Here is a 72089-nt window from a genome sequence, read left to right as displayed (position 1 = left end):
AAATTAATTAAACACAATTGCTACAAATAAATACAATTAAATAAACTATCTAAAGTACAAAAAATAAAAAAGAACTAAGTTACAGAAAATAAAAAAATATTTACAAACATAAGAAAAATATTACAACAATTTTAAACTAATTACACCTACTCTAAGCCCCCTAATAAAATAACAAAGACCCCCAAAATAAAAAATTCCCTACCCTATTCTAAATTTAAAAAGTTACAAGCTCTTTTACCTTACCAGCCCTGAACAGGGCCCTTTGCGGGGCATGCCCCAAGAAGTTCAGCTCTTTTGCCTGTAAAAGAAAACATACAATACCCCCCCCCCAACATTACAACCCACCACCCACATACCCCTAATCTAACCCAAACCCCCCTTAAATAAACCTAACACTAAGCCCCTGATGATCTTCCTACCTTGTCTTCACCATGCCAGGTTCACCGATCCGTCCTGGCTCCAAGATCTTCATCCAACCCAAGCGGGGGTTGGCGATCCATAATCCGGTGCTCCAAAGTCTTCCTCCTATCCGGCAAGAAGAGGACATCCGGACCGGCAAACATCTTCTCCAAGCGGCATCTTCTATGTTCTTCCATCCGATGACGACCGGCTCCATCTTGAAGACCTCCAGCGCGGATCCATCCTCTTCTTCCGACGACTAGACGACGAATGACGGTTCCTTTAAGGGACGTCATCCAATTGGCTGTTCCGATCAGCCAATACAATGCGAGCTCAATCTGATTGGCTGATTGGATCAGCCAATCGGATTGAACTTGATTCTGATTGGCTGATTCCATCAGCCAATCAGAAAATTCCTACCTTAATTCCGATTGGCTGATAGAATCCTATCAGCCAATCGGAATTCGAGGGACGCCATCTTGGATGACGTCCCTTAAAGGAACCGTCATTCGTCGTCTAGTCGTCGGAAGAAGAGGATGGATCCGCGCTGGAGGTCTTCAAGATGGAGCCGGTCGTCATCGGATGGAAGAACATAGAAGATGCCGCTTGGAGAAGATGTTTGCCGGTCCGGATGTCCTCTTCTTGCCGGATAGGAGGAAGACTTTGGAGCACCGGATTATGGATCGCCAACCCCCGCTTGGGTTGGATGAAGATCTTGGAGCCAGGACGGATCGGTGAACCTGGCATGGTGAAGACAAGGTAGGAAGATCATCAGGGGCTTAGTGTTAGGTTTATTTAAGGGGGGTTTGGGTTAGATTAGGGGTATGTGGGTGGTGGGTTGTAATGTTGGGGGGGGGGTATTGTATGTTTTTTTTTACAGGCAAAAGAGCTGAAATTCTTGGGGCATGCCCCGCAAAGGGCCCTGTTCAGGGCTGGTAAGGTAAAAGAGCTTGTAATTTTTGTATTTTAGAATAGGGTAGGGAATTTTTTATTTTGGGGGTCTTTGTTATTTTATTAGGGGGCTTAGAGTAGGTGTAATTAGTTTAAAATTGTTGTAATATTTTTCTTATGTTTGTAAATATTTTTTTATTTTCTGTAACTTAGTTCTTTTTTATTTTTTGTACTTTAGATAGTTTATTTAATTGTATTTATTTGTAGCAATTGTGTTTAATTAATTTATTGATAGTGTAGTGTTAGGTTAATTGTAGGTAATTGTAGGTAGTTTATTTAATTATTTTATTGATAGGGTAGTGTTAGGTTTAATTATAACTTAGGTTAGGATTTATTTTACAGGTAAATTTGTAATTATTTTAACTAGGTAACTATTAAATAGTTCTTAACTATTTAATAGCTATTGTACCTGGTTAAAATAAATACAAAGTTACCTGTAAAATAAATATTAATCCTAAAATAGCTATAATATAAATGTAATTTATATTGTAGCTATATTAGGATTTATTTTACAGGTAAGTATTTAGCTTTAAATAGGAATCATTTATTTAATAAGAGTTAATTTATTTCAATAGATAAATATTATATTTAACTTAGGGGGGTGTTAGTGTTAGGGTTAGACTTAGCTTTAGGGGTTAATACATTTATTAGAATAGCGGTGAGCTCCGGTCGGCAGATTAGGGGTTAATAATTGAAGGTAGGTGTCGGCGATGTTAGGGAGGGCAGATTAGGGGTTAATACTATTTATGATAGGGTTAGTGAGGCGGATTAGGGGTTAATAACTTTATTATAGTAGCGCTCAGGTCCGGTCGGCAGATTAGGGGTTAATAAGTGTAGGTAGGTGTCGGCGACGTTGTGGGGGGCAGATTAGGGGTTAATAAATATAACATAGGGGTCGGCGATGTTAGGGCAGCAGATTAGGGGTACATAGGGATAACGTAGGTGGCGGCGGTTTACGGAGCGGCAGATTAGGGGTTAAAAGTGTAATGCAGGGGTCAGCGATAGCGGGGGCGGCAGATTAGGGGTTAATAAGTGTAAGGCTAGGGGTGTTTAGACTCGGGGTACATGTTAGGGTGTTAGGTGCAGACGTAGGAAGTGTTTTCCCATAGGAAACAATGGGGCTGCGTTAGGAGCTGAACGCTGCTTTTTTGCAGGTGTTAGGTTTTTTTTCAGCTCAAACAGCCCCATTGTTTCCTATGGGAGAATCGTGCACGAGCACGTTTTTGAGGCCGGCCGCGTCCGTAAGCAACTCTGGTATCGAGAGTTGTATTTGTGGTAAAAATGCTCTACGCTCCTTTTTTGGAGCCTAACGCAGCATTTGTTTGAACTCTCGATACCAGAGTTAAATTTATGGTGCGGCCAGAAAAAAACCCGCGGAGCGTTAACAGCCCTTTTACCGCCAAACTCCAAATCTAGCCGTAATATAGTAAAAAAGAAAATTCAGCTAACAAGAGAATCTGTCTTTTTTTGAGATCCCATGTCTCCTGGGACAGAGATGTTAATTTTATATTAGTAGCAATAATAATTATTAGAACACTTTTTTTAAAAATATTGGATTTCCTGTAAGACACCTCCTATTTCAGAGGTGAAGAAAGTATTACTAGATGCATCAATTAAAGCTGCTTACGAATTAAAACTAGGGGGGTCTTCAAGAGAAATATTTTGTAGAAAATGGAAGGCCTTTGTGTGTTTCCAGGGAAATGATTTTGTACTTTACATAGAACAAATTATCAATATTAAGCTAAATTAGAGAGGGGACTGGGGCGGGGGAGAGGGGAGGGAGAGAGATATAATTTTTCCTTTTCTTTTTTTTTTTTTTTTTTTTTATGATTCGGGGCTGTCCGGGAAATGCAATTATACTTGAGATAAGAAGAACTTTCTTCTGATTTGTTTGTATGTCTTGAATTTTTTGTTTATATTTCTCTTGTATTTTCTTTTCTCCACTGTACGGAGAAATGTTTATTATTTCTGTTTTTGGTATGTAATAATTAAAAAAAAAAAAAAGAATGATACACAATCTCTTCTCTACTCACTACTGTATTGTAAAAATAGAAATAATTTACCATACAAGTTTTACACAAAGGACAAGTTATCAATACTGCCAACACAGCAGCTGCAATATGGTGTTCAAGAAATGCATGTGCACATCCCACTGATTGATCTGTGAATTACAAGTTAACAGCAGTCTTTAAATAAATGGAGACAAAGAGAAAAATAAAAATAGATACTGCATCCTCTGACTGAACAGACATAACATATATGGAGTTTGTACCTAATTAAATAAAATAACCATGAAAAAGGGAGGCTTAGCAATATTCAATGTCAAAAACTTTAATTTAAATAATGTGGACACTGCACACTTAACTTCAAACTCTGGGTTTTAAATTATGGATTTAAATTTAAATTGACCCTTTGACTTCCTGTCAGTATTGGGTTATGCTCACTTACTGTCCCCCCTGTTAATGAGCTGAATCTGAACACAATTTGTGAATCACAAGAGATGTAGAATACTACTTTACTCTTCTGCTTGGTGTCATCTGTTCTTAGGTTACCTCAGCTTCCAGTTGTGTCACATGACCCTGCTCACTGCATCCTCATTCTGATTAATCTATCTTCACTTGCTAGGAGGCATCAAGAAGGGTGCCTCCTACTTGTCCCAATTTTTGCTGCTAATATATGGACAGAACACAGGTGGCGCTGCAGCACAGCTTTTCCTTTGACTCATGTACTGCAATGGAGAGAAGCATTCCTGTACCTGCCTCTCCATAGCATTACATGGGGGGAAAATTATCTTTTTTTGGACTTTTTTTGTTTTAATTAAAATGTAATTAAGCTTTGCCCACATATGGCAGGGCAGGCACTGCCTCCCCTGCCTCCTATGAGTGCACGTCCCTGGTCTGTACACAATACACTGAGTAAAGATTGACTCACTGACAAGGGAATGCCAACAACCGAGAAATTGAGGTGACCAAAGCAGAATCAGACTTGATGACCATATTACACCCAGCCCAGATGAGGTTAAATTGAGATGACTCCAAAACCTGACTCATCTATTGGACTGTGTGTGTGTGTGTGTATTTTCCCCCTCTCAATGTGTAATGGTGTAGCATTTAAATTAATGTACATATAATTATGCAAATAATATAGACTGTAAATATGTACACTGTATTGATTATGCATTTAAGATTTCAGAGTGCTGATTGGAGTTTTGTTTGAACCAATAGGACTACAATTAATAGTTTTTAACCCCTGAAGCCAGATGGTGGATCACAGCTTTGACTACGGCAAAAGCCGAAACGCATCAACTGATCTCATATGGCTCCAGATCAGCACCACTATAGTGCTCCTGTTCTTTGATTTTTGTTTTTTTCTGTATTTTGAATAAAAGCAAAGTTTTATTTCTACCTGTCCGGTGCTCCCCATAACTGATTTACAAGAAATAGGAAGACAGAGAAAGAGTAGGGTTGTACATTTAATTCAGGCCAAACCCAAACACTCTTGCTCCGTGCACAGCACATGATTTTTACACACTACATTTAATAGCAAATAAACACAAATTCTCACATAAATATTCACACTCTCACACACTCTCTATCTCACACACACTCACGCTCACACACTAACACACACATTCTCTCTCGCAAACACACAAAGACACTCACACTCACACAAATATACACTCTCACATTCTCTCTCAAATACTCTCTCACACACACAAAGACACTGATTCTTACACACACACAAAGACACACTCTCACACAAACATACACTCTCACATTCTCTCTCATACACACAAAGACACTCACGCTCTCACAGACACATACACTCACATTCTCTCTCAAATACTCTCTCTCACACACACACACAAAGACACTCACTCTCACACACAAACACAAAGACACACACTCTCACACACACATATACTCTCACATTCTCTCTCAAACACTCTCTCTCTCTCTCTCTCACACACACAGCCACTCACTTTTTTTTTTTAATATCATTTTTATTAAGAAGGAAAAAGCACACAAATACATCGGTGTACAGGAATACATAAATACATATTACATACTTTGATAGCCATTGTATCACCTGCTTTGCTACTTAAGGATAGTGAAACATAGAACACCTTCAATCCAGGCAGCTGGAAGTCAGGCTTCTCTAGTTCGTGCAAGTACATGAGTAAGTAATAAAAGGAATACTTCTACGAGTGCAATTCCCTCCTAAACATTTTCTTAACCTTTTTTCTGAAAATTCCCTACACTCTAATGATTTTAACTAACTAACTCTAACTAACTGAACATAACTGAAATTAACCACTACTAATGAGAGATCGTGCCTGCGATCGTATCATTGATGGTCGTGGGGCCCGGCCAAGGAGGAAAAAAAAGGGTGGGTGGGAGGGGGTAGAGTGGGGTCAGGTTGAAAGAGGGAGGTATATCATCTAGAGGCAAGGAGGGGGTTGTGGGGTATTGTGCTGATTATCTAATATCTCCTCCATGAAACAGGTGTTCCCAATCACCCCTCAGGGAGTCTTCCATGAAAATCACAGAATCCCTAAATGGCATTAAAATCAACCTCTGTATCTCTAGTTCAAAGGTTAGAATAAGCCTGCGCCACTTGCGCAAAAATGAGCCTAGTCTAACATCCATTTGTTCTATGAATAGTTGGGTTTGTAACAGGTTTTTAAAACCCCTGAAGGAAGGGCCCACTTTCGTTATCCATTGTTTTAATATGTGTTTTCTAGCCACCAAGATAATTAAACTCAGCAGTGAGTCAGGTTGTCTATATCTGTTGTCCCAATTCAGAAATATGACAGTTTCAGGTTGCAAGTTAAGCTGTATCTGCAATTTTTGCTTCATCCAAAACTGTATTTTACCACAATACTGCCTAACCGGTGGGCACTCCCATATATAATGTAAAAGGTTCGGATTGGCCATTGCACACTTGACACATCTATTCGGGCAGTTGGGCACCCATTTTGCCATCACCCTCGGTGTGAAATATGCTTTATGTAAGAAGCGTACCTGGGACTCCCTATACATTGCTGACAATGTCGCTCTCTTTGTTTTTTCCATACTGTTTCTTATCTCTACCCAAGTGACCTCCTCTAGTCCCTCTCTGGCCCAGCCCGTTAATATGGACGGCTGAAGGCCAATGAGGCGATGTTGCAGAAGTGTTTGGTATATTTCCGAGAGTGAGAACCTGCCCATTGCAAATAATGACTGAGTGAGACGAAAGGGCGAACCCTCCCAAAAATCTGTGTTATTTCTAATCAGCTCTCCGACATAATGACGTACCTGGAGAAAGGCGTAAAAGTGAGTTCTGGGCAAGTCATACTCCCTCTGCAAAGTTCCGAATGTCTTGATCGCTTTGGTAAGGGGGTCTATCAGGTGTTTAAGTGACCTCAGCTTCTTTTTCTCCCAGACTCTAAAAGGCAGGGTCTTAGATCCAGCCGGAAAGTCTGATTTTTTTCCAATAGGTAGGTAGTATGAGGCACGACAAGCCTTACCCAGATACCTATGTGCCAGTTGCCAGGCTTTCAATAGATCCGTGAACATTACATTGAGACCCAAGGCCTTCAGGGACTTCAGGTCTGCGACGTGCGGAAGATAAGCTAGAGACACATCCCCCAGTACCGATTGCTCCAAGTTCGGTCGGCAGAAGTGATGTGTGCCAACCTGCCAGTCCACCACCAAACGGACCAGTGCGGCCCAGTTATAAAGTCTAAAGTCTGGGAGGGCTAAACCTCCATTAAGAAGATTCATGCTTAGCTTATCTCTTGAAATCCGTGGTTTCTTCCCTTGCCAAACAAAACCCTTTGCCGCGGTGTTTAGGAGTTTAATATCCGATTTGCTCAGAAGTAGGGGAAGCATTAGTAGCGGGTACAGTAACCACCATTTTGATTAGGCCGATTCTCCCTGATAAAGAAAGCTGTAAAGCCTTCCAACCATTCATCTGAGCTTGTAATTTAGCACATATAGGGGTTAAGTTATTAGCATATAGCTTGTTGGGATTAGCTGAGATTTTAATGCCTAGGTATGTAATATCATGTCTGGCTACCGTATAGGGGTACTTAACGTCAGGGCCTGCTACCTTGTTAAGCCAAAGAATTTCCGACTTTTGTACATTTATTTTGTAGCCCGAAAAAAGTCCGAAGTCGGTAAGGTCTTTCACAATATTATGCAAATGTGTCCGAGGATCTTGCACAAAGAGGAGCATATCATCTGCATAAAGCGCCAGATGCTGTGGGGCTCCTGCTATGTCAATGCGGGGGAAGTCCTGCCGTAATTTGATAGCCAGGGGTTCCAGCGCTATATTAAAAAGCAGGGGCGATAATGGACACCCCTGCCTAGTACCTCTGTGTAGCTGAAAACTGGATGACAGCACATTATTCACCAGCACATTTGCAAGAGGGGAGTGATAGAGATTTTGAATGAGGGTGAGGAAGGGGCCAAAGAAGTTGGCCCTGGTCAAGGTATTAAGTAGATGACTCCACTCCACGCGGTCGAAGGCCTTCTCCGCATTAAGTGACAGCAAGAAGGCTTCCGGTCTGTCTGCCACTCTGGAATCGCGAGATCCAACCCAAAAGTGCTGGATTACCTGTAGAACTCTACGCATGTTGACCACCGACGTTCGCGCATGCATGAAGCCCGTCTGGTCCTCATGTATGATGCTAGGTAGGATAAATTTCAGCCTCTCTGCAAACAGTTTGGTGAGGATCTTGTAGTCCGAGTTTAGTAAGGAGATCGGCCTATAAGACTCGGGCAGCAGGCCATCTTTTCCTGCCTTCGGAATCAACGTGATAGAGGCTGCTAAGAATTCAGGGGCAGGTATCTTGTCCTCCCTAGAATAGCCAGTGAACAGTTCTACAAGAGTCGGGGCTACCTGCGATTTAAGCAAGCGATAGAATTCAATCGGCAGCCCATCGGGCCCGGCGCCTTGCCCAGTGACATGTTCATGATGGTTCTCTCAATTTCCTCCCTCTCTATGGGAGCATTTAATTTGTCCAATTGCTCCTCAGAAATCCTAGGGAAGGAAATAGTCTCCCAGAATCTATCCCTCGTCTCCGTCCCAGAGGGGAGCTCACTTGAGTATAAGGAGGAGTAGTACGAGGCGAAGGCTTCCGCTATTGAAGCAGAATCCCGAAGAACCCTGCCCCCCACCTTCACCTCAGCAATGCGTCTGGAGGAGGTGGGCAGCTTTACCAACGTTGCTAAAAGTTTCCCCGATTTATCTCTATAGCGATATTTGCCTCGAGTACGTAGGAGTGTCTGGGAGGCCTGGTGCGCAAGGAGCGCATCATACTCTTCCTTAGCACTAACATATTTGCAATATTTCTGAGTGGAGGGGGCGGTGCAGTAGTCACGATAAGCATCCGCTAAGTCGGCTCGCAGCCGCTCAACCCTCTCCACGCATTGCTTTTTCCTACGTGCCAGGTAAGCAATGATGTTACCTGCGAGGACAACTTTGGCCGTCGACCAGAATAATTCCGGTGTGTTTAAATGTTGGATGTTATTAATTCTGTAGTCATCCCAACAGTGCACTAAGTAGTGTTGGAATTCTTGGGAGGTCACTAAGTATTTCGGGAACCTTAAAGTACGCCTGTTACACATTCTGGGAATTGTGTCCAGAAAAAGAGCTATGGGAGCATGATCCGAGACAACAACTTCTCAGATTTTTGTATCAATCACTTGGGTGACTAGTGTGTTTGAGATCAGAAAGAGATCAATACGCGACATGGAAGGAGTCGCCCGTGATACACAGGTGTAAAATATTCCATCAGGATTGTGTTGTCGCCAGATGTCTAAGACATCAAGAGAGCTTCCCAGTCTTGCAAAAACATACTTCTCGAATTTATCCAACACCTTGGGTAGTTTCCCATCCGTACATCTAGTGGGGTCTCTCAGCCTATCACCGTGAGGGTTTGGGGCCAGATTGAAATCCCCGCCTATTATGATGTGTGTGCCTAGATAAGGTGTGAGTGTGGTCACTATGGTGTCCCAAAACTTCCTGTCTTTCTGGTTCGGGGCATAGAGGTTACACAACGTATAAATTTTTCCTAAAACGCGAATCTGTACAACTATATATCTGCCTTCTGTGTCTTTAAGCACATCTAAAATTTCATATTCCAACTGCTTACCAAAAAGTATGGCCACCCCCCTACTTGCTGATTTGTATGAGACATATTCCACCCTCCCCACCCAATCAGTCCGCAACTTGTCATGCTCCGCGTCTGAGAGATGCGTCTCTTGTAGAAACGCAATCTCTGCGCGCTTTTTCCTAAGGTGGGTTAAAATTGACTTCCTCTTAACAGGAGAATGTATTCCCCCTATATTCCAGGAGTATAGATTAAATCTTGGCTTTTAGGCTAGAACCTATGTGCGTATACATGACTCGGGGTGGAGAGATTTGCATAGCATATGGCACGGGGCAGAGAGGGGGACAAGTATTGCAGAGAAAAAGGGGGTGGGAAGAGCCTGTGTCTGGTAGGAAAGGGGGGGGGGAGGGGAGAGAAAAAAAAAACACACCTCCTTGACATACCTCCGTGGCATGTGTACAGGCTCCCGGTTCAGCCCTTTGGCACGCCACCTCCTCGCCAGGCCCCACCTGCCAGATAAGTTTGACTGCTGTGCTAAAGAGAAACACAAATTTGTCATCAGAATCCATTTTAAGACATAGTTTGCAACATAACCGATAGAGATCAACATGTTATGACAGATACATTTTCTTTCATTTTTGCAGTTACATATTAGTAGTTTCCAGAATGCCAACCAAACCATGAACTTTAAACAACTTATGTAAAACTTTATATCTGCCTTCGAGAAGGAACCTGCATCGCATTTCATTCTTAGCAGAGGGTTATGAACAGGTCTATGACCCTCTGTTGCCAAGCTTGTAGAATTCAACCATCACACTTCTTTTTGCATATTATAGGTGGGGGATTCAGCATAGTATCCTGCCAAGGCATTTTTATTATTAAACACACGATGCCCTAACTCAACAAGAACTTTTAACCAAAATAATAAACCTATGCTCAGAGCATAGGCGTAGGGAGTATCGCTGCTGGAGCAAGACACTTTCTCCATTCTGGCTATAAAAGCCATCAATAAAGTTAAGTATTAAGACCTACATTTGTTCCTAGAGTGACGCAGTTACCTAACCCTCTCCCCCTCTAGCTCCTCTGGGGCTCCTAGCACCAAGCTCCGCATCTAGAAAATCCTGTGCTGTTTGTGGTGAATCAAAAAATTTAGGGCCTCTGGGGGTGGCCAATTTGAGTTTAGCTGGGTAAAGCAGAAAAGCTTGCCTACCCTCCCTGTGTAATCTAGAGCAGATTGTGGAGAATTCACTGCGCTTTTTCATCAGTTCCACAGAGTAGTCATGGAACAAGAGAATCCTAGAGTTTTCAAAAGATACTTCGCCCATTTTTCTGTACGCCCTAAGCACCGCCATTTTGGTCTGAAAATGTAGGAATTTAATCATTACCGGCTGTGCCTGTGCATTGTGGTCCATGGCTGGTCTTTCTGGGCCTACTCTGTGTGCTCTCTCTACACTGTTTGCAAGATCGTCAGCGGGAATATTGATCAAGGAGGGAAGGGTCCTCTCAACAAATCCCAAAATCTCTGCTGGTCTCACCGACTCAGGTAGCCTGAGTAGACGGACATTATTCCGCCTCGACCTGTTCTCTAAATCATCTAATTTTTATTGTAATATTATGGACTGCTTTTCCAAAGCCTCAATTTTACCAGAATGTGTGTGTTGTGTATCCTCAAGATCAGAGACTCTAGTCTCTACCTCAGACACACGTGTTGAGAATTGTTTCACTTCCTCAGCTAATGTGTCTACCCCTTTTTGGAGATTTTCAATTTTAGGCAAGAACAAGGTGGAGATTTGTTTGACTATGGGGTGCGGGTCGAGTGAATGCCCCTCCTGTAAGGGATCGAAGGCGGAAGCCTGAGTACCCATGTCTGATCCTGCTTTGGCCCTGCGATCAGCATTTTTGTTACGGCTTGCCATTATGGGTGGCACAAGGAATTTCTCCATGCACCTCCGAAAGTACCCCCTGCAAAATTAAGCATCAAGTGTACATGAGATGTGCTTGACCACTCAGCTCTGACCGTTGTTACCGCCCCCTTAGGCCAGAGCAGAAACAGAAACAAAGAAATATACAAACACCACCTCCCACAATTGAGCAATAAGGTACAATATACACCTGACACAAGTTTCACAGAAGACACAATTATATGCAGTTACAAATACACAAGGCCTAAAGCCCTACAATTCTTCTCTGTGAGTATATTGTTTATCCTGTGAAGAGAGATGTTAGTTTAGGTCTGCATTTCACACACTTCAACAAAGAGAGTATATTGCAAATATTTAACTGCATTTGTTCCTGTTATACACCTATAGGAACCAATATCTGAACTGGGTATAGACAGGCAATAAACCCACACAGTCCCAAAGTGAGTCTTATGACTTTGTTTGTGGAAAGGAAAGTTCTTTTCTAGGGGTATGTTGTTGACCCTGTGAAAGGAAGTGTTAGACTTAGGCCAGCATTTCATACAGATATCTAATGAGAGGGTATTGTAGATATTGGATTGCCTGTGCTTCTGTTATCCACCCAGAAAAGCAGTGCCTTAGCTGAGTACAGACAAGCAGTGGACTCACAAAGTCCCCAAATAGGTCCAGTAATGTTGCTTGTGGGGAGACAAAGCCAAGATCCAGAGAGCCTGTACCGACTTGGGCCAGCAATAAAGCTATATATGTTAAACCTGCACAACAGTTAGTACTGGCTGTCTTATCCCTTTTAATAGGTGTCTCCTTGCCTTATTCTTTTCTTCCCAGGCTCACTTTTAACATAACATTCTATGAGGGCTGCTTACTGCACGCTTGTGAGTCTCAATGGCCTTGAACAATAAAGTGCCCATTTGTCCTGAAACTGCAATATGTCCGTGCACAATAAGTAACTCTCAATGTCACAATAGGGCTTTTAAACTTAAAAGGCTCTCCGCTCCAGCTATGCCTCCAAGCAGCCGAAACTACTGCGTGCTACGCTGCAAGAGTACCTGTAAAGCTGCTACAAGATCCTGGGTTGCCGCCAGTAGCTGGTCACAACAGACTCCCCTCCGGGAGCAGCACCCGCCTCAAGGTCCGTCAGCCCAGTCGGGCCCTCCGCTATGCAATCAGCAGATCTCAGCTGCTGGGATGCCGCCTGTTGCAAGGATCCGTTTAGTCCGATGCCTCTCTGGTCGCCGTTGCCTGCTTGTCTCCCTGCCTCCTCAGCTCTTTTCTGTCCAGCCGCGCGGTTATTGCGCCACGTGGCTTCACTCGCCCGGCGTTCCAGTCCTTACCGGGGCTGCGGGTCCAGGGAACTTGATGCTGGCAGGGATGTGTGCGGTCTGGTTCAGACCCGGTCAGAGCCAATATCCACCAGGTAATTAAAACAGCCGATCACTGCCTTTCCACTCTATTCCTCTGCTTTTTTTTGCGCCAAGATGGCCACTACAGATTCTGTGTAGTTTTGCTTCCACAGTTAGGTAATGGAATCTGGTACCTCGGTGGGGGAAGATGATGGTACCCTCCAACCTCTCTAGTTCCCAGACACGATATCCATCAAGGGCAAACAGATTCGGGCTTCAGTAGATGCAAAAAATAGCTTGTACAGCAGATAACCATTACGGAGCTCCACTCCAGAGCTGTTGCTTGTAAGCCCGCTCACCGGAAGTCCTCCCAGACACTAACTTTTACACACACACAAAGACACACACTCTCACATACACATACACTCTCACATTCTCAAACACTCTCTCTCACACACACACACAAAGACACTCACTCTTACACACACACAAAGACACACACTCTCACACACACATACACTCTCACATTCTCTCTCAAACTTTCTCACACACACACACACACACACACAAAGACACTGACTCTTACACACACACAGACACTCACGCTCTCACACACATAAACTCTTACATTCTCTCTCAAACACCCTTACACACACACAAAGCCACTGACAACAAAAAGACACACACACACTCTCGGTCCACAGCTAAGCATCATGTAGGATCCATCAATAAAAACAGTACTAGTACAGTACTACTAGGCAGTGTATATTTGCACCACATTTCCCGCCAAACCCAGACATTTGCATGTCCGGGTCTTCAAACCCGGACACACAAATGGAATCCTGGACTGACAAAGAAACACAGAGAGATATACAAAAAAGCAGTGAATTTAATTTAAAGGGACATTGTAGTACCACAACTTACATGCTCTAATTTGTTGTGTGTAGCACTAGCAATCATGCAAGCCTATGTGTTTAACTTCCACAAAGCGGTTAAACACCTAGTTAAAGTACTGCTTGGGAGCCATAGCAAACTAAGCCAATTAGCTTAGTTGCACAGCTGGGTCGCACATGTCATTTTGCATGACAATGTACCCTTAAAAATAGAATGTTTTAACAACATAAAGCAATTCATTTTTTTACACTAGTATATCCAATTAACCACTTACATACCCTCAGGAGCACCTTTGCATGGGTTAAACAAAGTTTGCAACTAGCATCTGTTTAATAATAAAAGGCTCTTATGAATTAGCTTTAACTTCAAAATGAACATCTTGGAAAATCTCCTGGTGCTTATAGACTGTAAGCTCCTCAGTCCAGAGTCTTCCTTCTCCTGTACCAATTTGTTTGGTTTAGTCTGTTATGTATCTGTATCATTCCACAAGTCTGCCGATTTATACCCCTTCTTTTGTACCCAGCACTACAGAATCTGGTGGTGCTATACAAATAATGATAATATATGATATAATGATAATAACAATAATCCTTATCAAGCATGTACAGAGTGTACACCATTTAGCAGCTATAGTGTAAGAAGATCCCTTAAAGGGGCATTAAACCCCCAAAATGTATTTCATGATTCTGGTAGAGAATACAATTTTAACCCCTTGAGTGCTAACGATGACTCTGAGCCGTCGCAGAGTTTCCCACTCTGGTGCTAATGACGACTTAGAGCCGTCGCTAGCACTCTCCCACCTTGAGGGAGATCTGGGGACTCCCACCCGCTCCTACCCAGGCGATTGGACCTGCATAGTAACAGGCATCGCCGGGGCTTCACATTTTGCGCAGTGACGTCACGCGCAATGACGTGATGACGTCACTGCGCAATTTTATTAAAAATTGACAATACAAAGCATTAGGGAAAGGGGGCATGCTGCTTAGAAGCCTTTGTCTCAAGCATCTAAGCAGCTACAGACCCCCAATACCCACCGTTAAAAAGGTGATTACCTAACCTTTCCAACGGTGTAAGTCTTGGGGATCTGATAAAAAAAATACAAAAGTTAAAAAAAAAAAAGTTAAAAACTTAAAGGACCAATCAACACAGTAGATTTGCATAAGCAACAAATGCAAGATAACAAGACAATGCAATAGCACTTAGTCTGAACTTCAAATGAGTAGTAGATTTTTTTTCTGACAATTTTAAAAGTTATGTCTTTTTCCACTCCCCCTGTACATAGTTGCCAACATTTGAAAAACAATTCCAGGGACACTTTGCAGCAGAGCAAGTAATAATAATATTCCATTAGGAATGAATTATATTTAAATAATACACTATATCTATTTATCATCTATCTATCTGTATATATGAGTGTGGTATATTGGTATATGTATATATATATATATATATATATATATATATATATATATATATATATATATATATATATATGCAAACAACAAATGTTGTGCAAAAGAGATTTTCAGGGACATTTCCAGGGACAAAAAAAATCCAGGGACATACAACAAAATCCAGGGACTGTCCCTGGAAATCAGGGACTGTTGGCATGCCTGTACCATGTGACAGCCATCAGCCAATCACAAATGCATACACGTACCATGTGACAGCCATCAGCCATTCACAAATGCATACACACTTATTCTTGCACATGCTCAGTAGGAACTGGTGACTCAAAAAGTTTAAATATAAAAAGACTGTGCACATTTTATTAATGGAAGTAAATTGGAAAGTTGTTTAAAATGGCATGCTCTATCTGAATAATAAAAGTTTAATTTTGATTGAGTGTCCCTTTAAATTAACTTAGCACCCAGGTGGGAAAGTGCTTAGCACTCAAAGGGTTAAACAACATTTCAATTTACTTCTATGATCTAAATTGCTTCATTCTTTAGATATCCTTTGTTGAAGAAATAGCAATGCACATGGGTGAGTCAATCACACAAGGCATCTCTGTGCAGCCACCAATCAGCAGCTACTGAGCTTTTCTAGATATGCTTTTCAGCAAAGTCTTTGATTCCCCTTGGTATGAATAAAGAAATAGACTGGAATGTCACTCTGTGAACTTTATTAAAGATTGTTGAATAGACATGTTACATTTTACATTTGGAATTTTTATCTGGGGTAGACGTTAATATAAATTGTTATCTTGAAATATATCATCATGTTGTGATATTTGTATATTTTATATATATTGTATAAATGAATTTGTGTTGTTTTCTAGGTTCACATGTATATAGATGGATGTCCCTTCTACCACTAGATGGAGTTGTGAGACCTTCAATTATTATTTGGCAATGTTAAGAATGTGGAACATCTGTATAGGTACCTGACTCCACCCACATTGGGTTCATAAAGAGGGTGTTAGGGCATTATTGTATACTACATGATTAAGGTCAGATAGACCGAAACATTGTGCTTTTTGTCTTTATGATGTCCAAATAAGTAAGTATTAAATAAGCTTTACCTGTGGTGCTGCTACCTTTTTGGACATTTACTTTTGATTTGAGGGGTTTTGGCAGGACCCCTGGAGCGTGCACCTATTTGCAGACAGTGCTGGACTGTTCTGTACTTCTCTTTTCAGCAAAGTATCTCAAGAGAATCAAGTAAATTAGATAATAGAAGTAAATTAGAAAGTTGTTTAATATTGAATGCTCTTTCTAAATTGTGAAAGAAAGAAATTGGGTTTCATATCCCTTTAACTTTAAAATAAACTGAAATGGTGTGTTACAATGATATGCTGTGTTGCATACAGGTAATTTTTGTGTCCTTTTAACCATTCCATATTAAACATACAACGATTAAATACTATCAGGTCAAACTCATACCTAAAGAATATTACTAATACAAGCTATGTATTTATTATATGATCCCCCCCCTTGATTTCCTTCCCACATTCAAGTGTTAGGTAAAACCAGAGCACTAATGGTGCTCCTACTATCTCCCATTTTTGTGCATGATTTTACATAAGCAGTGAGAGCTCAGCAAGGGAAATATGACACAATCTCTGTTGGTTTGAACCTGCTGCTATGTATTGTAATACCATGTGACTAGTCATGTGACTTTAATAACATCACATGTCTAGAGTAGAAAGCCTGTTGCAGCCTAGGATAGAAGGGTCCAGCTGCAGACTGGAGCTCCACTCTAGACAGGAAACATGTGACCTCCACTCAAAGCTTTTTTTTTTTAAATCAACTTTAATGTAACAAACAACCTATAGACAATCATTCTGAAAACGAAACATTTTGCAGCTTTCTTGTTCTTAATGTGCACTCACAGTGGTTACCTTATAAATGACAATCAGCATAAACCATTGTGAGTGCACATCAAAAAGAACAAGAAAGCTGCAAAATGTTTCTTTTTTCAGAATTATTGTCTATAGATTGTTACATTAAAGTTGATTAAAAAAAAAAAAGCTTTGAGTTTAGGTCACATGTTTCCTGTCTAGAGTCAGTGGAGCTCCAATCTGCAGCTAGACTACTTTGGCCTAGGAGGGCACCTTGGTTTCATTACTGCTCAAACATGAAGAGTACAGTGAAGAATAATAATATATGTATGTAGGTGGCTTGTTTGTGTTTAAATGCAAATTATAAAGAAGTTGTTGTGAAGCAGTAAAACAATTCTGGAAAGACCTAAATAGAATGAATATGCTGTAAGACTGTAACTAAGGTATGTGCTTAACTGCCTATTAACTCATTGTTTACCAGAGCAGGCTGTAACAGGTGTAGCAGTCCTCTTCTGCACATGTAGGGGTTGCAGGAAATAATATGTAGGTTTCTGAAAGAATAAGCATTTCATACAAGTAAAGAAATTATTTGAAGGGATTTATTCTCCACCTAAGTAGAGTATATTAATGGAACTTATATTAATGCACTGTAGTGGATTTTATGTATGACTATAAACATATTTGTGTTTGTAGAATTGCTTTTGTTAAACGTTATCATTATTAGAGTGTTACTTTTTTTCAATTAGGTGCTGTCTACTACCAACACATTCATAAGTTATATGCACTTGTATTTGTCTCCCATACATGTTGTTGACACCATCACCAGTGACACTTTGCAGATATAAGTCCCTTGGACCCTTTAATTATAAGTTCTCATGCTCCAAGCTTATTTTACATGAATGTTTAATTAGTGTTCTTTCAGGTTTTTTTAATTTAATGTAATTTAAGTCTTGTTAAAGGGACATGAAACCCAAAATGTGTCTTTCATGAATTATATGCAATTTTAAACAACATTCCAATTTACTTCTATTATTTATTTTGCTTCTTTCTTCAGATATCTTTTGTTGAAGAAATAGCAATGCACATGGGTGATTCACATGAAGCATCTATGTGCAGCCACCAATCAGCAGCTACTGGGCCTATTTAGATATGTTTTTAAACAAAGGATATCAACAGAATTAAGCAAAACTAGATAATAGAAGTAAATTGGAAAGTTGTTTAAAATTGCATGCTCTTTCTAAATCATGAAAGGAAAAATTTGGGTTTCATGCCCCTTAAAGGACAATTCTAATGCACTTGACAGATGTTTTTCCAGAACTTCGGAATTAGGTCAGAATTTGGAAGCAAGGTTTTTTTTTGTTCAGCCATATGATTTGATAAATAAAATGATGTACAGAACAGTGACCAACAACACTATCTTAAAGTGATGGTTTTCACCTTTCTATAAACAATATTCTATATATATTTTAGATGGAGTTTAATTCATTCATTTTAATGAACATACACTTTAGCTTACTTTTTGATTTAGCACTGAAATAAAAATAAAAAACGCGCTCTTTGGCCAGCCACCCTCTTCAAAAGTAATTATTTTTTTTGTGAGCTAACGGTTTGAACTGTTCTCCAATCGGTGCTCAAACTACAAAAAAATTGTGTGAGTGCCGTATGGTTGGAGAGCCGATTGGAGAACAGTTCAAACTGTCAGCTCACAAACAAAACAAAACAATACTTTTGAAGTGGGTGGCCGGAGTATTTGAATTTCAGTGCTATATTAAAAAGTAAGTTAAAGACATAGGAAAGTCAAAATTAAACTTGTATGATTCAGATAGAGCATTACAATTTATCACACTTTTAAATTCACTTATATTTTCAAATGTGCTTTGTTCTCTTGGTATCTATTGTTCAAAAAGAATATGCACATATCCTACACTAGTGTGAGCTAGCTGCTGATTGGTGTCTGCACACATTTGACTCTTGTGATTGGCTAGCTATATGCGTTGAGCTAGCTGCCAGTAGTGCAATGCTGTTCCTTGAGCAAAGGATAACAAGAGAATCAAGCAAATCTAAACTATAATCGCGTTTGTAACGCGTCCGTTGGCAGTTGCACATGCATCCTCAAAGGAATGTTGGATGCGCGCGCAGCCACCTCAGCATGAGACAGCTTCAGGAGCTCCCATTCTCAGCTGTAAGATAACAGCTGAGAGCTGGAGCTCCTGAAGCTTTAGGCATCTGCCGCATATGGAGCCGGAGCGCGATCGGTGCTCCGCCTCAATATGAGGCCAGACGCCTGATCGTTACAGACGGTGACACTGTGTGTGTCATAGTCTGTAACGATCTTTTGCTGGTGCTGGAGGTAGGTGGTGACGGGTGGGCGGCTCAGCAGGGGAGGGAGTGAGAGTGCCCTAATAAAAAATAAAAAGGACAGGGGGAGGGAGAGAGCAAAAGAGAGGGGGCAGGGAGAGAGCAAAAGAGAGGGGGCAGGGAGAGAGCAAAAGAGAGGGGGCAGGGAGAGAGCAAAAGAGAGGGGGCAGGGAGAGAGCAAAAGAGAGGGGGCAGGGAGAGAGCAAAAGAGAGGGGGCAGGGAGAGAGCAAAAGAGAGGGGGCAGGGAGAGAGCAAAAGAGAGGGGGCAGGGAGAGAGCAAAAGAGAGGGGGCAGGGAGAGAGCAAAAGAGAGGGGGGAGGGAGAGAGCAAAAGAGAGGGGGGAGGGAGAGAGCAAAGGAGAAGGGGGAGGGAGAGAGCAAAGGAGAAGGGGGAGGGAGAGAGCAAAGGAGAAGGGGGAGGGAGAGAGCAAAGGAGAAGGGGGAGGGAGAGAGCAAAGGAGAAGGGGGAGGGAGAGAGCAAAGGAGAAGGGGGAGGGAGAGAGCAAAGGAGAAGGGGGAGGGAGAGAGCAAAGGAGAAGGGGGAGGGAGAGAGCAAAGGAGAAGGGGGAGGGAGAGAGCAAAGGAGAAGGGGGAGGGAGAGAGCAAAGGAGAAGGGGGAGGGAGAGAGCAAAGGAGAAGGGGGAGGGAGAGAGCAAAGGAGAAGGGGGAGGGAGAGAGCAAAGGAGAAGGGGGAGGGAGAGAGCAAAGGAGAAGGGGGAGGGAGAGAGCAAAGGAGAAGGGGGAGGGAGAGAGCAAAGGAGAAGGGGGAGGGAGAGAGCAAAGGAGAAGGGGGAGGGAGAGAGCAAAGGAGAAGGGGGAGGGAGAGAGCAAAGGAGAAGGGGGAGGGAGAGAGCAAAGGAGAAGGGGGAGGGAGAGAGCAAAGGAGAAGGGGGAGGGAGAGAGCAAAGGAGAAGGGGGAGGGAGAGAGCAAAGGAGAAGGGGGAGGGAGAGAGCAAAGGAGAAGGGGGAGGGAGAGAGCAAAGGAGAAGGGGGAGGGAGAGAGCAAAGGAGAAGGGGGAGGGAGAGAGCAAAGGAGAAGGGGGAGGGAGAGAGCAAAGGAGAAGGGGGAGGGAGAGAGCAAAGGAGAAGGGGGAGGGAGAGAGCAAAGGAGAAGGGGGAGGGAGAGAGCAAAGGAGAAGGGGGAGGGAGAGAGCAAAGGAGAAGGGGGAGGGAGAGAGCAAAGGAGAAGGGGGAGGGAGAGAGCAAAGGAGAAGGGGGAGGGAGAGAGCAAAGGAGAAGGGGGAGGGAGAGAGCAAAGGAGAAGGGGGAGGGAGAGAGCAAAGGAGAAGGGGGAGGGAGAGAGCAAAGGAGAAGGGGGAGGGAGAGAGCAAAGGAGAAGGGGGAGGGAGAGAGCAAAAGAGAAGGGGGAGGGAGAGAGCAAAGGAGAAGGGGGAGGGAGAGAGCAAAGGAGAAGGGGGAGGGAGAGAGCAAAGGAGAAGGGGGAGGGAGAGAGCAAAGGAGAAGGGGGAGGGAGAGAGCAAAGGAGAAGGGGGAGGGAGAGAGCAAAGGAGAAGGGGGAGGGAGAGAGCAAAGGAGAAGGGGGAGGGAGAGAGCAAAGGAGAAGGGGGAGGGAGAGAGAAAAGGAGAAGGGGGAGGGAGAGAGCAAAGGAGAAGGGGGAGGGAGAGAGCAAAGGAGAAGGGGGAGGGAGAGAGCAAAGGAGAAGGGGGAGGGAGAGAGCAAAGGAGAAGGGGGAGGGAGAGAGCAAAGGAGAAGGGGGAGGGAGAGAGCAAAAGAGAGGGGGGGAGAGAGCAAAAGAGAGGGGGGGGGAGGGAGAGAGAGCAAAGGAGGAGGGGGGAGGGAGAGAGAGCAAAAGAGAGGGGGAGGGAGAGAGAGAGCAGAAGAGATCGTGGTGGTGACGGGTGGGCGGCTCAGCAGGGAAGGGGAGGGAGTGAGAGTGCCCTAATAAAAAAAAAAAAAAAAAAAAGGACAGGGGGAGAGAGCGCAAAAGAGAGGGGGGGGAGGGGGAGAGCAAAAGAGAGGGGGGGGGAGGGAGAGAGCAAAGGAGAAGGGGGAGGGAGAAAGCAAAAGAGGAGGAGGGGGGAGGGAAGGAGAGAGCAAGGGGGGGGGAGGGAGAGAGAGAGAGCAAAAGAGATCGGGGAGGGAGAGAGCAAAAGAGATCGGGGAGGGAGAGAGCAAAAGAGATCGGGGAGGGAGAGAGCAAAAGAGATCGGGGAGGGAGAGAGCAAAAGAGATCGGGGAGGGAGAGAGCAAAAGAGATCGGGGAGGGAGAGAGCAAAAGAGATCGGGGAGGGAGAGAGAGAGCAAAAGAGATCGGGGAGGGAGAGAGAGAGCAAAAGAGATCGGGGAGGGAGAGAGAGAGCAAAAGAGATCGGGGAGGGAGAGAGCAAAAGAGATCGGGGAGGGAGAGAGCAAAAGAGATCGGGGAGGGAGAGAGAGAGCAAAAGAGATCGGGGAGGGAGAGAGAGAGCAAAAGAGATCGGGGAGGGAGAGAGAGAGCAAAAGAGATCGGGGAGGGAGAGAGAGAGCAAAAGAGATCGGGGAGGGAGAGAGAGAGAGCAAAAGAGATCGGGGAGGGAGAGAGAGAGAGCAAAAGAGATCGGGGAGGGAGAGAGAGAGAGCAAAAGAGATCGGGGAGGGAGAGAGAGAGAGCAAAAGAGATCGGGGAGGGAGAGAGAGAGAGCAAAAGAGATCGGGGAGGGAGAGAGAGAGAGCAAAAGAGATCGGGGAGGGAGAGAGAGAGAGCAAAAGAGATCGGGGAGGGAGAGAGAGAGAGCAAAAGAGATCGGGGAGGGAGAGAGAGAGAGCAAAAGAGATCGGGGAGGGAGAGAGAGAGAGCAAAAGAGATCGGGGAGGGAGAGAGAGAGAGCAAAAGAGATCGGGGAGGGAGAGAGAGAGAGCAAAAGAGATCGGGGAGGGAGAGAGAGAGAGCAAAAGAGATCGGGGAGGGAGAGAGAGAGAGCAAAAGAGATCGGGGAGGGAGAGAGAGAGAGCAAAAGAGATCGGGGAGGGAGAGAGAGAGAGCAAAAGAGATCGGGGAGGGAGAGAGAGAGAGCAAAAGAGATCGGGGAGGGAGAGAGAGAGAGCAAAAGAGATCGGGGAGGGAGAGAGAGAGAGCAAAAGAGATCGGGGAGGGAGAGAGAGAGAGCAAAAGAGATCGGGGAGGGAGAGAGAGAGAGCAAAAGAGATCGGGGAGGGAGAGAGAGAGAGCAAAAGAGATCGGGGAGGGAGAGAGAGAGAGCAAAAGAGATCGGGGAGGGAGAGAGAGAGAGCAAAAGAGATCGGGGAGGGAGAGAGAGAGAGCAAAAGAGATCGGGGAGGGAGAGAGAGAGAGCAAAAGAGATCGGGGAGGGAGAGAGAGAGAGCAAAAGAGATCGGGGAGGGAGAGAGAGAGAGCAAAAGAGATCGGGGAGGGAGAGAGAGAGAGCAAAAGAGATCGGGGAGGGAGAGAGAGAGAGCAAAAGAGATCGGGGAGGGAGAGAGAGAGAGCAAAAGAGATCGGGGAGGGAGAGAGAGAGAGCAAAAGAGATCGGGGAGGGAGAGAGAGAGAGCAAAAGAGATCGGGGAGGGAGAGAGAGAGAGCAAAAGAGATCGGGGAGGGAGAGAGAGAGAGCAAAAGAGAGGGGGGGAGGGAGAGAGAGAGAGCAAAAGAGAGGGGGGGAGGGAGAGAGAGAGCAAAAGGGGTGGTGAAAGAATCCACCTGGATGCATGGTAAAATGGCAGCGTGATTGCAGGCTTTCCCACTAGTTTGATAATAGAAGTAAATTGGAAAGTTGTTTAAAATTATATGTTCTGTCTGAATCATAAAAGAAAACTGTGGGGTTTCCTGTCCCTTTAAATCACATTTTTATTACAACTGATAAATTAAACTCTAAAATATTGCTAACATTCCAGCTCTGTTTATACAAAGGGGAAAGTTTGCCATCACTTTTGCATGTCCAGAGCACATTGATAATCAAGGGCTGAATGTTTTAACTCCTTGATTTCCCAGGGCACCACATTCAGAAGTTTGTTTGGCTGGAACTGACATTAGCAGTTAAGGAATTAAATTACAACTACAACCACACACTTAAAGTGACAGTAAACACTTTTAAATTGTAATTTAAATGTTTGATTACATGTACGGAAACAGCTTTGCAAAATACTTTATTATTTGGTCCCTTTCCATGTAATGTAACTCTAAAAATTGTTAGCTACTACGACCGGTTGCTTTGTTTCCTTAAAGTAATGGTTGCTGCATGTTGAAATCTAGGTTAGTCTATATAATCTCTTCTGCTAATGACAGATAATTTGTGTAAACAATAATTGTGTTGAATATAGCAATATTAACCCCTTCCGCCCAGACTTGTCTACATCAGAACAAAGTTCCGATGTAAACAAATAAGTAAAAATTTAAATGATGGAATCGTGTCAGTGGGCAGTACCTATGACGCTAGATATCCCCTCCAGCCCGTGATCCCATTCAGGTAACCCCTTTGGTTTCAGTACAGCTAAAAGGCTAGGGCGTTATATATGCCATCCTAAGGGCGCTAAAGCCCAGTGCAGTTAGGACGGCATAGAATGTCCTAAGGGTGGGAAGGGGTTAAATTGACTCTACACAGTGTTCTCCACAAACAAATTGTGCTAGCCAGGTTGGCATTATGAAGTAGCTGGTTTGCAATTTTATAATATTTTCTGTTATTTATAAATGCTACTTAAAGGGACACTGAACCCTGAAAAAGAAGGCGTCTAAGCTTTTTTTTGGCTTTTTTTGGTTTAGACCTCTGGACAGCATCTAAACTTACATTCTTGCATTTCAAATAAAGATACCAAGAGAATGAAGAAAATTTGATAATAGGAGTAAATTAGAAAGTTGCTCAACATTTCATGCTCTATCTGAATCACAAAATAAAAAAATTGGGTTCAGTGTCCCTTTAAGCTATCCAATGTTTTATTGCACAATTTAACATATACTGATTTTATCATAAATTGTGGAGCAAACATTGAAAACTATTAATATTAGCTAATTTTAGGTTAATATTGGCTTAAAGGGAAATGAAACACAATTTTTTTCTTTCATGATTTAGAAAGAACATGCAATTTTAAACAGCTTTGTAATCGAATTATATTATCTAATTTGCTTCATTCTCTTGATATCCTTTGCTGAAAAACATATCTAAATAGGCTCAGTAGCTGCTGATTGGTGGCTGCACATAAATGCCTTGTGTGTTTGGCTTACCATGTGCATTGCTATTTCTTCAAAGGATACCTAAAGTTTGGGTTTAGTGTCCCTTTAAATTTTAGCTGGGTGGTCAGTAAAATCAGCTGGGTGGTGTGCCCATTAAATAGGTTCTGTGAAGAACACTGCTTAAACCATGTTTAATAGTAAGGGAATCCTAGTTTTCAGCATGTTGCTGCCAATTACTTTATAAAAAAAATGTTTTTCAATATTTAAATTGAAAGTAAATCCAAGCATTTTACAAACGCGAGGATTGACTTTTGAAACAATTAAAGGGGACTTTCATTCATGAAGTTTAAGATACTTCGTGTAGAAATCTCCTTTATTTATTTTAACCGATCGCCGTTTTTAGCTTATACATTTTTTGCTAAGAGGTGATGTTTTCTCCTCTTAGCCAATAGCCATGCGGTAAATCCGGCTCCCATGGGCGCCAAGCCGGATTTACCGCGCAGCTATTGGCTAAGAGGTGAAAACGTCACCTCTTAGCAAAAAAATGTATTAGCCGTGGGCTGCTGTAGCAGCTGAAAACTGCGATCGGTTAAAATGAATAAAGGAGCTTTCTACATGAAGTATCTTATACTTCATGAATGAAAGTCCCCTTTATTTGTTTCAAAAGTCACTAGGATTTACTTTCACTTTATCAACTAATATAATAAAAAAACACATCTGCGTATTATTCTCTGGCTAATCTTTTTTTTTTTTTTTACTTTAATATTGTAACATTTTCTGTTACTTATAAATATTACCAACAACACTATCTTAAAGTGGTGGTAAAATTTCCCCTTTGTGTAAACACATCCTGAACGTTAGTGATATTTTAGATCAAGTTTAAAGTTGTAATGAAAATACGCTTTAGCTTAAAGGGACACTGAAACCAAATTTTTTTTCTTTCGTGATTCAGATAGAGCAACTTTCTAATTTACTCCTATTATCAATTTTCTTCGTTCTCTTGTTTTCTTTATTTGAAAAAGATAGCATCTAAGCTATTTTTTTTGGTTCAGAACCATGGAAAGCACTTGTTTATTGGTGAATTTATCCACCAATCGGCAAGAACAACCCAGTTTGTTCACTAAAAATGGGCCGGCATCTAAACGTACATTCTTGCATTTCAAATAAAGATACAAAGAGAATGAAGAAAAATTGATAATAGGAGTCAATTAGAAAGTTGTTTAAAATTGCATGCTCTATCTGAATCACAAAATAAAATTTTTGGGTTCAGTGTCCCTTTAATTTTATATGTATCATTGATATTCAAATACCGAGCGCAGTGCTTGTTGCATGACCCAATGGATTTGGTCAGCTGCACTTTCCGCTCTGGATCAGCAGTTCTCTATAGCTCCTGAGTTGTACTTTCTTTAACCATGTGTTTAAATCATTTGCAAGTATTAAACACATAAAGTTCACTTCCATTGAGCCGTAATTAGGTTTGCGTGCACTCGCAAACCGTTAAATATGCTGTCGTAAGCAATATCGTTTATTGACTGTTTCCAATGGTGCGTTATACCTCAATATCGGCAACCGGACTCCGGCTGCCGAAAAAATCTTTGCGTCCCATAGAAAGTAATAGAAGCCGTTAATCGATAAATTATACCAGGTTTCCAATGAAAGTGCAAACTGTTAATACACTGCCGGAGGCTGTCGATACATTGAGAAATATTACACCCAGCTCAACTAGGTGTAAAAGAGGAAAATTGTGCTTTTTAAAAAACCTATTTTCTATTTAACTTATATAACTTGCAAATGATGCAAGCGTTTTAATGTAGAAATAAATTGTTATAAGTAATATTTATTGTTGTCTCATGTATAGGAATAGTTGAACTTACATTCTAATAGAAATATCAGTATATATTTAAATATAATAATATATACAAGAACATATATACAGAATTCAAACTAGACCTATGCCTAGGGCAGCAATACATATTACTTATATTTATGAAGTAGTAAATATAATTATATTAAAAAATAGTATTTGATTATTGTTAAAAATATCCATTATAAATGAGTGTATCTTTAGTTTTCTTGAGAGGTGATCACAGGTAAGGAGCATGGATGTTAAATGTAAATTCTATAACGTAAGGTCGGGTTACCTTAGCAACTAATTGATTTTCAAGAAATCCGACGTCAGATGGAAGCGTTAACACGTTAGCTTACAGCTACACGAAAAGAGCGACTGCACGCAATGCGCTAAATATTTCAATGGAAACCTGGTACTAAAATGGAGTCGTAAATTGCTTTTAGCTGTCGGCCACTTCGGTAGCTTACGGCTCCATTTTTAACGATTCAATGGAAGCGAGCCCATTGAGTTGCTTGGTCTCTAATCTTAAAGTCTTCTTTTTTACCCCCTCCTATTTCACATTCTTTGTACTCATTTTCTTTTTTATGGTGGATTATCAATTTTGCATCAACAATCTTTATAGGAACAGTATTATTTGCAGCAGCATACAAGGTAGTTTAGATGTTAAAATGACTGTGTATATATAAATGTATATTTAGCTATTAGATCAAGATTAGAAAAGAATATATGTCTGTTTATTTAAATACATTTTTTAACTAATTAACTAAGCTGAACCACCATCTTATGGGAAAAGAAGAGAGAAGGCTACCCCAGTCTCTTTCCTTACTGCACATGTGCAAGCTAAGTTCATGCTATGTCTGCATATTAGTTTGTGATTGGTTAGCGAGGGTTCTTTTGTTTTGGGGGACAGGGAAACCAATGAAAAGAGAGAGAAAATATAATGCTCATTTGACAAAATAAAGCTGCATTATTCATTGCAAAATTATTCTCAGATATAAAAGGTCATTGTTATGCAGTTTACAATTTGTGTTCAACGTCCCTTTAACCCCTTAATGTCCGGACCATTTTTCAATTTTCTTACCCTTAATGACAATGGCTATTTTTACATTTCTGCGGTGTTTGTGTTTAGCTGTAATTTTCCTCTTACTCATTTACTGTATCCACACATATTATATAGCGTTTTCCTCGCCATTAAATGGACTTTCTAAAGATACCATTATTTTCATCATGTCTTATAATTTACTACAAAAAAAATAATAAAATATGAGGAAAAAATGGAAAAAAACACACTTTTTCTAACTTTGACCCCCAAAATCTGTTACACATCTACAATCACCAAAAAACCACCCATGCTAAATAGTTTCTAAATGTTGTCCTGAGTTTAGAAATACCCAATGTTTACATGTTCTTAGCTTTTTTTGCAAGTTATAGGGCCATAAATACAAGTAGCACTTCGCTATTTCCAAACCACTTTTTTTCAAAATTAGCGCTAGGTACATTGGAACCCTGATATCTGTCAGGAATACCTGAATATCCCTTGACATGTATATATTTTTTGTTAGAAGACAACCCAAAGTATTGATCTAGGCACATTTTGGTATATTTTATGCCACCATTTCACCGCCAAATGCGAGCAAATAAAAAAAAAAAAACTTTTACATTTTTCACAATTTTAGGTTTCTCACTGAAATTATTTACAAACAGCTTGTGCTATTATGGCACAAATTGTTGTAAAAGCTTCTTTGGGATCCCCTTTGTTCAGAAATAGCAGACTTATATGGCTTTGGCATTGCTTTTTGGTAATTAGAAGGCCGCTAAATGCTGCTGCGCACCACACGTAAATTATGCCCAGCAGTGAAGGGGTTAATTAGGTAGGTTGTAGGGAGTTTGCAGGGTTAATTTTAGCTTTAGGGTAGAGATCAGCCTCCCACCTGACACATCCCACCCCCTGATCCCTCCCAAACAGCTCTCTTCCCTCCCCCACCCCACAAATGTCCCCGCCATCTTAAGTACTGGCAGAAAGTCTGCCAGTACTAAATAAAAGGAGTTGTTTTTTTTTTTTTTTTTTATAAAAAAAATAAAATATTTTAGCTGTGATGGACTCCTGCCTTAGCCCCAACCTCCATGATCCCCCCCCCCAGCTCTCTAACCCTCTCCCCTATCTAATTGCGGCCATCTTGGGTACTGGCAGCTGTCTGCCAGTACCCAATTTGCCCCAAAAACAAAAGTGTTTTTTCCTCTTTTGCAATTTTTTGTTTTCTGTAGTGTAGCAGCCCCCCACAATACCCCTATCCCCCTCCCCCTCCCAGATCCTTTTATATTATTATTTTTTAAAATCTTTTCCCCCCCCCCCCCTCTTCCCTCCTCATTGGTGTCAGTGGCCAGCTAATGCGCGCGCACGTGCGCCCCCCGCACGCTCCCGGCACCCGGCGTGCACATTGCACTTCTAGGAACCGGATGCCGGGTAGCGATGGGCCGCCCACCCGCCTCCCTGTTACGCTCCCACCCACCAACGAACCGGCACCATCGCTACCGGTGCAGAGAGGGCCACAGAGTGGCTCTCTCTGCATCGGAGACTTCTAAAAAGGTATTGCAGGATGCCTCCATATGGAGGCATCACTGCAATACCCTGAGAGCTGCTGGAAGCGATTGCGATCGCTTCCAGCACTCTGTTAGACAACTGACGTACCAGGTACGTCCATTGTCATTAACTGCTTGTTAATGCATGACGTACCTGGTACGTCAGTTGTCATTAAGAGGTTAAAATTACAAGTTTAAATTAGAGCATATACTTTTATCACTAGACTTTAAAACTGAGCTATAACAAGCATTATGTGAATGATTATGTAAAAGGGTGGATTGTATAAATTGTGGCTCCTTGGCTTTGGGGATTAACTCAAGCATTAATGAGTCTAGCAGTTGGAGAGTTTTTTGCTCTGTAAATAAAATAACTTTTTAAATTAGGTTTAAAACCTAAAATAAAAAGTGTTTTGTAGCTTTCAGTACTTGCATTTTCCAGTACTCAATTTGCATAAAAAATTGTATTTTATATGAAGCACGATAGCTAAAAATGTTCAATTTAATGTTATTTCTTTTTTTTTGCAGGTTGATAATTTAATTCCTCCTACATATTTTTCCACATCTTTCTCAAGTATGTCAGGCAGAAGTAAAATAGGTTCCATCCTTACCCTCATCCCAGGGAAGCAGAGATTTGGCATCTACAGGTTCCTCCCATTCTTTGTTATTCTGGGAGGTGCCATGGAATGGTTCATGATCAATGTGCGGATTGGCAAGGAAACATTTTGTAAGTTTATCTTTAAACATTTTTCCTTAAAGGGGCAGTAAATGTTTGTATTTAGAATGTAATTTTTCCTTAACCTCTTGTATTGAGCCTCCTAAATATTACCCCTGGTCTTAAATCATTATCTTTATTTATGCACCAGTAGATGCATATTTTCAGGTTTCCGTGGCCGCCCATCCAACTACTTTTTCTTCTTCTTACGTTTATATCACAGGGCTATATTGCCAACTTACTTATACCTGCTACCCCTCCTGGGGTAAAGACTGTCAACCAGGACTCTACAGTCGTCTATGTCTTGGGCTTTTCTTTCAATCTAACTCCAGGTGTAGCCCATCTCCTTGCAGTCAGCATCGCGGTCTCAGCACCAGGAGTTTTTAGGTTTCCCTCTTTTTTTTCTCTTTTTCCTTGACATCTCAGGTCAGGGCTTGCCTGGTAACGTTTGATGCAGGATTGCAGAGAGTGTGACCTATACCCAGCTTGTTTTCATGATTTCTTAATGGGCAGGGGGTTGGAAAGTCTGCTGTCATAGGTCGTTGTTGCTAATGGTGTTTGAACAGTGGATTTGGAGGATTTTTTTAGACAGGTGTTGATACATTTCTGCACTTTGTGGTGGGGGTCACTGTTGTCCTCCAAGTTTCTGCTCTATACAGAATGCCGATTTTACTTGGTGTTAAAAAGCCTTATCTTGGAGCTCCAGATTTTCTTTAGCTGAATGAAGGAAGTGCTTGCTTTGCTGATTCTTGCCTTGAATTTGGCATAGGTGCTACCCTGTTTGTCTATGACACTCCTCACGTAGGTAAAGGCCTTAACCTCTTCCTCTGCATTGCCTGCAAGAGTTACTGCAGCTGTTCAGGCCAAGTTAGCCTTCAGGGTCTTGGCTATATTGCCTGCCCAACTGATAACATGCAAAGAGTACTTTGTTTCTTTGTTCCAGCTGCCTTATTTTAGCCCAGACAGAATGCATATAAAACAGCATTTTCATTTTGTAATACACCTGAAATAGCAACATTGCTTCTAATACAATCTGTCACAATTTAAAGGGATTTTAAAGGGACAGTGTGCCTGAACATGTTTATTATTTAAAAAGATAGATAATCCCTTTATTGTCCATTCCCTAGTTTTGCATAACCAGCACTGTTATATTAATATACTTTTTACCGCTGTCATTACCTTGTATCTAAGCCTCTACAGACTGCTATTTACAAACTTGCATTGTATCCAATTAGTGCTGCTTCATAAATAACTCCATGGGATTGAGCACATTATATGGCACACATAAACTAGCACTGTCTGGCTGTGAAAAGCTGGTAAAATCCCCTGACATAAGAGACGGCTTGCAGAGGCTTAGAAACAGGAAGACATTTAGAGGTTTAAAGGTTATAAAGTACTATAACAATGTTGGTTGTGCAATCTGGGGAATGGGTGCTAAAGGTGTGATCTATCTTTTTAAACAATAAAAAAATGAAGTATTCACTGATACAGAGGGTAGGTTCTTATGTGTAACTGGCACCTTGTTTGGCTCCCCGGTGACACTGGTTAATCTTTATGCTCCCAACACCAGACAACTCCCTTTTTTCAAGAAAAGTTTTGCTCAGATTTTAGACCACACAATAGGTGCACTATATCTTGGGGGAGATTTCAACCTCCCCATTCAACCACACTTAGATTCTTCGAATCCCCGACCCACAACATCTAAACACACAATCAAACAACTATGGAAACTTTTGTTAGACCAAACACTGTTTGACACCTGGAGATTCATCCACCCTGAGAAGAGGGACTATACCTTCTTCTCTGCCCCTCATAGTTCATATAGTAGAATTGACTACCTTATTACTAACCAAAGAGGCCTTTCCAATGTTTTATCTTCCAAGCTCTCACATACAGTATGGTCAGACCACTCGGCAGTACTAACAACACTCAAATGGCCATCGGCTCCCAGTGGCAACTTCCAGTGGAAACTAGATGAGAGACTATTAGATTCCCCAACCCTGGTTTCCAATTTAGAAAAGCTTCTACAGGAGTATTTTAGATTTAACTCCCTACCGGAAACAGACCCTTTTGTTGTCTGGGAGGCTCACAAATGTTTTATCAGGGGGGAACTCATAAAACAACAAGCACAAGCTAGAAAGAATGCACGGCAGATGTATAAAACATCCACTGACCTCCTAGCCAAACTTGAATATGACCATAAACGAAACCCTTCCTCCCCCCATCTTTTAGCCGACTTAATGAAAGCTAGGAAAGCAGTTCATGACTTACAACTTAGTGAAGCTAATGCACTGGCCTTATTGACTAAACAAAAATTTTATTTCGAAAGTAACAGGGCGGGAAAACTCCTAGCGCGCTCCTTAAAGCTTAAAAAACTTAAAACCTTTATCCATGAGATTAAAACCCCTACGAACCAAACTGTTAATACCACCCCTGAAATACTTTCCCAATTTGAGGCGTATTATTCCAATCTCTACAACCTCACTAACCCTGACCGCCCCCCCGACCCCAGTAATGCCATAAACAACTATCTCCTAAGCACCCCGTTACCGCAACTCACTGATGCACAAGCGGCAGAATTAGACGAACCCTTCTCATTGACTGAACTCATAACCACCCTGAAAGATTTACCATCGGGCAAAAGTCCTGGCCCTGACGGACTCTCGGTCGCTTATTACAAAAAGTTTGCACCTAGCTTGCTTCCACAATTATGCACCTTATTTAACCTAGTTGACCAGGAACACCCCTTTCTCCCCCCCATGCTGGAGGCGCATATTTCTGTGATCCCTAAACCCGGAAAGCCCATAGACCACCCCTCTAACTTTCGTCCCATCTCGCTTCTAAACGTAGACGTTAAGCTTTATGCTAAACTCATAGCCACCAGACTCAATAAGATCCTCCCTCAACTGATCCACACAAATCAAGTGGGATTTGTCCCCCGAAGAGAAGCGCGAGACAACACCATCAAAATCCTAAATTTAATCGAATATACCCAGTCACAAAACATCCCATCTATCTTTCTAGCCATCGATGCCGAAAAGGCTTTCGATAGGTTGGATTGGTTGTTCCTTCGGTCAACGCTCACTCGATTTGGCCTGGGAAATAGACTCATTGAGAAAATATTTGCCTTATACCACACGCCGAAAGCCCGCATAAAGTTAAATGATTCTTTGTCAAATGCATTCCCTATATCAAATGGAACGAGGCAGGGCTGCCCCCTTTCCCCCATCTTGTTTATTCTGGCCATGGAGGTGCTTGCCTCCAAGATTAGGAATGACGAAAAAATTTACGGTATTCACATAGCAGACACTCACTACAAACTAACTCTCTATGCGGACGATATTTTATTTTCACTGACCTCCCCCTCACAGTCCCTAGAAGCACTTCTGCCGGTAATGGGTGCTTATAGCGCCCTCTCTAATTTCAAAATAAATAAGCAGAAATCAGAGTTCCTAGGTATCGATATCTCAAACCAGACAGCCCAGCAGATCACTAATTTATACCAATTTCGGTCCCAACCTTCTTCCATAAAATATCTAGGGATAAAGCTAACGACCTCAAAAGAAGCTCTATATCGCCAAAACCACCAACACCTTTTAGAATCCATTAGAACAGATATGGGAGCTTGGCGTAACAAATCCCTTTCCTGGCTTGGCAGAGTTCAAGCATTTAAGATGAGCATCCTGCCTCGCTTTTTATACATGTTCCAAACCCTACCCATCCAACCTCCCCTACACTACATTCGCAATGCGCAGTCCTTCGTTAATGGCTATATATGGGCCCACAAACGCCCTAGAATCTCTAAAACCACCCTCTACAGGAAAAGGGACGAGGGGGGACTAGGGGTACCCAACCTTTTATTTTACTCACAGGCAGCGCAACTAACTAGAATAGTCGACTGGTGCAAAAACAGTACTGACAAAGAATGGGTTAAGCTTGAACACGACCTATCCACTTCAAGAAGCCTAGGGTCGGTGTGTTGGACATATAGACAACATAGGACATTATCACCTCTCACACCCTCGTTAGTAACCGATACACTCTCCACATGGGATCATCTTATAAGTTCACAGAAAGGCATTTCGACCTTACCCTCGCCACTTACTCCCCTACTACACAACAAAGACTTCCCTCCACTACTCCAAAAACGGTCTCTGGAACTGTACACACTAGCTGCGGGTTTACCCTGCCACCTAGTCCTAGAAAAAGGCACCATCATACAAAAAACCGCCCTTGCGGACAAAAACATAAGCTTTTTTGAAAGATGGTTCGAATATTTACAACTAGCCCACTTTTTCTCCCACCACAAAGATAAACATAACTTGGTTAGAAATCTAAACCCATTCGAAACACTATGCCATTCCCCATTATTAGCGCAGGGCACTCTCTCAAAAATATATAAAATCTTAATTACCCTGCACTCCAAAAACCTTCCGTCATATACAAAAGCATGGGAAGCCGAGTTGGGGCATGAGATCCCATCTGAGACATGGGACATAATATTCCAGCAAATGGGGAAGGCCCCTTCCTCAATGAGCATCACCGAGACGAACATAAAACTTTTAGAAAGGTGGTACCTTTACCCCAGCAGGCTTGCTAAAATTTACCCCCACACAGATCCACTATGTTGGAGAGACTGCAAACAAGTAGGAACACTCCTCCACATTTGGTGGACTTGCCCCACACTTCAGCCTTTCTGGCTGGACATCCACAGGGAAATTCAAAAGGTCCTCAACATCACTATCCCCTTCAACCCTATAACGCTATTATTCAACAAACCCCCTAAGATCAAATGCAAATACAGACAGGTCTTACTATATATTATGTTAAGTGGGGCTAAGCAACTGGTCCCTAGACTGTGGAAACAGCAACATATTCCTACCCAGAAAGAGTGGGTACAAAATGTCACTCTCCTTCTTTCCCTGGAAAGGTTTCACTATCAGAAAACAAAAAGGATGGATTTCTATTGCGCCATGTCTTTCTATTGGGAAACATACACCCACACACTTGCTAGAACTCCACCATAGCTAACTAAAAACTCTCTGGTACTTAGATACTTTGTGTAGCCAAATAACCCCCGTAGTCCATAGCAAAACTAGGATCTCTGTCACATTGCTCAGTTTAAATGTTAAGTGGAAGTTTCATCCACAAGTGTTATTTTAAAAAAAGAAAAATCAACACAAGCTACTACGAACTTTGCCAGGACTTTATGTGAGACTCTACCAATACTTAGTCCCTTGGATCTGTATGCAGCAGATAGAACTGACCCGGCCCTTTGTATCTTTCTTCTTCATTGTATTATTGTTTATGATATATTACGCCGGATTATATCCATGGCAATTGTAAAATTATCATTTATACTAATAAAGCTTGTTTATAAAAAAAAAAAAAAAAAAAAAAAAAAAAATGAAGTAGACAAATTCTGTAACATAGAAAGTTGCTTAAAGCAGCTATATCATCTGCAACATTTTGAAAAACTAGGTTATAGAATTTGCTTTTTGTTCTCTCTAGGAAGTGTTGGGCAATCACATTCTTTTATATGAAAGCAATATGTCCTTTTTTTTTTTTTAACTTTATTTATAAATAGTGAGGACAAAATGATCCACCATATACATGACAAGTTTAACAATAAGAAATGCCAAAGCACATGTAAGATTCGCCAAGTCCATCATAGTAACTGATGAAGTAAAGGAAGATTTCATCCTGCAGAGGCAGGGAACCAAACTGTCCACACAATTTTCATTTTTTCCAGTTAAACAACCAAAAGACAAAACAAAAAACAAAACAAAAACATTAACAGACAATTCACAAAGAATAACATTAGCACTTACCCGGGCCCACCGACTCACCCCCCACAGACCGAGCAGCAATATCCAGTGATTGTACAAATGTGAAGGCTTCCAGTATTCACACGCAATATGTCCTTAAGTTTTACTGTGCATGGGGCATATGTGTATATCTGCTGATAGAGGGGGGCATGCATGAGTTAACAGATCTCAAGTGGTCCAACATAGGTTGCTTGACTATTTTTTTTTTCTTTTCAGTTGCATCTCCTGTGGATTTCTTTATTGTTATATAATACACTGAGAGTTTATTGAAAGCAATTATTAATAGACATGTTCTATGGTATAGGGAGCTATATTAGGATCTCAACTCTAATTTCTAGATAATAGTGTACAACGTAATCCTCTGGATTTAAGTATTATTTGGTTAGATGAACTAGGCTTAAGTATTATACGTTATTCAATCCCTTCTGTAATCAGTCTGCATTTATAATGGTAATTGGGGGATATAGGTCTAAGGATATATTTTTTTTAAGTTTACTCAAGTAAACGATTACGGGGGGAAGCGGCTCTAGTGACAAAAAATTGGATTCTTGGGAGGATAGGAATAATTAAATTAAAAAAGTTACCAAGTCGCGAATGTTTGACTTCTAAAATATCATTGAATGTCTACATATAGCTCGGTGGGGTCTCAACTACGGTGACATATAGTGTGTAGCATAGGAGAGTATGTCGGTATTAAATCTGGATCTATAGGCTTCAGTCATGGTGTACTGGGTAGGAGGGACCTAAATTAAGTTTTATTAGAACTACTGCGTATCTTGATAAAAAAAGGTTCTATAAATCAGTGTCACTATAGGTCATATAGGAAGTTTAATGAGGATTATTAGAGAAATAAAACTATAACTGGTTGCTGACTCCCATCTAGTGGTGGAGATTGGTATTTACCTTTTGTCTCAGGATATTGTGGTTTTAAAAACACCGTCTGCCAAAAGGCATGATAGTTAACTCCATTAAAGTGCATCTAGCAGAGCTCTTACAAGTCTGATATGATGTAATATGCTACCGTGCTGTATAGAAGTGGTCTAATGGAGGCTTAAAAGTGTCTGGTAAACTAATTTATAACCGCATACCATATAATAGACATATTAAATGGTTTATACATCTGGTGAGTAAAGTTTACAAGTGCTAATTAACTTTCAATGGTTCTCAGAAGTAAGAAAAAGAACCGCAATAACTGAGTGATATAGTCTCTGTGAAATAGAACTCAATGTCCTACCCTATGCCAGTCTTCCTGGCCATTCATTCGAAGAGGGTGAGATAAATGTTCATCCATACTTGCTTAGCAGCTATTTTAACCTCCTGAAGATAGCTTTCTAGTGATTCAGACATTTTGTCGCAGCTCTCTGTTTCAAGTAGACTCTTGGCAGTGTCTTTCTTTGTTGCTGACCAAGTTAGCATGGGACGGTCAAAGGACACATGACTGGGGCGCTTCCACTCTGTAATAATATATATGTACGCTGGGTCCTGCAGTGTATTGCCGTGGATATCAGTTGAGTCTTCAGCCTTGCATGTGGTAAGTATGGGAGTCTGGTCCCAGGGATCAGCCGCATCCCACGAGGTCAGACCACTCCATGCAACGGTAATATGTTCCATGCCTTGCGTCTGCCGATCACTATATAACAGCCCTTCTGGAGAGAGTGTCAGCGAGGTAATCTTCTGCGGCTTTTCACCTTGTGGTAGCAATATTTAGGCTGTCAATACTTCTGAGCATTACCTTCTCAATGTCCGGGAATAGAGTTTGTAGAGTTTGCAAGACTTCCTCCATTGTGAGTAATCAAATAGTTATGGTAAGGTATCCTTAAGTGTAATATGGATATATAACCCGGAAAATTGGAAAGGTTGGTGTGTAACAAACCGTACTCAGTCTCCTTGTGTCACACCTCCCAGGCTGCACTTTCTCCTGTTAAGTGTGGTCAGTCCACGGGTCATCATTACTTCTGGGATATTATCTCCTCCCCTACAGGAAGTGCAAGAGGATTCACCCAGCAGAGCTGCTATATAGCTCCTCCCCTCTACGTCACCTCCAGTCATTCTCTTGCACCCAACGAATAGATAGGATGTGTGAGAGGACTGTGGTGATTTAATTAATTTATTACCTTCAATCAAAAGTTTGTTATTTTATAATAGCACCGGAGTGTGTTATTCATTCTCTGGTAGAATTTGAAGAAGAATCTACCTGAGTTTTTTCTATGATTTTAGCCGGAGTAGTTAAGATCATATTGCTGTTTCTCGGGCCATCTGAGGAGAGGTAAACTTCAGATCAGGGGACAGCGGGCAGATTAATCTGCAAAGAGGTATGTAGCAGTTTGTTATTTTCTGACATGGAATTGATGAGAAAATCCTGCCATACCGTTATAATGTAAACTCAGCCTTAAATGCAGTAGATGTAGCTGGTATCAGGCTGTCATGTATGTATATTTTACACTTCAGTATTCTGGTGAATGGTACTTCACTGGTTTTATACTGTATGCATAGATTTTACCTAATTTGCAGGGACTTGCAATAGGTTTTAAATAACAATTGATTTATTGAGGTTAAACGTTTTTTTGCTGGCATGTAAAAACGTTTATTCCTCTGAGGTACTGGGTGAAAAAATGTTGTGGGCACTATTTTTTCCACTTGGCAATAGTTTTGTTTAATTTAAAGCAGTTCACTGATCTCTCTCACTGTTATGTGTGAGGGGGAGGGGCCATTTTTGGCGCTTTTACTATGCATCAAAAAATTCAGTCAGAGGTTCATTTTCTTCCTGCATGATCCGGTTCATCTCTTCAGAACTCAGGGATCTTCAAATCCTTTTTTGAGGGAGGTAATCATCACAGCAGAGCTGTGAAGAGTGTAGCTGACTGTGATAAAAAACGTTTATTTGTGTATTTTTTCTGCTGACAGGGTTAGTTATACTTTGCTAATGGGAACAATCCTTTGCTAAAATTGTATATTTCTTACAAAGATTTGATGCTATAACTTAATTATTTTCAACTGTCATAATTTTTTCTGTGCTTCTTATAGGCACAGTTCGTTTTCATATAATTGTAAATTACTTGAAAAAGCATTTCCAAGTTGCTAGTTAATTGCTAGTGTGTTAAACATGTCTGATTCAGAGGAAGATACATGTGTTATATGTACTAATGCCAAAGTGGAGCCCAATAGAAATTTATGTACTAACTGTATTGATGCTACTTTAAATAAAAGTCAATCTGTACAAATTGAACATATTTCACCAGATAACGAGGGGAGAGTTATGCCGACTAACTCGCCTCACGTGTCAGTACCTGCATCTCCCGCTCGGGAGGTGCGTGATATTGTAGCGCCGAGTACATCTGGGCGGCCATTTCAAATCACATTACAGGATATGGCTACTGTCATGACTGAAGTTTTGGCTAAATTACCAGAACTTAGAGGCAAGCGTGATCACTCTGGGGTAAGAACAGAGTGCGCTGATAATATTAGGGCCATGTCAGACACTGCGTCACAGGCGGCAGAACATGAGGACGGAGAACTTCATTCTGTTGGTGACGGTTCTGATCCAAACAGATTGGATTCAGATATTTCAAATTTTAAATTTAAGCTGGAAAACCTCCGTGTATTACTAGGGGAGGTGTTAGCGGCTCTGAATGATTGTAACACAGTTGCAATACCAGAGAAAATGTGTAGGTTGGATAAATATTTTGCGGTACCGGCGAGTACTGATGTTTTTCCTATACCTAAGAGACTTACTGAAATTGTTACTAAGGAGTGGGATAGGCCCGGTGTGCCGTTCTCACCTCCTCCGATATTTAGAAAAATGTTTCCAATAGACGCCACCACACGGGACTTATGGCAAACGGTCCCTAAGGTGGAGGGAGCAGTTTCTACTTTGGCTAAGCGTACCATTATCCCGGTGGAGGATAGCTGTGCCTTTTCAGATCCAATGGATAAAAAATTAGAGGGTTACCTTAAGAAAATGTTTGTTCAACAAGGTTTTATATTGCAACCTCTTGCATGTATTGCGCCTGTCACGGCTGCAGCAGCATTTTGGTTTGAGTCTCTGGAAGAGACACTTGAATCATCTACACTAGATGAGATTACACTCACACTTAGAACCCTTAAGTTAGCTAACTCATTTATTTCAGATGCCGTAGTACATTTAACTAAACTTACGGCTAAGAATTCCGGATTTGCCATTCAGGCACGCAGAGCGCTGTGGCTAAAATCCTGGTCAGCTGATGTTACTTCTAAATCTAAATTGCTTAATATACCTTTCAAAGGGCAGACCTTATTCGGGCCCGGGTTGAAGGAGATTATCGCTGACATTACAGGAGGTAAAGGCCATGCCCTGCCTCAGGACAAAGCCAAACCTAGGGCTAGACAGTCTAATTTTCGTTCCTTTCGTAATTTTAAAACAGGAATAGCATCAACTTCCTCTGCACCAAAACAGGAAGGAACTGTTGCTCGCTACAGACAAGGCTGGAAACCTAACCAGTCCTGGAACAAGGGCAAGCAGGCCAGGAAACCTGCTGCTGCCCCTAAGACAGCATGAATCGAGGGCCCCCGATCCGGGACCGGATCTAGTAGGGGGCAGACTTTCTCTCTTCACCCAGGCTTGGGCAAGAGATGTTCAGGATCCCTGGGCGTTAGAGATCATATCTCAGGGATACCTTCTGGACTTCAAATCCTCTCCCCCAAGAGGGAGATTTCATCTGTCAAGGTTGTCAACAAACTAAATAAAGAAAGAAGCGTTCCTACGCTGCGTACAAGATCTTTTATTAATGGGAGTGATCCATCCAGTTCCGCGGTCGGAACAAGGACAAGGGTTTTACTCAAATCTGTTTGTAGTTCCCAAAAAAGAGGGAACTTTCAGGCCAATCTTGGATTTAAAAATCCTAAACAAATTCCTAAGAGTTCCATCGTTCAAGATGGAAACGATTCGAACAATTTTGCCCATGATCCAAGAGGGTCAGTACATGACCACAGTGGATTTAAAGGATGCTTACCTTCACATACCGATTCACAGAAATCATTACCGGTATCTAAGGTTTGCCTTTCTAGACAGGCATTACCAGTTTGTAGCTCTTCCATTCGGATTGGCTACAGCTCCAAGAATCTTCACAAAGGTTCTGGGTACTCTTCTGGCGGTACTAAGACCGCGAGGAATTTCGGTAGCTCCGTACCTAGACGACATTCTGATACAAGCTTCAAGCTTTCAAACTGCCAAATCTCATACAGAGTTAGTACTGGCATTTCTAAGGTCGCATGGATGGAAGGTGAACGAAAAGAAGAGTTCTCTCTTTCCACTCACAAGAGTTCCCTTCTTGGGGACTCTGATAGATTCTGTAGAAATGAAGATTTATCTGACAGAAGACAGGTTAACAAAGCTTCAAAATGCATGCCGGGTCCTTCATTCCATTCAACACCCGTCAGTAGCTCAATGCATGGAGGTGATCGGCTTAATGGTAGCGGCAATGGACATAGTACCTTTTGCACGCCTACATCTCAGACCGCTGCAATTGTGCATGCTAAGTCAGTGGAATGGGGATTACTCAGATTTGTCCCCCACTCTGAATCTGAATCAAGAGACCAGAAATTCTCTTCTATGGTGGCTTTATCGGCCACACCTGTCCAGGGGAATGCCATTCAGCAGGCCAGACTGGACAATTGTAACAACAGACGCCAGCCTTCTAGGTTGGGGTGCTGTCTGGAATTCTCTGAAGGCTCAGGGACTATGGAATCAGGAGGAGAGTCTCCTTCCAATAAACATTCTGGAATTGAGAGCAGTTCTCAATGCTCTTCTGGCTTGGCCCCAGTTAACAACTCGGGGGTTCATCAGGTTTCAGTCGGACAACATCACGACTGTAGCTTACATCAACCATCAGGGAGGGACAAGAAGCTCCCTAGCAATGATGGAAGTATCAAAGATAATTCACTGGGCAGAGTCTCACTCTTGCCACCTGTCTGCAATCCACATCCCGGGAGTGGAGAACTGGGAGGCGGATTTCTTAAGTCGTCAGACTTTTCATCCGGGGGAGTGGGAACTTCATCTGGAGGTCTTTGCCCAGATACTTCGACGTTGGGGCAAACCAGAGATAGATCTCATGGCGTCTCGTCAGAACGCCAAGCTTCCTCGCTACGGGTCCAGATCAAGGGATCCGGGAGCGGTTCTGATAGATGCTTTGACAGCACCTTGGACCTTCGGGATGGCTTATGTGTTTCCACCCTTCCCGATGCTTCCTCGATTGATTGCCAGAATCAAACAGGAGAGAGCATCAGTGATTCTAATAGCACCTGCATGGCCACGCAGGACTTGGTATGCAGATCTAGTGGACATGTCATCCTGTCCGCCTTGGTCTCTACCTCTGAAACAGGACCTTCTGATCCAGGGTCCATTCAAACATCAAAATCTAACTTCTCTGAAGCTGACTGCTTGGAAATTGAACGCTTGATTTTATCAAAACGTGGTTTTTCTGAGCCAGTTATTGATACCTTAATACAGGCTAGGAAGCCTGTTACCAGAAGGATTTACCATAAAATATGGCGTAAATACTTATATTGGTGCGAATCCAAGAGTTACTCATGGAGTAAGGTTAGAATTCCAAGGATATTGTCTTTTCTACAAGAAGGTTTAGAAAAGGGGTTATCTGCTAGTTCTTTAAAGGGACAGATTTCAGCTCTGTCCATTCTTTTACACAAACGTCTGTCAGAAGTTCCGGACGTTCAAGCTTTTTGTCAGGCTTTAGCTAGGATCAAGCCTGTGTTTAAAACTGTTGCTCCGCCATGGAGTTTGAACTTAGTTCTTAATGTTTTACAGGGTGTTCCGTTTGAACCCCTTCATTCCATTGATATCAAGTTGTTATCTTGGAAAGTTCTGTTTTTAATGGCTATTTCCTCGGCTCGAAGAGTTTCTGAGTTATCTGCCTTACATTGTGATTCTCCTTATCTGATTTTTCATTCAGACAAGGTAGTTCTGCGTACTAAACCTGGGTTCCTACCTAAGGTGGTCACTAACAGGAATATCAATCAGGAGATTGTTGTTCCATCTTTGTGTCCTAATCCTTCCTCGAAGAAGGAACGTCTGCTACACAATCTAGATGTAGTCCGTGCCCTGAAATTTTATCTACAGGCAACTAAGGATTTTCGTCAAACGTCTTCCCTGTTTGTCGTTTATTCTGGTCAGAAGAGAGGTCAAAAAGCTTCGGCTACCTCTCTCTCCTTTTGGATTCGTAGCATAATACGATTAGCCTATGAGACTGCTGGACAGCAGCCTCCTGAAAGAATTACAGCTCATTCTACTAGAGCTGTGGCTTCCACTTGGGCCTTTAAGAATGAGGCTTCTGTTGAACAGATTTGCAAGGCTGCAACTTGGTCTTCTCTTCATACTTTTTCCAAATTTTACAAATTTGACACTTTTGCTTCTTCGGAGGCTGTTTTCGGGAGAAAGGTTCTTCAGGCAGTGGTTCCCTCCGTATAAAGAGCCTGCCTATCCCTCCCGTCATCCGTGTACTTTTGCTTTGGTATTGGTATCCCAGAAGTAATGATGACCCGTGGACTGACCACACTTAACAGGAGAAAACAAAATTTATGCTTACCTGATAAATTCATTTCTCCTGTAGTGTGGTCAGTCCACGGCCCGCCCTGTTTTTTATGGCAGGCTTAAAAATTTTTTTGGATTATACTCCAGTCACCACTACACCCTTGGGCTTCTCCTTTCTCGTTGGTCCTTTGGTCGAATGACTGGAGGTGACGTAGAGGGGAGGAGCTATATAGCAGCTCTGCTGGGTGAATCCTCTTGCACTTCCTGTAGGGGAGGAGATAATATCCCAGAAGTAATGATGACCCGTGGACTGACCACACTACAGGAGAAATGAATTTATCAGGTAAGCATAAATTTTGTTTTTAGACAATTCTCTTGTGGACTTAAAAGGTCCTTTAGAGGACTTTGATCAGGTCAGAGTTTGAGAGAAGAAACTCAATCCTTCAGTAGTTTAAGCAGCACAAAACTGGAGTTAAATCGAGGAATTAACAGTAAAATGGTAAATATATTCAGGAGGTCTTTTAAAACACGTCTTGCTGCTTCCCTGGTTAACTCCGCCCCCCTTGCTTGATCATTTTTAATTTTACAAAAAAAACATTTTTTTAGTGGTTTTCCTCTATGTGTTGGTATTGCAAACCCACCATTTTTATTTTTATTTTATTTGGTTTAACCGAATAGAACGAAGGGCCACTGCCTTCCGTATTTGTAACAAAGGGGGAAGGAATTAAGAGCCGCAGTTTTTGCATCATAAGTGCTCATCTAGAACACAAAATGGTTGCAGTTCACACATTCCAAAAGAAGCTCTTGGAATTACATCACTGAAACAGAAAGGGTTATCTTTGCAAGCCAATATAAAAACAATTTTGCCAATTTGTGCAACCATGAGAAGCACTTTGCTCTAAAAGTCGAATGGAATTCTTCCACCTACCTGGACAAAAAGTGTGGGTTCCCATGAACAATGTTCTCAGAAAACGGACACCTGCTGAGTTGACTACTGCCAACATACGATCCCACAACATTTCCAAGAGACTTCTAATTAAGCATGTAGCTTGTGTCAATCATAAACATAATTACTGTCAAATACTGTTAATTGTTATGCTTATATTACATCTGTTCATTTATCAAAATGCATGAATAAAGTAGGCTTTTTCACATATTTATACTATCCCTACCTCTATAACCAGTTGAATCTCAAACTCAAATGTTTTACAGTAGAATGCTACCATAGATGACACAATATATTTCTGAAACTTTACCATTATTTCACCACTTGAGATGGACTGACCCAGACCTGTAATGTAATTGCTAAATCCACAATCACCATTTTGTGTGTCCCCAATCCTGCACATTTAGTTTTTGGATTACAAGATTGAGAGATTGTTTTAAGCATTTATTTCTCTTGTCAAGTGTATCCAGTCCACGGATCCATCCATTACTTGTGGGATATTCTCCTTCCCAACAGGAAGTTGCAAGAGGATCACCCACAGCAGAGCCGCTATATAGCTCCTCCCCTCACTGCCATACCCAGTCATTCTCTTGCAACTCTCAACTAAGATGGAGGTCGTAAGAGGACTGTGGTGTTTTATACTTAGTTTATTTCTTCAATCAAAAGTTTGTTATTTTTAAATGGTACCGGAGTGTACTGTTTATCTCAGGCAGTATTTAGAAGAAGAATCTGCTTGCGTTTTCTATGATCTTAGCAGAAGTAACTAAGATCCTTTGCTGTTCTCACATATTCTGAGGAGTGAGGTAACTTCAGAGGGGGAATAGCGTGCAGGTTTTCTTGCAATAAGGTATGTGCAGTTAAAATATTTTTCTTCCAGCTTCTTCCTGCATGATCCAGGACTTCTCTGAAGGGCTCAAAAGGCTTCAAAAGTCGTATTGAGGGAGGTAAAAAGCCACAGTAGAGCTGTGGCAGTTGTTGTGACTGTTTAAAAAACGTTTTTGTCATTTGTTATTCCGTTTTTGGTATTAAGGGGTTAATCATCCATTTGCAAGTGGGTGCAATGCTCTGCTAACTTATTACATACACTGTAAAAATTTCGTTAGTGTAACTGCATTTTTTCACTGTTATTTCAAAATTTGGGAAAATTTGTGTTTCTTAAAGGCGCAGTAACGTTTTTTATATTGCTTGTAAACTTGTTTTAAAGTGTTTTCCAAGCTTGCTAGTCTCATTGCTAGTCTGTTTAAACATGTCTGACACAGAGGAACCTACTTGTTCATTATGTTTGAAAGCCATGGTGGAGCCCCATAGGAGAATGTGTACTAAATGTATTGATTTCACCTTAAACAGTAAAGATCAGTCTTTATCTATAAAAGAATTATCACCAGAGGGTTCTGTCGAGGGGGAAGTTATGCCGACTAACTCTCCCCACGTGTCAGACCCTTCGCCTCCCGCTCAGGGGACGCACGCTAATATGGCGCCAATTACATCAGGGACGCCCATAGCGATTACCTTGCAGGACATGGCTGCAATCATGAATAATATCCTGTCAGAGGTATTATCTAGATTGCCTGAATTAAGAGGCAAGCGCGATAGCTCTGGGGTTAGGAGAGATACAGAGCGCGCAAATGCTGTTAGAGCCATGTCTGATACTGCGTCACAGTATGCAGAACATGAGGATGGAGAGCTTCAGTCTGTGGGTGACATCTCTGACTCGGGGAAACCTGATTTAGAGATTTCTAATTTTAAATTTAAGCTTGAGAACCTCCGTGTATTGCTTGGGGAGGTATTAGCTGCTCTGAATGACTGTAACACAGTTGCAATTCCAGAGAAATTGTGTAGGCTGGATAGATACTATGGGTGTGTACTGACTTTTTTCCTATACCTAAAAGGCTTACATAAATTATTAGCAAGGAGTGGGATAGACCCGGTGTGCCCTTTTCCCCACCTCCTATATTTAGAAAAATGTTTCCAATAGACGCCACTACACGGGACTTATGGCAGACGGTCCCTAAGGTGGAGGGAGCAGTTTCTACTTTAGCAAAGCGTACCACTATCCCGGTTGAGGACAGTTGTGCTTTTTCAGATCCAATGGATAAAAAATTGGAGGGCTACCTTAAGAAAATGTTTATTCAACAAGGTTTTATTTTACAGCCCCTTGCATGCATTGCGCCTGTCACTGCTGCGGCGGCATTCTGGTTTGAGGCCCTGGAAGAGGCCATCCAGACAGCTCCATTGAATGAAATTATTGACATGCTTAGAACGCTTAAGCTAGCTAACTCATTTGTTTCTGATGCCATTGTTCATTTGACTAAACTAACGGCTAAGAATTCCGGATTCGCCATCCAGGCACGTAGGGCGCTATGGCTTAAATCCTGGTCAGCTGACGTGACTTCAAAGTCTAAATTACTAAACATTCCTTTCAAGGGGCAGACCTTATTCGGGCCTGGCTTGAAGGAAATTATTGCTGACATTACTGGAGGCAAGGGTCATACCCTTCCTCAGGACAGGCCAAATCAAAGGCCAAACAGTCTAATTTTCGTGCCTTTCGAAATTTCAAGGCAGGAGCAGCATCAACTTCCTCCGCTTCAAAACAAGAGGGAACTGTTGCTCATTCCAGACAGGCCTGGAAACCTAACCAGTCCTGGAACAAGGGCAAGCAGGCCAGGAAGCCTGCTGCTGCCCCCAAGACAGCATGAAGGAACGGCCCCCTATCCGGAAACTGATCTAGTGGGGGGGCAGACTTTCTCTCTTCGCCCAGGCGTGGGCAAGAGATGTTCAGGATCCCTGGGCGTTGGAGATCATATCTCAGGGATATCTTCTGGACTTCAAAGCTTCTCCTCCACAAGGGAGATTTCATCTTTCAAGGTTATCATCAAACCAGATAAAGAAAGAGGCATTCCTAAGCTTTGTGCAAGACCTCCTAGTAATGGGAGTGATCCATCCAGTTCCGCGGACTGAACAAGGCCAGGGATTTTATTCAAATCTGTTTGTGGTTCCCAAGAAAGAGGGAACCTTCAGACCAATCTTGGATCTAAAGATCTTAAACAAATTCCTCAGAGTTCCATCATTCAAAATGGAAACTATTCGGACCATCCTACCCATGATCCAAGAGGGTCAGTACATGACCACAGTGGACTTAAAGGATGCCTACCTTCACATACCGATTCACAAAGATCATCATCGGTTCCTAAGGTTTTCCTTTCTAGACAGGCATTACCAATTTGTAGCTCTTCCCTTCGGGTTGGCCACTGCCCCGAGAATTTTTACAAAGGTTCTGGGCTCACTGCTGGCGGTTCTAAGACCGCGAGGCATAGCGGTGGCTCCGTATCTAGACGACATCCTGATACAGGCGTCAAGCTTTAAAATTGCCAAGTCTCATACAGAGATAGTTCTGGCATTTCTGAGGTCGCATGGGTGGAAAGTGAACGTGGAAAAGAGTTCTCTATCACCACTCACAAGAGTCTCCTTCCTAGGGACTCTTATAGATTCTGTAGAGATTAAAATTTACCTGACGGAGTCCAGGTTATCAAAACTTCTAAATGCTTGCCGTGTCCTTCATTCCATTCCACGCCCGTCAGTGGCTCAGTGCATGGAAGTAATCGGCTTAATGGTAGCGGCAATGGACATAGTGCCATTTGCGCGCCTGCATCTCAGACCGCTGCAATTATGCATGCTAAGTCAGTGGAATGGGGATTACTCAGATTTGTCCCCTCTACTAAATCTGGATCAAGAGACCAGAGATTCTCTTCTCTGGTCCATCTGTCCAAGGGTATGACCTTTCGCAGGCCAGATTGGACGATTGTAACAGATGCCAGCCTTCTAGGTTGGGGCGCAGTCTGGAACTCCCTGAAGGCTCAGGGATCGTGGACTCAGGAGGAGAAATTCCTCCCAATAAATATTCTGGAGTTAAGAGCAATATTCAATTCTCTTCTAGCTTGGCCTCAGTTAGCAACACTGAGGTTCATCAGATTTCAGTCGGACAACAATCACGACTGTGGCTTACATCAACCATCAAGGGGGAACCAGGAGTTTCCTAGCGATGTTAGAAGTCTCAAAGATAATTCGCTGGGCAGAGTCTCACTCTTGCCACCTGTCAGCGATCCACATCCCAGGCGTAGAGAACTGGGAGGCGGATTTTCTAAGTCGTCAGACTTTTCATCCGGGGGAGTGGGAACTCCATCCGGAGGTGTTTGCTCAACTGGTCCATCGTTGGGGCAAACCAGAACTGGATCTCATGGCGTCTCGCCAGAACGCCAAGCTTCCTTGTTACGGATCCAGGTCCAGGGACCCGGGAGCAACGCTGATAGATGCTCTAGCAGCTCCTTGGTTCTTCAACGTGGCCTATGTGTTTCCACCGTTTCCTCTGCTCCCTCGACTGATTGCCAAAATCAAACAGGAGAGAGCATCAGTGATTCTGATAGCGCCTGCGTGGCCACGCAGGACCTGGTATGCAGACCTAGTGGACATGTCATCTCTTCCACCATGGACTCTGCCTCTGAGGCAGGACCTTCTAATACAAGGTCCTTTCAATCATCCAAATCTACTTTCTCTGAGACTGACTGCATGGAGATTGAACGCTTGATTCTATCAAGGCATGGCTTCTCCGAGTCAGTCATTGATACCTTAATACAGGCTCGGAAGCCTGTCACCAGGAAAATCTACCATAAGATATGGCGTAAATATCTTTATTGGTGTGAATCCAAGAGTTACTCATGGAGTAAGGTTAGGATTCCTAGGATATTGTCCTTTCTCCAAGAGGGTTTGGACAAAGGCTTATCAGCTAGTTCTTTAAAAGGACAGATCTCTGCTCTGTCTATTCTTTTGCACAAGCGTCTGGCAGAAGTTCCAGACGTCCAGGCATTTTGTCAGGCTTTGGTTAGGATTAAGCCTGTGTTTAAAACTGTTGCTCCCCCGTGGTGCTTAAACTAAGTTCTTAAAGTTCTTCAGGGAGTTCCGTTTGAACCCCTTCATTCCATTGATATTAAACTTTTATCTTGGAAAGTTCTGTTTTTGATGGCTATTTCCTCGGCTCAAAGAGTCTCTGAGTTATCTGCCTTACATTGTGATTCTCCTTATCTGATTTTTCATTCAGACAAGGTAATTCTGCGTACCGAACCTGGGTTTTTACCTAAGGTGGTTTCTAACAGGAATATCAATCAAGAGATTGTTGTTCCATCATTGTGTCCTAATCCTTCTTCAAAGAAGGGACGTCTTTTGCATAATCTGGACGTAGTCTGTGCCTTGAAGTTTTACTTACAGGCTACTAAAGATTTTCGTCAAACATCTGCCCTGTTTGTCGTTTACTCTGGACAGAGGAGAGGTCAAAAAACTTCGGCAACCTCTCTCTCCTTTTGGCTTTGGAGCATAATACGCTTAGCCTATGAGACTGCTGGACAGCAGCCCCCTGAAAGGATTACAGCTCATTCTACTAGAGCTGTGGCTTCCACCTGGGCCTTTAAAAATTAGGCCTCTGTTGAACAGATTTGCAAGGCTGCGACTTGGTCTTCACTTCACACCTTTTCAAAATTTTACAAATTTGACACTTTTACTTCTTCGGAGGCTGTTTTTGGGAGAAAGGTTCTACAGGCAGTGGTTCCTGCCTTGTCCCTCCCATCATCCGTGTACTTTAGCTTTGGTATTGGTATCCCACAAGTAATGGATGATCCGTGGACTGGATACACTTAACAAGAGAAAACATAATTTATGCTTACCTGATAAATTTATTTCTCTTGTAGTGTATCCAGTCCATGGCCTGCCCTGTCCTTTTAAGGCAGGTCTAAATTTTAATTAAACTACAGTCACCACTGCACCCTATGGTTTCTCCTTTCTCGTCTTGTTTCGGTTGAGTGACTGGATATGGCAGTGAGGGGAGGAGCTATATAGCAGCTCTGCTGTGGGTGATCCTCTTGCAACTTCCTGTTGGGAAGGAGAATATCTCACAAGTAATGGATGATCCGTGGACTGGATACACTACAAGAGAAATAAATATATCAGGTAAGCATAAATTATGTTTTTAAGGAGTTAATGATATTGTGCTTCAGAGGTATTAACGTAAGAAGTATTTTAAGTTTTGTGATAACTGGGAAAACACATTGACAATAGTGGCTACAGTTCAGAAATCACTGTCTACCTGCTGTAATTAATCAGTCCATGTAGCTTTTTGCATTAGTGTCCCTTGGTTATTATGTGTGTTACACATAGATCAAGTCCTGCACCTCACAACTCATTGCAGCTCCTGACCAGGAAATGGCAGCTTGATGGATTACACCATCTAAGTCCTAAGGCGCTAGAGACAAATTGAATCCATTATTCGATTGATTGTGCATCCTGTGACCTCACAGAGACACGGACCAATCAGATTATGCAATAACGGCCGAGGGCAGATGTGGTTATCTATTAATTTAAAATATATCTACTTTCTACTAAATATAATATACTAAATCTCTATGGTGGTACCACTAAAACCAACACAGATAAATTGTGAAATAAACTCTATGAGGGTCCTCCATTATTTGTCAAACAGTTTATTTAGGAATCAATATATGTTAATAATAATATAAATATTTACAGATATATATATATCAATCTATTTTACAGATACAGTCCACATTTTAAGATACAGGGCAACTTTTCTAAACTAACCCCAATTGTGCTACACAGAATATTATCCCAGAAATACTTAGCCAGATTCTCTGTGTCCAACATCATCCATCTTTACAGCATGCCCAGGATACAAAAGAGAGGCAGAGGCTCTGGTGTTACAGTATTTTATAACCCAATTCAAAAGGGAGTGGCTTATCAAATGCCACTCAAAAAGACCAATGGGAGTGTCTATAGTTCAGAGAGAAAGGTGTACCTGGGGGAAGGGATCCCAATAACAGCTAAGTGAATATTCCAGTGATAAAATGTCACCACATTCCCTCACTTTTTCTTCTCCTATGTTGCCCCGTTTTCTAGTTATCCCCACTAGTACAGAAGAACACAGTGGGAGCGAAAACCTTACAGGAGAAATTCTCCCACCATCCCTTCGGAATAATTCCCTCGGCGATATGAGCTCTTCTGTACTTTCCTAGGACTGTCAATTCCTAATTTAACTTTATACAATTCATTAGAAAAATTAATTTAAAATTATACATAGAAACACAAAATCCTATGCTAAACCCCATTAGCAACATTTATACAATGGTCTTAAATATTGGGAAAAGTTCATGTATGAGTGTGTGAGTGTGGGTACACTAGATGGGTATGCGTGTAGTAAAATCTTTTTTAAGAAAGTGTGAATTGTGCCTGTAAAACAAAAGTTATAATGGTTAACTGAAGTTCTTTGTTGTCATCTTTTGGCATCTGGTCCTTGCTTTTGGCATCTGGTCCTTGCTTTTGCTTTACCAAATCTCTCTCTTTGAACCATTTTGTTTTTTTCCAAGACCCTCAAAGGAATGAAAAAAAGATTAAAACCAGGCATATATTTACTTCACACTACAACACTCCATCTGCAGTAGAAACCACATTCACAGTTATTAACTTCAAGTTGGAAAGTGCCTCTGTTATTGCATCATCCCACTCGCACCCTTACTTAACTTATGTTGCTTGATTTATATGATTATTTACCCCTTTATGCTATATATATATATAGCATATATATTTGGGCCTAATGCACCATTTTACATCTCCATTGTGATACATTATACTTATTTAATTTGTCCAACGCCACCATCATAGCTTCATGGTAAGATCAGTCCTGAAGACACCTGAAAAACAACAATCTATAATATGTGTTATTGGGGAAAAACTGGAAGGAAAGGTGAGAAGCCTTCTATCTTCATTGGTTTTCTTCCTGCAAGATAAGACTTCAGACAGTTTACATAGAAATGGTATTGCATGTGGCCTCCCAAAACTAATCACAATGGAGGTATCTGTTATTGTTTTTTTTAGAAAGAGAATGCATCAATTAACTATACATTCTTAATATTGGCATTTAAAACTTAATAATGAAAAACACTTAAAATTATTAATTGAACTTAAAACTAAAGTACACATTACAAGATACAAATATGCTTATAAAAACAAAAAATTAATTATTTAATTTGAGCCCTCCAGCTCTGTCAGTTGCTTCTTTAGGAACCCAATTTGATCTCTCATTCTCCTGTTTTTTTTGTTTGAGTTCCCAATAACTTAAGTTGGCCTTATTGTTTATCTCATTTGACCTCAGCCTCCAATTTTCTCCTCTGTTAATATCGCCATTTAAATTCCTGTCTCTCCAGTTTCCTGTATTTGATGCTCTACTATTCTGATATCCACAAACATTCCTTCTATTACCCCTCTCTGATTCCTGCCTGTGAATATTCAGATTATTCTCCATTGACTGCTTCACTGCAGAATTTGCCTTAATGGTGTATGGGTGATAATTCCACCACTTCTCAGCTCTAGTGAGCACCATATATAGGTTTGTGGAGTTTGGATCATACAGCTTTACAAACTCCTGACATTTTCTGGGGAGAGCTTCAAGTACCCTCTGTATGTGAGCTGGTGACCCCCAGACCATTTGGGTCTGTGGCTGGCGCAGCACACACCAAAATAAAAATCTTTTTGCTACTTCAAATGGCCCATCTAGTGGTCTCATGGTAATTTCACTAATCTCTTTCTCTAGACTAGTAAAATTGAAAAAGGTTTTAGCTATCCTGCCAGCCTGATCACATATACTTGAATTAAATCCTAATAACCTGTTGGCATAGGGGCCCATGGCATCTTGAAGCAATTCGGTCCATTCCGGCATGCTCATACCTAATTTTATGGCTTTTTCAGTTCCCTTGTGAAACCAATGTGAAAAGTTATTAAAGCTGTTTGTGGGGATTGTGCCCCACCATTTCTTAAAAATGTCTTTATCTGCTACAGTCATTGGCCTAGTCTGATTTGAAAAACCTGTAGGAACTTTCAGGTTGTTAAAATTCTCAGAAATTATGACAGGGGCAATTGGAACAGAACTTGGGTTTTTAGTGGGGCCCATTTGCATTTTATCTTGTTTTACTAATTGTTTTGGCTCTTTCCTTTGTGGCAGTAAGTTATCACTATCTGCATTGTTCCCAGAAATATCACTAATTATTTTTTCTTTTTGTTCAATTTTCATCTGTAACTCAGTAATTTTGTTTGAGTATTCGTTACTGATGTGTTCTGTTAATTTTAATTTTCGTTGTAATTTACTGATCTGTATGGTGTTAGTTAAAGCAGAAAGCTTAATACAATCTCTGTCAGTCTGTGTGTTATCTAACTTTAATTTAAGGTCTTTATTTTGCTCTGTAAGTTCTCCAATAATGTCCGTTAATCTCTTAATAGTTGAAATCACTGCCTGCGCTATCATACATTTTCTTTTATTATTATTCATCTTTTTAAGAGTTAATACCTGTGTTAGTATATCTAAAACACTTTCACACTTGTTGTTTTTAGCTTCTGGGATGAGGAATGGACCATTATATTTATGAATGTAATTGTTAAAGTAATCACAGATTTCCTGTGAAATATAGTTTTTTCCAGACATTTTTAACAGATAGCCGTTAGAACTAAAATAATAATAAAAAAAAAAATTCTATATATATTATATACTAGAATAGTGCGTCTCTCACAGCATAGTAGTTTTTTTTTTTTTTTTTTTTTTTTTTAAATGTTAACACAGGATGCACAAGATACCATTGAGATGCTAATTTTACACAACAAAGGACATATCAGTTAAGCCATGTAGAAGGGTAGTAATTAGATCTGTTATAAGCAGGTCAGCATTCCAGCAGAGGTGGTAATATAGTTAAATTTAGTTTTTCTAACCACTGCTGATTATTCTTTATTTTAAATCTGGGGAACAGACTATTGTGTGTCTCTCACAGCATAGTTTGCCAGACTATTTTAACTGCCCGAAATGCAAGGAATTATAATCTCTATAGGGCAATGAAACTAAACAGAAATTAAGCAGAACAAAATTAAAAAATTAAATATTGTTCTCTTTTAAAAGGTGTGAACCATCAATAATACTAACCTAAATAAAATAAATGAACAAAGCAAAGCAAGGAATCCTTTTTACTGATATTTTCCCAAATTGAGGAAAAATTATAAAAATATTTTAAGTACAGGAAGATTCTATAGAACTTCTAAATGCTAATTTCAACTGTAGTTTTGGTTCCAGGTTCTGCTCCAAACACAGGAAATGCAAATTTTTAACTTTGTTACCCAAAACAAAGCTTAATTAAACTGTAATTTCTTAACTTTAAATTCTACACAATTTCCCATACAATTCAGAATTAAATTTATGTATAGGGCAAGCTACAGCTCTGGGTGTAACACATTCACAGAAATGAATCCTTTGTAAAAAGAAATAAATAAAAAACCTTACTGTTGGCAGCTATTACATAGTACTGTAAAGCTTTTGTTTGTAAAAAACATTTAGATGGGACCAACACAACACAATCTAATTCATTAGAAAACTGATAGAAAACTGGCTCAACAATAAAAGTATCCAGTTTCCAAAAACAAGAAAAATACAAGAGTTAAAGGGACAGTCTAGTATAATCAACTTCACAATTTACTTCCATCATCAAACTTGCTTTTTTCTCTTGGTATTCTAAGTTGAAGCCAAACATAGGTAGGCTCATATGCTGATTTCTAAGCCTTTTAGGGTTGCCTCTTATCACATGCTTTTTAAAAAAAAAAAAAAAAATCTCTTTTCAACACAGAGACACTGTGGGGGTTATTTAAGAATTAGCAGGCTACAAAACAGGCCTTCCCCTATGCAAATGCAAATTTATACAGACCAGAAATACAGGGTTTTTTTTTAAAGCCATGCTTTTCTTGAAAACATACAACAGGCCTTTGAAACCAACCCCTATTTGCGCTTTTTTAAATAAAGTACTACATACAAAACTTTGCTATAAAACATCAAATCTACATTTACTGCAGTTAAATTTAAAATAAATCAACATTCATTTGATTCCTGCAAAACTAAATGGCATATGGATTCGTCTACAACTTCATGGCCGCCAAAATGTGGTTATCTATTAATTTAAAATATCTCTACTTTCTACTAAATATAATATACTAAATCTCTATGGTGGTACCACTAAAACCAACACAGATAAATTGTGAAATAAACTCTATGAGGGTCCTCCATTATTTGTCAAACAGTTTATTTTGGAATCAATATATGTTAATAATAATATAAATATTTACAGATATATATATATATCAATCTATTTTACAGATACAGTCCACATTTTAAGATACAGGGCAACTTTTCTAAACTAACCCCAATTGTGCTACACAGAATATTATCCCAGAAATACTTAGCCAGATTCTCTGTGTCCAACATCATCCATCTTTACAGCATGCCCAGGATACAAAAGAGAGGCAGAGGCTCTGGTGTTACAGTATTTTATAACCCAATTCAAAAGGGAGTGGCTTATCAAATGCCACTCAAAAAGACCAATGGGAGTGTCTATAGTTCAGAGAGAAAGGTGTACCTGGGGGAAGGGATCCCAATAACAGCTAAGTGAATATTCCAGTGATAAAATGTCACCACAGCAGATACACTCCAGAGAGTTCTGTTCTAATCACAGCCTCAAATGCCGCAACTGCTCTGGTAACCTAACGATGGGTCCCACCACCCAGAATGTGCTTTTAAAGGTTCTCGGACAGAATGCATATGCGACGGATAATAATCTGACAGACAAATATCCGTCAGATAACAGTCCGGTCTGTCTGAGAACCTTTAAAAGCACATTGTGGGGAGTGGGACACATGGTTAGGTTCCCAGAGGTGGTTGTGGCACCCAAAGCTGGGATTAGAACAGAACTCTCTGGAGCTTATCTTTCCTCTGCAATTATTGCATGATCTGATTGGTCCGTGTCTCTGTGAGGTCACTGGATGCACAACCAATCGGATAATGGCGTCTAGTATCTTAGTCCCCTAGACTCAGCATGTTGTGTTATTATTAAGTTACACTGTGAGAAAAATGCATCAAGATTGCAGATGGACACATTCATCCAATTGCATGAGAGCAGGGCATGTCAATCACCCTGAACAAACGAGTGTAGGTGTGATTTATCTTGCCAATTTATGTTTGCAGACTCACTTATGTATAGTTGGTGGTTTCAACAGGCAAAAGCAGCTGTTTCAAATAACCAAATTAAGATAAATAAGCTATTTATAAAAATAGTTATATTTAATATTTACAAATATTTAATGCACTCTAACTTGTAAAATGGGAACATTAAAGGGGATACAGTACACTTTGTTTTTCTCTTTTTTATATATATAAAATTATAGACCTCGGTTGTAAGGCATTTTTTATTTTAGACTTATGAAAACATTTTTTTTTTTTTTTTTAAATCAGATGATGTGTACAGAAGGCGGCAATCAGAAAGACAATATGAACAAAAACTGGAAGAGGAAATGATCAAAACGACCCAACAAGGAGGAAATTAATGAATTAAAAAAAAACACATTTAGTGGCTTTTTGGTTTTGCAGCTTCCAATGAAAAGAAATATTACTTTTTGGTAAACGGACTTGCTGTTTTAAGCCTGCAGTGCTGCACAATATCTTTGATCTTTAATATGAAAATCAACTGACAAAATGAAAAAAATTTTCATAATTTTTTTTTATGTAGAAATACTAATAACAATGATGCATTTAAACATCTAATATTTATTTACAGTGTTTAGAACGTGAGATATAAAGCTGAATTATTTCAAAATTCCATGCATAAATTTTGACAGATGATGAATGTATAAGGTGCATAACAATGTGGAAGTTGCCTTGCTAACAGCTACCAATACCAATGATGCAATCTAAGCTACAACATTGTTATTCTACCACTAGAGGGCACTGCACCTCCAACTTTTAAAAAAAATCTACAGACCAAGATTGTAGATAACTGTAATTGTGTTTTCAGGCAGTTTTAAGCTGATTTAAAGGGTTCAACTATAAGTAATTTATTTACAAAGAATACATTGTTCAAAAGCATACAACAGAAATCCTCCTTAAAAGGGATTTGATACTCAAAAATGTTTGTTCCATCTAAAAGAGGATGTTTCAAAATGTATTCTGGTGCTTTGATTATGTCAAAGATAGATGTTTTTGTGCTGAATAAAACCACCTTTTTTGTGAGAGATCGGTCAGTAACCGATTTCTACACAATTTTATTACAAGACCAGAGACTTCATATTTTTCCTTCATCTTTCTTTTACTACTCAATGCATTACTTTGAAGCCATTAAACTTAGTGAGAATATTACAGAATAAGATAAAACAAATCAGACATTTAGCCAAGGAAAGAGCTACATTTGAACAAACTGAAAACAATGACCAATCAGAATAGCCATAATGACCATATACTGTCCACTGAGTCACCCCAACCTTCTCTTTCTTTTGCTACTCAGTGAACAGATAAATGCTCTCTACATTTACACACATAAATTGCTAATTATTACATTTATTGCTTGTTTTTTTTTTCAAATTGTTATTTCTCTATATTATTCATTTTACTCATTTTCATTTCCCAAATTTTATATCTATTTCTTTTTCAGAATTTAAAAAACAACTTTCTTTTAATCCCCTTTTTTCCTTTCCGATTCCTCCGTTTTCTATATTTCAAATTCCCCTTTCTCCTTCACACCTTACTCACTACCTTCTCCCTTTGCTGCAAACTTGTTTTGTAGCATAAATAATTCCTTCATCTTCTCGGCTGCAATGCGGTAATGTGAAGCCGAAGCCATCTTAGGGGCAGTTTTCAGCTGTGTCACTGCTGTCTTCCTGCCTTCCATCTTACATCACAGGTACCTCCTCTTCACTAACGGCTCCTGTTAAATATAACAAAGTTTCAATTAGGATTAGTATTTTAATACACTTAGGGCTAGATTACAAGTGGAGCGCTAATTTATCGTGCATCGCAAACGGGCACGTTTGCCCCTTTTGCAGGCGTGCAATAAATAACCAGCCATTACAAGTGGCTGGTTATTGCTACCGCAGATCTCTGGATAGTTTTATTAATGTGCCCCAAATGCCCCCAAAATACAGTATAGTGTATTTTATTTAAAAAAATTGTAGCATTTTTATTTTTTAATAAAATAACTGCACTAGGCAGTATTTTGGGGGTATATTTGGCAGGAGTGGGGTGTTAGAAAAAAAATAAAAACACTGAAAAGTTTACATTGTGGTCTATGGGAACTGTGCGAAAGAGATATTAAGCTCTCCACTTGGTCATCTGGATCTCTTCATTTTAATGCATTATTTAGCCTCTATTGTCCACCGGTGGTACAATATCCACATTACATATAATATAACATTACATATAACTTTGTAAATAGTTTTCTCCCAGAAAAGTTACACTACGTTATAAATTTTATATATAAACTAGAACTTAACTGTTTTTGTTTCAATACCATAATATTTATTTGATCAATTTTGAGTATTTTCAGCCTTTACTTTAGACATGTCTCAAACTTAAGGCCTAGATTTAGAGTTTGGCGGTAGCTGTCAAAACCAGCGTTAGAGGCTCCTAACGCTGGTTTTTACCGCCCTCTGGTATTTAGAGTCAGTCAGGAAAGGGTCTAACGCTCACTTTGCAGCCGCAACTTTTCCATACCGCAGATTCCCCTACGCCATTTGTGTATCCTATCTTTTCAATGGGATCTTTCTAACGCCGGTATTTTGAGTCTTGGCTGAAGTGAGCGTTAGAAATCTAACGACAAAACTCCAGCCGCAGAAAAAAGTCAGTAGTTAAGAGCTTTCTGGGCTAACGCCGGTTTATAAAGCTCTTAACTACTGTGCTCTAAAGTACACTAACACCCATAAACTACCTATGTACCCCTAAACCGAGGCCCCCCCACACCGCCGCCACTCTAATAAAAATTTTTAACCCCTAATCTGCCGCTCCGTACACCGCCGCAACCTACATTATCCCTATGTACCCCTAATCTGCTGCCCCTAACATCGCCGACCCCTATATTATATTTATTAACCCCTAATCTGCCCCCCCAACGTCGCCGCCACCTACCTACACTTATTAACCCCTAATCTGCCGACCGGACTGCACCGCTACTATAATAAAGTTATTAACCACCTAATCCGCCTCACTCCCACCTCAATAACCCTATAATAAATAGTATTAACCCCTAATCTGCCCTCCCTAACATCGCCGACACCTAACTTCAAGCATTAACTCCTAATCTGCCGGCCGGAGCTCACCGCTACTCTAATAATTTTTTTAACCCCTAAAGCTAATTCTAACCCTAACACCCCCCTAAGTTAAATATAATTTTTATCTAACGAAATAAATTAACTCTTATTAAATAAATTATTCCTATTTAAAGCTAAATACTTACCTGTAAAATAAACCCTAATATAGCTACAATATAAATTATAATTATATTATAGCTATTTTAGGATTAATATTTATTTAACAGGCAACTTTGTAATTATTTTAACCAGGTACAATAGCTATTAATTAGTTAATAACTATTTAATAGTTACCTAGTTAAAATAATTACAAAATTACCTGTAAAATAAATCCTAACCTAAGTTACAATTAAACCTAACACTACACTATCAATAAATTAATTAAATAAACTACCTACAATTATCTACAATTAAACCTAACACTACACTATCAATAAATTAATTAAATACAATACCTACAAATAAATACAATGAAATAAACTAACTAAAGTACAAAAAATAAAAAAGAACTGTTACAAAAAATAAAAAAATATTTACAAACATTAGAAAAATATTACAACAATTTTAAACTAATTACACCTACTCTAAGCCCCCTAATAAAATAACAGACCCCCAAAATAAAAAAAATGCCCTACCCTATTCTAAAATTAAAATAGAAAAGCTTTTACCTTACCAGCCCTGAAAAGGGCCCTTTGCGGGACATGCCCCAAAGAATTCAGCTCTTTTGCCTGTAAAAAACCCCCCATACAATACCCCCCCCCCCAACAATACAACCCACCACCCACATACCCCTAATCTAACTCAAACCCCCTTAAATAAACCTAACACTAAGCCCCTGAAGATCTTCCTACCTTATCTTCACCACGCCGGGTTCACCGATCGATCCAGAAGAGCTCCTCCGATGTCTTGATCCATGCCCAAGTGGGGGGCTGAAGATGTCCATGATCCGACTGAAGTCTTCATCCAAGCGGGAGCTGAAGAGGTCCATGATCGGGCTGAAGTCTTCATCCAAGCGGGAGCTGAAGAGGTCCATGATCGGGCTAAAGTCTTCTATCAAGCGGCATCTTCAATCTTCTTTCTTCCGGATCCATGTTCATCCCGCCGACACGGAACATCCATCTTCACCGACGAATGACGGTTCCTTTAAGGGACGTCATCCAAGATGGCGTCCCTCGAATTCCGATTGGCTGATAAGATTCTATCAGCCAATCGGAATTAAGGTAAGAAAATTCTGATTGGCTGATGGAATCAGCCAATCAGAATCGAGTTCAATCCGATTGGCTGATCCGATCAGCCAATAGAATGCAAGCTCAATCTGATTGGCTGATCGGATCAGCCAATCGGATTGAACTTGATTCTGATTGGCTGATTCCATCAGCCAATCAGAATTTTCCTACCTTAATTCCGATTGGCTGATAGAATCCTATCAGCCAATCGGAATTCGAGGGACGCCATCTTGGATGACGTCCCTTAAAGGAACCGTCATTCGTCGGGAAGTCCTCGGTGAAGATGGATGTTCCGCGTCGGCGGGATGAACATGGATCCGGAAGAAAGAAGATTGAAGATGCCGCTTGATAGAAGACTTCAGCCCGATCATGGACCTCTTCAGCTCCTGCTTGGATGAAGACTTCAGCCCGATCATGGACCTCTTCAGCTCCCGCTTGGATGAAGACTTCAGTCGGATCATGGACATCTTCAGCCCCCCACTTGGGCATGGATCAAGACATCGGAGGAGCTCTTCTGGATCGATCTGTGAACCCGGCGTGTTGAAGATAAGGTAGGAAGATCTTCAGGGGCTTAGTGTTAGGTTTATTTAAGGGGGGTTTGGGATAGATTAGGGGTATGTGGGTGGTGGGTTGTAATGTTGGGGGGGGTATTGTATGTTTTTTTTTTACAGGCAAAAGAGCTGAATTCTTTGGGGCATGCCCCGCAAAGGGCCCTTTTCAGGGCTGGTAAGGTAAAAGAGCTTTTCTATTTTAATTTTAGAATAGGGTAGGGCATTTTTTTATTTTGGGGGGCTTTGTTATTTTATTAGGGGGCTTAGAGTAGGTGTAATTTAAAATTGTTGTAATATTTTTCTAATGTTTGTAAATATTTTTTTATTTTTTGTAACTTAGTTCTTTTTTATTTTTTGTACTTTAGTTAGTTTATTTCATTGTATTTATTTGTAGGTATTGTATTTAATTAATTTATTGATAGTGTAGTGTTAGGTTTAATTGTAGATAATTGTAGGTAGTTTATTTAATTAATTTATTGATAGTGTAGTGTTAGGTTTAATTGTAACTTAGGTTAGGATTTATTTTACAGGTAATTTTGTAATTATTTTAACTAGGTAACTATTAAATAGTTATTAACTATTTAATAGCTATTGTACCTGGTTAAAATAATTACAAAGTTGCCTGTAAAATAAATATTAATCCTAAAATAGCTACAATATAATTATAATTTATATTGTAGCTATATTAGGGTTTATTTTACAGGTAAGTATTTAGCTTTAAATAGGAATAATTTATTTAATAAGAGTTAATTTATTTCGTTAGATTTAAATTATATTTAACTTAGGGGGGTGTTAGTGTTAGGGTTAGACTTAGCTTTAGGGGTTAATACATTTATTAGAGTAGCGATGAGATCCGGTCGGCAGATTAGGGGTTAATTATTGTAGGTAGGTGGAGGCGACGTTGGGGGCGGCAGATTAGGGGTTAATAAATATAATATAGGGGTCGGCGGTGTTAGGGGCAGCAGATTAGGAATACATAGGGATAACGTAGGTTGCGGCGGTGTCCAGAGCGGCAGATTAGGGGTTTATAATAATATGCAGGGGTCAGCGATAGCGGGGACAGCAGATTAGGGGTTAATAAGTGTAAGGCTAGGGGTGTTTAGACTCGGGGTACATGTTAGGGTGTTAGGTGCATACTTAAGAAGTGTTTCCGGAAACAATGGGGCTGCTTTTTTGCAGGTGTAAGGTTTTTTTTCAGCTCAAACAGCCCATTGTTTTCTATGGGGGAATCGTGCACAAGCACGTTTTTGAAGCTGTCCGCGTCCGTAAGCAACGCTGGTATTTAGAGTTGCAGTGGCGGTAAATATGCTATACGCTCCCTTTTTTGGAGCCTAATGCAGCCCTTCAGAGAACTCTCAATACCAGCGTTATTTAAAAGGTGCGGGGGAAAAAAGCACGCGTAGCTAACGCACCTTTTTGGCCGCAGAACTCTAAATCTAGCCGTAAGAAAATAAACTAACAATGGAAAACGTTCAAAATATTATAGACTATTCCCTTAGGAAATTGTCTCAAATTTCAAAAAAAATTGCCAATAAGTCTGGGGTCTCTAAAAAGGCAGTTACATCTATTGCTGTGAAACTAATGCTCCTAGTAGAAAATGAGTTGAAACATCTGGAAAAAGAACCCCGTCTCCTAAGGGTACTGTAACGGGAGAGAAGAAAAAGTCTAATCTACTCTATTATGTCAGATTTTGACGTACATTCCTCTGATGAGTTTAATGAACCAGAAATTAAAAAAAACAAAAAATTATTAAATAAAAAAAATTTAAAAGAGGAAGAAATTTCCTTTTTTGATCCTCTAGAGAAACCGTAGCTTTAAACCTGATATTTTAAATAACCCCCACTCCTCTGAATGGTGCCCATCTTTAGATGTGGCAAAGTTGATTAATTTCCCATTTAAAAAAAACATTAAATAAAAAAATCTCGCAATATGATGAATGCTGAATGTCCCAGACCCTTTCTACCTCATGGTAGTTCTATCACCCCAGATATTGAACCTAAAGTGATTAGATTTATTGACAGAACCTGGATAAATTGTTAAGACAAACTCCTAGACTCTATTGTATCTATAACTAAGTTATTTTATTTGTCAGAACAGGCGATCATTGATGTTTCCTTAGACCCAAATATGGTCGGGAATGGATGCAACGCATCCTTTGTGTCGTGGGAAACACAAATGACTATAGAACAAATAAAAAACACTCTGAGGAAAATAGATCCAAGTAAATGTGTTTTTGCTTTTGATGAATTATCCTCTGATAATGATGGTCTTTTATTTGGCGATACATTCTTAAAGGATTTAAACCAATATGTAAGCACATATACCACACTGAACAAAGTTAAGACCTCTATGAAAAAAATCTTTCCAAATAATATTTCTGACAGGGCTGGTGCCGATTTCTTGGCCATTTCTCATACTTATCATGGTCTCTATATCAACACTATCCACAATACCCTCAATACAATTCTAAAATCCCAAAGGTTCCAATATGAACCTTCTACCTCAACCTTCTTTCCTACTCGAGCCAGACCAGTCCAGCAAAGAGGTGGACATCCCAGAATTAGATTCTGTCAACCTTCAGGTATGTCCCTCAACTCATATAGCCCCTCCTTTTTCCCCCCACATATTTAAAAAAAAGAAAAATGGTCAATTCAGACCAGTTATAAATCTAAAATCCTTAAATTAATTTATAACTTACAACCACTTCAAAATGAGAGAATATTTTATGGACAACAATTGGCTAGTCCGATTACACCTCTCCGAAGCTTTACCTTACAGTCCCCATTGCTCGGGAGCATTGGAAATTCCTGACTTTGTTATGGGAGAATCAATACTGGAATTTTTCTTGTCTACCATTTGGTCTTTCTTCAGCCCCATGGATCTTAGAACTGATTGTAACTTGGTTAAGACCTCAAGGAATTTGTCTAATATATTTAGATGATACTCTTCTGATGAACCAGAATCTTCTCAACCTTCAAAACCAATTGCATACCACAGTTCACCTTTTAGAAAATCTAGGGGAAATCCTTAAAGGATCAGTAAACACACGTCTTTATTTTTTAATAAAAAATTCTAAATTTTAAAACCCGCCCTCTATGACACAATCTATTTTTATTTTTTTTATACGCCCCCTGACCATGCTAATGAGCACGCTCACTATAATGGTGACAAATATCTAGTGAAATGAATTATGATAAAACCAGTCATTCAGTTTAGAAGTGATTTTAATTTTTAAACAAAACTTACCAATATAAGGCCTAGATTTGGAGTTCGGCGGTAGCCGTCAAAACCAGCGTTAGAGGCTCCTAACGCTGGTTTTGGCCGCCCGCTGGTATTTGGAGTCAGTGATTAAAGGGTCTAACGCTCACTTTTCAGCCGCGACTTTTCCATACCGCAGATCCCCCTACGCCATTTGCGTAGCCTATATTTTCAATGGGATCTTTCTAACGCTGGTATTTAGAGTCGTTTCTGAAGTGAGCGTTAGAGCTCTAACGACAAGATTCCAGCCGCCTGAAAATAGCAGGAGTTAAGAGCTTTCTGGCTAACGCCGGTTTATAAAGCTCTTAACTACTGTACCCTAAAGTACACTAACACCCATAAACTACCTATGTACCCCTAAACCGAGGTCCCCCCACACCGCCGCCACTCGATTAAAATTTTTAACCCCTAATCTGCCGACCGCCACCTACGTTATACTTATGTACCCCTAATCTGCTGCCCCTAACCCCGCCGACCCCTGTATTACATTTATTAACCCCTAACTTTCCCCCCACAACGTCGCCGCCAGCTACTTAAAATAATTAACCCCTAATCTTCCGACCGCAAATCGCCGCCACCTACGTTATCCCTATGTACCCCTAATCTGCTGCCCTAACATCGCCGACCCCTATATTATATTTATTAACCCCTAATCTGCCCCCCTCAACGTCGCCGACACCTGCCTACACTTATTAACCCCTAATCTGCCGAGCGGACCTGAGCGCTACTATAATAAATGTATTAACCCCTAATCCGCCTCACTAACCCTATCATAAATAGTATTAACCCCTAATCTGCCCTCCCTAACATCGCCGACACCTAACTTCAATTATTAACCCCTAATCTGCCGACCGGAGCTCACCGCTATTCTAATAAATGTATTAACCCCTAAAGCTAAGTCTAACCCTAACACTAACACCCCCCTAAGTTAAATATAATTTTTATCTAACGAAATAAATTAACTCTTATTAAATAAATTATTCCTATTTAAAGCTAAATACTTACCTGTAAAATAAATCATAATATAGCTACAATATAAATTATAATTATATTATAGCTATTTTAGGATTAATATTTATTTTACAGGCAACTTTGTTATTATTTTAACCAGGTAAAATAGCTATTAAATAGTTAAGAACTATTTAATAGTTACCTAGTTAAAATAATAACAAATTTACCTGTAAAATAAATCCTAACCTAAGTTATAATTAAACCTAACTCTACCCTATCAATAAAATAATTAAATAAACTACCTACAATTACCTACAATTAACCTAACACTACACTATCAATAAATTAATTAAACACAATTCCTACAAATAAATACAATTAAATAAACTAGCTAAAGTACAAAAAATAAAAAAGAACTAAGTTACAGAAAATAAAAAAATATTTACAAACATAAGAAAAATATTACAACAATTTTAAACTAATTACACCTACTCTAAGCCCCCTAATAAAATAACAAAGCCCCCCAAAATAAAAAATTCCCTACCCTATTCTAAATTAAAAAAGTTACAAGCTCTTTTACCTTACCAGCCCTGAACAGGGCCCTTTGCGGGGCATGCCCCAAGAATTTCAGCTCTTTTGCCTGTAAAAAAAAACATACAATACCCCCCCCCCAACATTACAACCCACCACCCACATACCCCTAATCTAACCCAAACCCCCCTTAAATAAACCTAACACTAAGCCCCTGAAGATCTTCCTACCTTGTCTTCACCATCCAGGTATCACCGATCCGTCCTGGCTCCAAGATCTTCATCCAACCCAAGCGGGGGTTGGCGATCCATAATCCGGTCCAGAAGAGGCTCCAAAGTCTTCCTCCTATCCGGCAAGAAGAGGACATCCGGACCGGCAAACATCTTCTCCAAGCGGCATCTTCGATCTTCTTCCATCCGGAGCGAAGCGGCAGGATCCTGAAGACCTCCAGCGCGGAACATCCATCCGGACCGACGACTGAACGACGAATGACTGTTCCTTTAAGGGACGTCATCCAAGATGGCGTCCCTCGAATTCCGATTGGCTGATAGGATTCTATCAGCCAATCGGAATTAAGGTAGAAATTTTCTGATTGGCTGATGGAATCAGCCAATCAGAATCTAGTTCAATCCGATTGGCCGATCCAATCAGCCAATCAGATTGAGCTCGCATTCTATTGGCTGATCGGAACAGCCAATAGAATGCGAGCTCAATCTGATTGGCTGATTGGATCAGCCAATCGGATTGAACTTGATTCTGATTGGCTGATTCCATCAGCCAATCAGAAAATTCCTACCTTAATTCCGATTGGCTGATAGAATCCTATCAGCCAATCGGAATTCGAGGGACGCCATCTTGGATGACGTCCCTTAAAGGAACAGTCATTCGTCGTTCAGTCGTCGGTCCGGATGGATGTTCCGCGCTGGAGGTCTTCAGGATCCTGCCGCTTCGCTCCGGATGGAAGAAGATAGAAGATGCCGCTTGGAGAAGATGTTTGCCGGTCCGGATGTCCTCTTCTTGCCGGATAGGAGGAAGACTTTGGAGCCTCTTCTGGACCGGATTATGGATCGCCAACCCCCGCTTGGGTTGGATGAAGATCTTGGAGCCAGGACGGATCGGTGATACCTGGATGGTGAAGACAAGGTAGGAAGATCTTCAGGGGCTTAGTGTTAGGTTTATTTAAGGGGGGTTTGGGTTAGATTAGGGGTATGTGGGTGGTGGGTTGTAATGTTGGGGGGGGGGTATTGTATGTTTTTTTTTACAGGCAAAAGAGCTGAAATTCTTGGGGCATGCCCCGCAAAGGGCCCTGTTCAGGGCTGGTAAGGTAAAAGAGCTTGTAACTTTTTTAATTTAGAATAGGGTAGGGAATTATTTATTTTGGGGGGCTTTGTTATTTTATTAGGGGGCTTAGAGTAGGTGTAATTAGTTTAAAATTGTTGTAATATTTTTCTTATGTTTGTAAATATTTTTTTATTTTCTGTAACTTAGTTCTTTTTTATTTTTTGTACTTTAGCTAGTTTATTTAATTGTATTTATTTGTAGAAATTGTGTTTAATTAATTTATTGATAGTGTAGTGTTAGGTTAATTGTAGGTAATTGTAGGTAGTTTATTTAATTATTTTATTGATAGGGTAGTGTTAGGTTTAATTATAACTTAGGTTAGGATTTATTTTACAGGTAAATTTGTTATTATTTTAACTAGGTAACTATTAAATAGTTCTTAACTATTTAATAGCTATTGTACCTGGTTAAAATAATTACAAAGTTGCCTGTAAAATAAATATTAATCCTAAAATAGCTATAATATAATTATAATTTATATTGTAGCTATATTAGGATTTATTTTACAGGTAAGTATTTAGCTTTAAATAGGAATAAGTTATTTAATAAGAGTTAATTTATTTCGTTAGATAAATATTATATTTAACTTAGGGGGGTGTTAGTGTTAGGGTTAGACTTAACTTTAGGGGTTAATCCATTTATTAGAATAGCGGTGAGCTCCGATCGGAAGATTAGGGGTTAATAATTGAAGTTAGGTGTCGGCGATGTTAGGGAGGGCAGATTAGGGGTTAATACTATTTATGATAGGGTTAGTGAGGCGGATTAGGGGTTAATAACTTTATTATAGTAGCGCTCAGGTCCGCTCGGCAGATTAGGGGTTAATAAGTGTAGGCAGGTGTCGGCGACGTTGTGGGGGGCAGGTTAGGGGTTAATAAATATAATATAGGGGTCGGCGGTGTTAGGGGTAGCAGATTAGGGGTACAAAAGGGATAACGTAGGTGGCGGCGGTTTACGGAGCGGCAGATTAGGGGTTTAAAAAAATATGCAGGGGTCAGCGATAGCGGGGGCGGCAGATTAGGGGTTAATAAGTGTAAGGCTAGGGGTGTTTAGACTCGGGGTACATGTTAGAGTGTTAGGTGCAGACGTAGGAAGTGTTTCCCCATAGCAAACAATGGGGCTGCGTTAGGAGCTGAACGCTGCTTTTTTGCAGGTGTTAGGTTTTTTTTCAGCTCAAACAGCCCCATTGTTTCCTATGGGGGAATCGTGCACGAGCACGTTTTTGAGGCCGGCCGCGTCCGTAAGCAACTCTGGTATCGAGAGTTGCTTTTGCGGTAAAAATGCTCTACGCTCCTTTTTTGGAGCCTAACGCAGCATTTGTTTGAACTCTCGATACCAGAGTTAATTTTATGGTGCGGCCAGAAAAAAACCCGCGGAGCGTTAACAGCCCTTTTACCGCCGAACTCCAAATCTAGGCCTTAGAGAATTAGATTAAAAAAATGTAATGCAAATGTTAATATCGTTAATTAATCCGTTGTTTACCTCACTAACAGTTTGGCAGCTGAGGGAAGAAGAAACTAAGTGCGCATGCGTAGAATCAGGAAAAAAAAATAAGAATATGAGACCGCGCTCAATAGACTGCAATGGCGCGATTGGTACCGCAATGATAGGCGCAGCAGTCAAAAGGTAAAAATCCAAAATTAGTAAGGAGAAGCGGTGGGTGGGCTGCCTTGATAAAAATAAAAAAAACCTATGAGGGTAAATTATATGCATTACAGAAAAACTTTGAAAAAAAAGCGGTTTTATTAATATAATTAAACTAGATATTAAATATAAAGAATAAAAATGTTGATGTTTACTGTCCCTTTAACTTTTCTAGGTTTGCTAATAAATACCGAGACATCTACTCTAAGCCTTCCTCTAGAAAAAGGAAAAAAATATCAATAAAGACATTTCTGACATACTTTCCAAACAGACTGTTCCTTTAAGATTAATAGCTAGAATAGTAGGGTTACTGTTATCCTCTTTGTCACGGATACTGGACTGCAGGGATTGATACATTGGCCTCTCCCCTGCTGTCTCTTGGCGGTTTTGGGCTCCTCAGAGCAACCGCTATTCCCCAGACCTTCTGTTCCACTGACCACCACCTTCCCCTTCGGCCGACTGGGCGCCTGGAAATACCGGTCAGCCGCATCATCCAGGATTACCGGTGCCCTTTGACCCAGGTCGCTCCAGTGGCCCTTTGTCCTAGCGCTCCGCTCTTCTGGGGTTTGCTGCCTCTCAGGGTGGGCCAGAGGTGGGGTGATTGCCTGAAGGGAGCTCCCTTGGGAACCGGGGGTTCCATTTCCCCCTATAACCCCTATTCTCCGCGGACTTCCAGGTTGACGTTTAAACCAGCATAACTCCGGTCCCCTGGACTGTAGATTCTGGGGACCGAGAGCTTTAAAATGACACCATGGAAGTGCCGCCGCTCTCCCGGGATCACCCCGAAAACTGCCACCCCTGGGTACTGGGAGTCTGTGGGACCATGGCTGCTTTGGCTGGCGCCGGCCTGTCTGGGGGGCCGGGAATGGCGGGAAAACTGTGGCATTGTCTTATGTCTTATCAAGATGAGTTGTATGTATAAAAGATGTGTGTTTGTCCCAATAAAGTCAGTTCTAATTTCACCTGAATGCTAGTCTGTCTAGTCATTTAGGTGGGCTCCTGCTAGAATCACTTTCCTGGGCTACATAGCAGCTTGTTCCAGGCAGCGGAAGGACCCCTCTGGTGGAGCTACTCAGTTGGGGTAGCTGGGGATCCGTCACATTGGTTGGCAGCGGTGGGATGCTTCCGTCTACCTGGAACGTCCAAACCACCAACTGAATATCTTGCCGGATGGAGAAGTACCATGGGCTCCAGAAAGAAGAATTGAGAACTTTGCTGCAGGCTAAAGGGAAAGTTGCTGGCAACTCATAGCCGAGCTGAAGGAGGACGATCGGGCTAGCAAGCAGGCTGGTGGGTCGGACAGCAACCAAAGCGGTGGATGGCCCAGTACAGCCTCCACTTAAGGGACTACAATGTCCAACCTTCAGTGGCAGATACAGTGGCAACTGGCTCTCTATGGATCTAATCCCCCCCAAGGAGATCATTACTCGGATAGTGACTGAAGCGACCAAGGTACATATTTGGAGCTTCAGAAGTCTATGGGGGGTCAGGTCGGATCCCCTGGACTCCCCTTCCTGGCCCAAGAAACTACCTCACGGGGCTTTCCAAACATTCCAGGATGATGAGAGCGAGGATATCGACCGCTACCTACAGCTGTTCGAGACCCAGTGCCGGATGCATGGGGTTTCTGATGCTGACAGGGTTACTATACTCATTGGGAAACTGTCCGGTAGGGCCCTGGAGGCTTTCCACACTGTCTCTTCCGGGGATCAAGACAACTATGACCGGGTGAAGGAGCGTATCCTTGCCCGGTATAGACTCACACCAGAGGCTCACCAGCTAAGATCCGGGGGCTACGAAGACAAGAGGGGCAGCCTTATACCGAGTTCGCCCACCTATTAGCTTGATCCTTGAACTCCTGGGTTACTGGGTGCCACATCACCACCCTAGACGGAGCTGTTCAACTCATCCTCCTGGAGCAGTTCTACAACCGCACTCCAGCGGAGATAAGGGACTGGGTAAAGGACAAAGGACCCAGAACAGCTGAACAAGCTGCCGCCCTGGACGATCAGTATGTGGATGCCAGGAAAACACCGACCTCCAGCCAGCAACCCGTTCTGCTCCAGCCCTAGCTCGACCCCCAACAGCTTTTCGGCAGCCCCAGACCCGGTCGTCTTCTGTCTAACCTGCCGGAGGCAGCAATTCCCGGGGGTGTTATCGGTGTGGACACCCCGGACATGTTATACGGAACTGCCCAACCAGACAAAGAAACCGCACAGCCCAGCCGCCAATGAACCCTGCACCAACTTCGTGGGGGACTCCTCAAGCCCGCACTTATCAGGCCACTGCCCATTGTGCACATACAGCGAGCTCTGACCCCTATGCTGAGTGGACAGGACAAGAAGTGGGTGTCTTGCACTATGTCAGCTCAGTGGACCGAGACAACCGATAACAACACCGGCAAGATGTCTGGGTCAACGAGCAGGCGGCTCAAGGAATGAGAGATACTGGGGCCACCATTTCTTTGATTTAGCCTCACATCGTTCCACCCTCTGGCTGCACTGGGCGAACCCTTGCTGTGGGGGTAGCGGGAGGTGATGTACTAAGGATCCCTACAGCCTGGGTCCATTTGGACTGGAAAACCGACTCCCGCAATGTAGAAGTGGGTCCTGTTGGGAAACAACCTCAACCACCTTGTCTCCGCCTTTGTGGGGGATACCTCTCCGGACACCTGCCCAGTGTCTACCCGCCAGCAGGCCAGATGCCAAGCCACCTCACCAACTCTGGGGACCCAGGTAAGACCTACTAGCCTGACTCCTACCTTCCCCCCGACTGTCCATCCACTAACCCCAAACTTGCTGACACCCCCTCCTGGGTGACCCCCTCCGACTTCGCCAAAGAGACCTTGAGCGACCCGACCCTAGCCCCTTACCGAGACCGAGTAGGTGCTGACGTTTCAGGGCCCCGGAGACAAACAGTTCCAGTGGGAGGGAGAGCTCCTGTACCGGATCTCCAAGAGGAGAATAGGACCGGTGCCCAAACGCCAGCTGGTCGTACCGACGAAGTTTCGGTCCAACCTGCTGAACATAGGACATGACATCCCCTTAGCTGGCCACTTAGAAAAGCAAAGGACCCACCACCGCTTGACTCAAATATTCTTCTGGCCAGGCATTACAGCCGATATCAAGGAATACTGTAAATCCTGTGAGGTTTGCCAGAAGGTAGGAAAGACGGGAGACCATACGAAAGCCCCCCTCCATCCTCTGCCCATTATTGATGAACCCTTTAGCCAAGTAGCAGTAGACATTGTGGGGCCATTAGCTCGGCCCAGCCCCTCAGGGAAGAAATACATTGTTACAGTAATAGACTATGCAACCCGATACCCAGAGGCAATCCCCTTGGCCAATATCCAGGCGGAGACCATAGCAGATGCAATGCTCCGGATATTCACCAGGGTAGACTTCCCTCGAGAAGTAGTTTCCGATCAAGGAACAAAATTCACTGCGGAAGTCACTCAACAACTCAGGAAGTTGTGCGGAATTTAACCCCTGCACAGCGCACCTTACCATCCCCAGACAAATGGGCTGTGTGAGAGGTTTAACGCGACCCTAAAACAACTGCTTAGGATGTTC

At 41.3% G+C, this 72089-nt stretch overlaps 1 protein-coding gene across 3 annotated transcripts; it reads left to right on the top strand.

Annotated features, from left to right (window-relative positions):
- The first annotated feature begins 17110 nt into the window (after nucleotides 1-17110).
- LOC128666427 (small integral membrane protein 4) lies at nucleotides 17111-56992 on the top strand. 3 transcript variants are annotated; one of them, XR_008403244.1, is made up of 3 exons: nucleotides 17111-17211; nucleotides 29323-29521; nucleotides 56176-56992. XR_008403244.1 is itself a non-coding variant. In XM_053721026.1 (3 exons), exons 1-3 carry the CDS (start codon nucleotides 17210-17212, stop codon nucleotides 56265-56267), a joined length of 297 nt encoding a protein of 98 aa, XP_053577001.1. In that variant the 5' UTR covers nucleotides 17119-17209; the 3' UTR covers nucleotides 56268-56992. The 3 variants fall into 3 exon arrangements, 1 of the variants encoding a protein (XP_053577001.1); XM_053721026.1 differs by having other exon boundaries at nucleotides 17119-17215; XR_008403243.1 differs by having other exon boundaries at nucleotides 17120-17327.
- Nucleotides 56993-72089: the final 15097 nt, after the last annotated feature.

The sequence above is a fragment of the Bombina bombina genome, chromosome 7 (genome assembly GCF_027579735.1).
Source record: "Bombina bombina isolate aBomBom1 chromosome 7, aBomBom1.pri, whole genome shotgun sequence".
In the NCBI taxonomy this organism is placed as follows: domain Eukaryota; kingdom Metazoa; phylum Chordata; class Amphibia; order Anura; family Bombinatoridae; genus Bombina; species Bombina bombina.
Note: the sequence above shows the minus strand (reverse complement) of the source record. Positions and strands in the feature narration are given on the sequence as shown.

Coding starts and splice junctions, on each gene's coding strand:
- LOC128666427 (XM_053721026.1), top strand. Junction 29,522..56,175: donor GATTGGCAAGGAAACATTTT/GTAAGTTTATCT, acceptor TTTTTAAATCAG/ATGATGTGTACAGAAGGCGG.